This window comes from Sorex fumeus, unplaced genomic scaffold, assembly GCF_029834395.1.
Source record: "Sorex fumeus unplaced genomic scaffold, SorFum_2.1 ptg000039l, whole genome shotgun sequence".
Taxonomy (NCBI): domain Eukaryota; kingdom Metazoa; phylum Chordata; class Mammalia; order Eulipotyphla; family Soricidae; genus Sorex; species Sorex fumeus.
Genome location: NW_026606096.1, coordinates 24,966,952 through 25,039,040, shown reverse-complemented (window position 1 = coordinate 25,039,040; position 72,089 = coordinate 24,966,952). Strand labels below are relative to the sequence as shown.

Sequence of the window (72,089 nt, the reverse complement as noted above, 5' to 3'; positions counted from 1 at the left end):
GTTCTGTGCCTAATTCCAATGTGAAATATTCCCCCACATCATCAAACAATATTTTGGACATCAGTAGGATGTACTACAATTCCACTCAATTTTGACATGTCTACCTGAAGATAACTGGATCCCAGAGGGTGAAGTTTCAATCTCTTGACATTACCCCACCATTGAAGTATTTGAGACTATAGATGCAATCGGGCTGGAGCGATAGCACAGCGGTAGGGCGTTCGCCTTACACGCGGCCAACATGGCTGACCCGAGTTCGATTCCTCCGCCCCTCTCGGAGAGCCCGGCAAGCTACCGAGAGTATTCGATATGCCAGACACAGTAACAACAAAGTCTCCAATGGAGACGTTACTGGGCCCGCTCGAGCAAATCGACGATCAACGGGAGGGCCTTTACCTTTACCTTAGATGCAATAGAAAAAGAAAATAGAATCCGCTGCACAAGGTAAAACTTTGGCAAGTAGATCAGATGTTTACTCACCATGGTTAGAGAGAAGATACGCATCTCATTCTAATGGAACGAAGAAACAAAGAATAGATGGGGACAAAATGCTACCAGAGGTGGTGGAGTTGATAAATGAAGTTTATGGAAGTTCTCGTCTGTTTCCCTTTATAATTTGTGTTTTATGGAGTTTTTTTTTTTAAAAAATCCATGGAACTTTAAGATATGCCTTATGAGAAGGGAGAGGAAAATACTTCCTCTCATCTATAATGGAAATTGTACAGCACTATGAGGGTATGTCCCTGTCCCTCCCCAAGATAATAAAATACTTAGTTTTAATGACACATCTGTGACTTTTCTTTTCCAGATTATAATGAAATTGTCAGGCAATTTAAGTATTATTTTCCAAGATTTTAATTTATTATCCTCACTCTATTTGCACTTTCATTTTATACTCCATGCAGCAGTGAAACAAAATGAGGACCGTCTGACTTTATTTGTATAATGAAGCAATCAGCAATCAGATTTTAACCTATCAATACTTAGCTTCGAGCACTGTATCGTTTTAACTATCCAGAAGAGTATGACTTTTGAATCTTTGTTAAGATAAAAATTGACATCTAATAATACAGAAATAGTGAAAACTAACATCAATTTACAAACTATACACTATTAAATTTTTATATTCATTACAACATTCAATTTTCCTAGTAATTAAATTAAGCAGTACTGTAATAGCAATGATTTACATGAGGGAACTGAGGCTTTTAAAGGTTTAATAACTTTAATAAGAGTTAACATCTCTTAATTTCAGAGCTACTAAATGGAATGTAGACATATTGATTACCCTGTAGAGCCACAACGGTGCAAGAGGTACTAGCAGGAAAGATTCTCCATTTAAAACTGGGAAATTCTGTGCTCCCTTCGGCAGCACATGTACTAAAATTGGAACGATACAGAGAAGATTTGCATGGCCCCTGCGCAAGGATGACACGCAGATTCGTGAAGCGTTCCATATTTTTAAAACATCAAGTCTCGTTTCTGCGGTTGGCAGCACAGGCGAGAATGACGTGCAGGGGAAGGGGCTGTTCTGGTCACGATGGATGTCGCTGGTTGGCTTGATGGGTCTCTGGCTGCATGCAGGAACACAGTGTGGGTACTTCATTAGCACGAGGCTTCCTTACTAACACTTTACTAGAATGATTGGATAATTGTCTTAGAAGCTTATACTTTGTAACTGGGTTGCTTTATCTCACTTTCACTTGAACATTACAGGGAATGAAGTATTTGAATTGGAACTATGCCAATAATCTTTTTGTCTTTTAAGAAATTTTCATTGCCAAGAAAGGCTGGATTAAATTTTTTCCTTCCAAAAAAAAAATACAAAACTGGGAAATTCTAAGAAGGTTCCCTGTGGTGATGGCACTGTTAGATTGTGGAAGTGTGTGTATGTGTGTGTGTGTGTGTGTGAATGTGTGTGTAATATGAGTAAAGAGACAATCACAATCACAAATCATCCTGTTATTCGTCGATTGCCTCGAGCAGGCCCCAGTAACGTCTCCTTCATCCTAGCCCTGAGATTATATTCAAGGATCTTTAGGAGAATGAGACCCATCATTGTTACTGGTATTTTTTTTTCCTTCTTTTTTTTATTTTTATTAGTGAGACATCATGAGGTACAGTTGTAGGCTTACAAATTTTTGTGCTTGGGTTTCAATTATACAGTGATCAAATACCCATCCCTCCACCAGTGCCCGTTTCCCACCACCACGGATCCCAGTATCCCTCCCATCCCCGTTGCCCCCATCCTACCCTTCCTCTGTGGCAGGGCATTCCCTTTTGTTCTCTCTCTCTTTTTTTTTTCCCTTTATTGTATTTTATTTTTTTTTAAAGTTGTAGATTTACAATTTTTTGTGCTTTGGTTTCAATTATACAATGATCAGATACCCATCCCTCCACCAGTGCCCATTTTCCACCACCATGGATAATATCCCTCCCACCCCCATCCCCCCATCCCCCCTGTCTCTGTGGCAGGGCAATCCCCTGTGTTCTCTCTCTCCTTTTGGGTGTTGTGGTCTGCAAAAGAGGCATTGAGTGGCAAACATGTTCAGTCCATAGTCTACTTTCGACATGCATCTCCCCTCCTGGGAGGATCCTCCAAACATCCTTTATTTGGTGCTCCCTTCTCTATCTGAACTGCCCTTTCCTCTAGGATACCCGGCTGGCCTCTAAGTTATGGAGTAATCCTCCTGGTGCTGATCTCAGCTATTCTTGGGTATTAATCTCTTACTTTGTTACTTTATATCCCCCAGATGAATGCAATCTTTCTATGTCTATCCCTCTCTTTCTGACTCATTTCGCTTAGCATGATACTTTCCATATTGTACCACTTGTATGTAAAGTTCATGACTTCATCTTTTCTAAGAGCTACATAGTACTCCATTGTGTAGATGTACCAAAGTTTCTTTAACCAGTCATCTGTTCTTGGGCACTCAGGTTTCTTCCAGTTTCTGGCTATTGTAAAGAGTGCTGCAATGAACAAACATGTACAGATGTCACTTCGACTATACATTTTTGCCTCTCTGGGATATATTCCCAGGAGTGGTATTGCTGGGTCAAATGGGAGCTCAATTTCTAATTTTTTGAGAATCGTCCATACTGTTTTCCAGAAGGGCTGAACCAGTGGACATTCCCACCAACAGTGAAAGAGTGTCCCTTTCTCGCCACATCCACGCCAGCATCGGTTGCTTTTGTTCTTTTGAATGTGGGCTAGTCTCTGAGGTGTGAGATGGTATCTCATTGTGGTTTTGATCTGCATCTCCCTGATGATTAATGATGTAGAGCATTTTCTCATGTGCTTTTTTGCCATTCGGATTTCTTCTTTGAGAAAGTTTCTGTTCATTTCATTGCCCCATTTTTGGATGGGGTTGGATGTTTTCTTCTTGTGGAGTTTAACCAGTATTTTGTATATCCTGGATATCAACCCCTTATCAGATGTGTATTCGGCGAATATCCTTTCCCATTCTGTAGACTGTCTTTGTATTTTGGTCACTGTTTCTTTGGAGGTGCAGATTCAATGCAATCCCTATAAGGATACCCATGACATTCTTCAAAGAAATGGAGCAAACACTCCTGAAATTTATATGGAACAATAAGCCCCCACGAATAGCTAAAGCAATTCTTGGGAAAAAGAAAATGGGAGGAATCAACCTCCCGAACTTCAAACTGTACTACAAAGCAGTAATAATTAAAACAGCATGGTACTGGAACAAAGGCAGAACTGCAGACCAATGGAACAGGGTTGAATACACTGACATCTCTCCTCAATCATATGCTCATCTAATCTTTGATAAAGGTGCAAGTAATGTGAAGTGGAGTAAGGAAAGCCTCTTTAATAAATTGTGTTGGCATCACTGGACGGCTACATGCAAAAAAATAGGCTCAGAACTCTGCCTAACACCATGTACAAAAGTAAGATCAAAATGGATTAAAGACCTCAACATCAGACCAGAAACCATAAGGTACATTGAAGATAAAGTTGGCAAAACCCTCCATGACATTGAAGCTAATGGTATCTTCAAAGATGCCACGCCACTGGCCGAGCAAGTGAAAACAGAGATAGATAAATGGGACTATCTTAAACTAAGAAGCTTCTGTTACTGGTATTTGGCATATTGGGTACACCACGGGGAGTTTGCCAGACTCTGCCGTGTGGACAGGCTACATTCGGTAGCCTGCCAGTTTGTCCAAAGTAGGAATGAGATAATAAGATGTCATAATAAGATGTCGCGCGGCCGTGAATGCGATCACGCGGTTCCGGGAGCTGGTTTTTATAGTCTCTGAGTCTTGGCCGTTGATGGGATTACACGGCGCCAAGGGGCCAGTTGGTGGGTGTGACCCCCGCCTACTGGAATTTGGAGGATCTGGGTGGAGGATGCTCGGTCCAAATCCAAGTAGGCTTGGAGATCTCGGCCCCAGAACCCGCGGGTTGAGTTTTCCTCCCTGCCCCGACCAGGGTTCCGGCAGCCAAAGACCTCCAGGACCAGCCAACACCATGCTGAGACCACTCTATGCACACATGAAGGTACTGGCAGAGGGACAAAGTCAGGAGTAAAGATATGTTGTTAATAATTTGTAAACATGTATTAGATGACTTGGCTAAGCATCTTCTTTTGCTGTACAGTTCTTGCTTATTTTGTAAAACTTGCTTAAGTACCCATGAGTTCTCAAAACATTGAAGGAACTATTTGTGGAAGAATTTCTACCCACCTATTGTAGTATTTAATTTTATCTGAAACTCTAAGAAATCATTTTCATAGGTGTATCAGATGGTATTGTCCAAACTAAAATAACTAAGCGCAGAAGTGAATGATGATGATGATGATGGATAGAGATGGTAGATTTTACTCTGAAGTTCTCAGCCAAGTCAAATGCAAACCACACTATCAAGGGCATTCCTCATTACTTCCCATTCACTGATTATTCATTTTATTTTATTTTATTTTATTTTTTATTAGTGAAACACCACAAGGTACAATTATAGACTTACAAATTTTTGTGCTTGGGTTTCAGTTGATTATTCATTTTGCTCACATAAATGTTATTAGTAAATTAAGGTGTGTACCTAAATGAATGTGTTTGATGATAAAAGTGTGATTTTATTAATTCTCACATTTTTTTCTTTTATGCTAACCTGTCTTTCTTTTAGGGCTGGAGCGATAGCACAGCGGTAGGGCGTTTGCCTTGCACGCAGCCAACATGGCTGACCCGATTTCGATTCCTCCGCCCCTCTCAGAGAGCCCGGCAAACTACCGAGAGTATCTCGCCCGCACAGCAGAGCCTGGCAAGCAACCTGTGATGTATTCGATATGCCAAACACAGTAACAACCAAGTCTCCAATGGAGACGTTTCTGGGCCCGCTCGAGCAAATCGATGAACAACGGGAGGACAGTGACAGTGACAGTGATGCTAACCTGTCATTTTTATGATGCTACCTATTTTATTTTAGTTTAGTTTTTAATGGTGCTACTTATTTTGGTATTATCAAAGCCTGGCAAGCTACCCATGACATATTCAATATGTCAAACACAATAACAACAAGTCTCACGATGGAGACATTACTGGGCCCGCTCGAGCAAATCGATGAACAGCGGGAAGACAGTGCTACAGTGCTACCCTAATGGATTTCTGACTGGTCCAGAAATCTAAATTCCTTCCCCAGGCTCCATTTTTGTTCTAGTTAGAGTTTGTGCTTGGTATTAATATTCCCATTGCCAGAGTCTATGTGTAAACTATTACTCAAGCTACTAGATATAAACTTATTTTCCAAGTCTTTCTTGTCTTTCGATCCTGTTCTGGAATGTACACATACTCTGGATGAAGTATTCTTCTATGGCAGGGAGTGGATGGGCCACACATGGTGGTACTTAGGGTTTACTCCTGGCTGAGGTCAGGGACAGTATATGGGGTGCTAGTATTAAAGCTGTATCTGCTGTGTGCAAATAATCATAGGGCATCGGCATGGGACAGGAAAGGAATCGCTGGCCCAGCATGAAGTCCCAGAGAATAATGTACTGAGTGAAATGGAAGTTATAACAATAGGGAACAAGTACAATTCCATTACTTGCTTTCACCTCTCTAAAATGGGTTATAAAATATCTCAAATTTTAGGCTGGGGAGAAGTGTTGTAAATTTTCGGGTAAGGAAAACTGTCACAGGAAAATATCTGCAAAAGGTAATTCTCTAACATCGTCATCACCTTAGTTAAAAACAGGCTCTGATTTTTAATAGGCCTACACATCCATATTTATAAAAATAAGAAGGATTTCATTGACTCGAAAATGGAAATAATGCAAATTGAGTGAACTATGCACAACAACGGAAGCCACATGTAATTTGTTGTAAACTTAAAGGAAATAATGCAAGCTGCTGCTATCTGGGTAGAACTGAAAGACATCACACCGAGTTAAGTCAGTCCAGAGGAGAGGGTTGCTGATCCAGAATGATCTCTCTTCTGTGGAACATAAAGAAGCAAAGTAAGGAAATAATAAATGGCTTAAAGCAATAGAATCTGTGAACCAGTCAATAGATCTGAGCTTACCATAGCGGAAGATGTTCGAGAGCAACTGAGAGGGGGGCCCTAGGGACAATGGGGGAGGGAAGTAATGGGGACTCTGATGGAGGGTGTGGTGTGGTAAAGCTGTATGTACGAAGCCCTATTATTGGCAGTACTGTAACACATGTAAAAGTAAGTAAGTAAAGGCCCTTCCATTGATCATCGATTTGCTCGAGCGGGCCCAGTAACGTCTCCATTGGAGACTTTGTTGTTACTGTGTCTGGCATATCGAATACGTCAGGGGGCTCTTGCCAGGCCCTGCCGTGCGGGCGAGATACTCTCGGTAGCTTGCCGGGCTCTCCGAGAGGGGCGGAGGAATCGAACTTGGGTCGGCCATGTTGGCTGCGTGCAAGGCAAACGCCCTACCGCTGTGCTATCGCTCCAGCCCAACACATGACAACTAAAGTAAATTTGAATGCAAATAAATGTGCTCAAAATCTTAATTACTATACGTTGTATTTCTGTGATTAGTGCTCAAGACTTTATTTTTCCTTTCGACCCCTTTTATCCTCAAGTGCCACATCCAAAGAATGACTAGAAACTGGTATAGCTCCTTCAGCAATTCTGGCTACAGGGCATCTGATCAGGCTTGCATCTTCTTACCTGTTGTTATGCTGTACCACCTAGTCCGCCAATCCTGCCTCACTGCGTCTCAGGATAGATTTTAGACCTAGCATAGCACAGCAACTGAGTGTCTCAGTATTCCTATTTGCACTTCATGTTTTAGGAAGACCTCATTAGATCCTTTTAGTAACCTTTTCACTGCTAACCCTAATCACAGCCACAGTCTAACTTGTTCTTTTGAGAGTTTTCCTCTTCACTTTCAGTTGCCTGTCCTCTTTCTTTTTAATTATTTCTTTGTTTATTGTTTTTCTATTTATTTGGGGCACTATAATTTACAGTACCACTAATGATAGGGTTTTGAGCAAGCAATATTCCCACACCTCGCCCTCCTCCAGCCTGTCCTCTTCCTCCAAAGTAATTCAGTTGTTCCCATAGTCCTTTCTAAGCTAAATCCTGTGATTAGCACTCCAAGCTCTCTGCTCAGCCTTCAAAGTGGAAAGAGAATATTTCAACCTTCTCCTTTTGCTAGGGAAAGACTTCCACACCGATAATGCTATAGATAGTGCCATCAAATCACTCAGAAGCCAACACAAAAGACTTTATCTTGCTGGATATGTTGCCCAAACCTGCAATATGAAAAACTAACAATTGCAAATGGTAGCTGTTAGGAGTGAGTGTCCTAGACCACATAGGGTGGCTGACACAAGGCTGTGACCTCTCTACAGAGCAGGACATATGTGCCTTCTTTCCTGCTGGATCTAGTTCAAAGAAGACGTTTCTGAGTTTTACAAGTAGCAAGAGGTTGGGAGATTTATGTCTCAGAGGGGAAAAGAAAGAACTTTTAGTGGTTATTTTTTCCATGTACAAGATTTAAGAAAAGAGAGATCATAAGGCAATGTTAAGAGGAATTCCACCTAAAAGTCAGCCAAGATGAGAGAAACATTCAGGCCACCTTGGTCAAGAGACAGGCAAAACTATATAGCAAGTGTGATTCCAAACAGAATAAAGCTTCAGGATGGTATCACTTGACAGGATTTATATGACTCTTTCCAGTTCCTATCTGGAAGAATGTCTTAATTCCCTCATTTCAGACTTGATAGAAGAGAGAATTGGAGTTAGGAGAAAACAGTTCCTCACTGCAGAAAAATGACAACTCTCTGGTGTTTACTGGAAAACTTGTTGCCAGTTTGGGCCTTCTGGATTTAAGTCTTGATTTATAGCATTTCCAATTATTACTTCTAATAGTTGTGACTAATTTCAGGGATGCATTTTGTATCATTAATAGACTATCTTTTCCCTCTCCAACTCTATAGAGTCTCTAATCCAAATACTTGATAATAAACATCTCTTGCATGAGGTGACTATTCTCCCATTCTCTGAGGAAAAACATTCCAGAGTTTCATTAACTTTGTCCCCACTTCTTCCAAATCAGCATATTTGTCCATGTTACTGGGAAGTCACTTCAACAGCTTGGAAATGATTTCTCCCCTTGGGCAATCAAGGAGAACTTTCTTTAGCCCTTTCATTAGCTTTGGCAAGAAAAACAAATATGGAAAATCTGTTTTCTCCAGTATGAAAACTTTTGTTCCTTTTGCCAAACACAGTAACAACAAAGTCTCCAATGGAGACGTTACTGGGCCCGCTTGAGCAAATCGATGAACAACAGGAGGACAGTGACAGTGACAGTGACCATCTATATAATTTTATGTCTTCATAAAACTGTTTTTAAGCTTCTACATTTTATAGATAAGAAGACAGAAAGAGATTCTTGAGCCACTTAAGTATTCAGCAAGAGATCTGGGGTTCAAACTGAGGCTTTTATGATTCTGAGACCAGTGCTCTTTGCAAATGTTTGTTTTTATTGTATGGTGCCACTAAGTAACTCTCATTCCTGGGGAGTAGGAAAGTAAATCTAAATTCTCTGGCTTTTAGTTTTTCATAGGGAATAAAAATGATATCAGCATGGAACATCAAAGCAATATTATTTTCAGCTAATGTCGAGTTTTTCAAGTGGTCCTATGATAGTCATAGCATTTTCTACCCAAATATTTTTTTCAGCAAAGAACATTAGATCATTAGGTAAAAAACTAAGTGGTATCGATTATTCATTTTTATCTCACCATTAAGAGGAACTGTTTCATTAGCTTCTTATTTCCCTTTGTGATTTTATAAGCTTAGCCTGTTTCATTTTCTTTGAAGATAAGAATGTTTCAGAAAACAGTATCAGAGAGCAAGTTCTAATCGACTTATAGAATTTAAACTATTTTACTTTGGTGGTTTGCTTAAGATGGCTTTTGGTTAAACATTTAGGACTTAAAATGTAGACAGGAATTTTCTTTCTAGACCATTTGTTACACACTTGGTCATTCTTCTTTTTCATATAACATACCATGAAGCTACTTCTAATTCTTTATTTTAGGAATAATCGTTAATGTATCCCTTTGAAAATCTGAGAAAATCTGAGTCATGCCTCCTGGAATTTCGGTCTTACACATTCTCCAACTAGAATCTATACTGAATATTTCAGACAATGCAGGTGCCTCTTCTGGAGAGTGGCAAAGAGTGGTGCTCGAAAGATGAAAGTGAAAATAAATGTATGGCATAGGTACACCCAAGGGACCCTCATGGAGATGGCGCTTTGATGGCTGTTTTTCTTGGTCCTGCTGTTGCCATGAGTCTACTATAGTGATGACCCTCCTCTTTGCTAGGAAATCATTCCTGTTTAGATGAGAAGAGATCTAAGAGTACTCTGATAATCTGATTGTTAGATTGCAATTGAATCCTCCATTGTAGTACAGATTCTGGGAAATCTGTGAAACTCCCTCACTCAAGAGACACTTAGCAATACTTATCAGAGCTAGATATTTGAAAGGATAACCACTGAGAAGTAGGAACATGTAATCTCACTGGGAGAAGAGATCATAAGAAACTATAACGTGTAATTATTGCCAGGCTTCAAATTTACTTAAAAATCATCCTGGGATGGTTGTTAGGCATCCAGGACTCTGAGTCATATCCCAGTAATAATAAGTATCTCTGAGGGGTTCCAGAATCTGCTTGCTTAACTGACTTCCTAAGAGGCATTTCTTAACTGAAATGTAATAAGGATTCTACAAAGGCTAAATGATGCCACATGCCTCTGAAACCATGATGTGAAAATGGCAAATAATTCCTCCTTGATGGTTTTCATCATACTCTTCTGGACAAAATCCTAGCCAGTTTTACTGATTAAAAACATATTCTGGGGATTGAAGAGATTATACAGCTAGTAGGGTAGTTGCCTTGTATGCACCCAAATCGGGTTCGGTTCCCAGAACCCCTGAGCATTGGCAGAAGAGATTGCTCAGTGCAAAACCCGGGATTAACCCCTGAGAAAACCAAATCATACCAAACCCTAAAATTTATTCTACTTTCTCCTAAATAGCTTGATTACAACCTGATTTGATTTTGCCTTTGGAAATCATTCTGTGGCTGGGTCACGGGAAAGAGACAAAATATCAAGAGACTGGGGTTATTCTAGAGGATAGGCTATGGTGAAAATTACCTCCAGCCCTCCAGCCCTGTTGAGGCAGTTATCAATACCCCTGAGGTAATTGCTTCTGGATTCATTATCTGATTGCCTCTCCCAGTTCTTGACAGAGTGCTTCTGTAAAGTGAAAAATAAAAAGTTTCTTTTGTGATTCCAGAACAAATAAAATATATTTTTTAAAGGATGACTGTCCATCCCTCAACTCCTGAGTAAACGATTTCTTAATGTTTCTGTTCTTGCATCCAAGATTGAAGTAATGGGCGCCATACAATATATAGAACTTGAAAGAGATCACTCCATTCACATACGCTACTTCTTGGGGGCATTCAATGTTCAAGGTGTTTTGAAACTCTCATTTTTGGATATCTTGCAGATTGTTGTTCTATATAATGTACTAATAATAATGCATCAATTTATAGTATTTGGTGTAGCGTTACCTATAATGCAAGCAAGCTTGTGTCTAATGAAGGTTATTTGATTGGCTTTTCTGGTCTGAATACCCAGAAAGTTGGGTTCAAGTGTAAGATGAAGGATTAGAAGTCTAGTTCTAGTCAAAGGGCAGAGGGTACATGCAATTAGAGTTTTGATATGCTTATAGTTACAGGGGAAATCCAAAGTTCTGATTAGAGTGCTATTGGACTAAAATCCTTAGCCAGATTTAAGAAAACTAAGAAGTCTTTCCTCTGTCTGATCAAAGCTTGGTTCCTATTAACAAATACTTCACAGTCTGCATTTCATCTGTTAGAGTTCCGGACAACTCAGTATGTAGTACTAAAGCCAGGGTTGTAGTAAAATGTATGCTTGATCGTAAGTTCATGTTTAACAAATAGTCATAATTTAACCATTTTAGTTCTGTATTCAACAGATATGTACTGAATTGAGCACTATTCTGGAAAAAAAAAGAAAAAGAAAAACAGACAATAAGGAGAAAAAGAGAGTTGCATGACCTGAGCTTACAGTCTAAAATACTAAATACTAAAAAGATAACAATACATTGGAGGTGTGATATTTCAGGATGAAATAGGAGTAAGGAGATATGCAGTTAAGTAATATTATCAGGGAAAGCTTCTATGAGGTATTAACCTCAAAGTGAATTCATACAGGATGAGTGAGAATTATGTGGGTAAAAAAACTTTCCTCTTAGTTTTGTTTTTTTTTTCTGCATCTCCGAGTATCTGTTGAAAATTTTGATAAAAATCTGATAAAAATGTCTTTTAAAATTCCTTATTTTTACCTCAGAAACTTTTATGTAGGATAATACTGTTTTGTCCTTCCTGCATAGCCTCAGGTAGTTTAGGTATGTTGGGTTGCTCCCAACACAGTGCTCCCATTTCTCTGTGTTTATTTGTAACTTCTTTCTTTGTGCTCTGTTGACTTGTAAATATTGTTTTTCTCTTCTCCCTATGTCCTTTGCATAGTTTATCCAGAGCAATGTCCTATTTGTATAGACACAAGAAGACAGTATATGCTCTGCTTTTGTTATGCGACTCTCAGTGATATTTTCCTCCTGGGCATCTGTTCTCTCCCCTAAGCCTCAGCTGCCCTTTCTTCTTAAAGCCCCCAAAATCAGGTTCCCCCACAAGGGACTGGATGGAACCCGGGCAAGCAGTAAGCTATGTGCTACCCTGGCATCGAGATTGGCCTGGCCAAAATGCCGTAATGCTTAACTATAAGTTAAGAGATTGGTCATGGACAAATGCTGTCATGATTCAAAAAGTAATAATTAGTTTTGGACCCTGCTAGGGTTAGGAATGGTTAATCTGGCCTGAGCACTGTAGCCTAAGTCTGTGGCAAGATGTTCCCAGGAGAGCTGCCCTACAAGCCTCAGTGTTATCTCTTACTGTGTCCATAGAAAACTAATTAGCATTGAGATGTTGATAGAGTTATTGGACTGAGGAAAGGAGAAAAACACCTTAGGAGGTATTTTGCCCTTGGGCAGTCAGGAAGGGCTTTGGAATACCCTGGCTGCCCTTGGATTTTATACACTTTTATATTCTTTTTCTTGAACTCCTAAAAGTTCCACTATAATGTCTTAATGTGGGTCCTTTGCGTTTAAATACACAGGTGCCTTGTTTCATTGACTTACAAATTTAGTTTCTATTCTAGGTTTGGGAAGTTTTTCATTGTCATTTATTTGAGTAAGCTGTCTGTTCCCTATCTCTCTTTTCTTCTTTTGAGAGGACTGGTTGTGTGTGTGTATGTATGTGCATGTGTATGTGTGCATGTTGTCTTTACTTATACGGCTGAATTGTTCTCATAGTTTCATCAATTATTTTCACCTTATTTTTCTTTCTTTCAGCTGAAATTATACATTCATTATCTTTGAGGTCACTAATTTGTTTCTCCATTTGGTTTAGCCTATTTGTAGCTTTCTCTAGCACTCATGGATCTGATTTATAGAGTTCTAGACATTCTGAATATGCTTTTTTATTTAAAGCTTCAATTTCTACCTCCTGTTCATTGATTTTTCGGAGTTTAATCATTTGTTTTTCTGAAGATAATTTGTTTTTTTCTTTTTTGTTAGCTTTTCTGAATATTCTGGCATTACTTTGACCTCTTTTCCTGAATTTTCTTTTACTCATTTGAGGTTTTGTTTTCTTTTTGGGTCACACCCAGCGACGCTCCTGGGTTACTTTTGGCTTTGCACTCAGGAATCACTCCTGGCAGTGCTCAGGTGACCATATGGGATGCTGGGAATCAGCCCGGGTCAGCCACGTGCAAGGCAAATGCCCTACCCGCTGTGCTGTTACTCTAGCCCCTCATTTGTGTATTTTTACTATAGAAATTTTGAATTTTATATCTGATAGGGATATAATTTTCTTTATCTTTAAGGCTGGATTCTGGGGAATTGTTCTTTCCTTACGATTTTATATTGTCATGAGGGCTTAGGTTGTTCTGCTGCTTTTTTTCCTTCCCATTTTGTCACTTTAAATTTTCCAGTTGTTGGCTTACTCTTCTCATCTTTCTTCTGCCCGGAACACACACTTCTCTCTAATTTCCTTCACATTTTTCTAAGTAAGTTTCAATTAAAAACTTTCTTGCTTCACCACAAAAATAAAAATTAAAAAAAATTTTTTTAGTTGTTGCTTTAAAAAGTGTTCTGTATTAGTGATTTAGTGGAATTTCTTTTACTTTTTCAGCAACTGACCTTGTGTTTTATTTTTCATTTTTAGCTTTTGCAGCTTCTGTATATACTAATTACCATCACTGGAGTGGGGAAGGGTTGTGGAAGTGTCCAGCCACGCTGAGAAAATTTATTAAAAAGATCAGGTATGAAGTAAACTAAAATTAAGGCAATGCCCTAATTTTAATCTATGTAATCCTCATGGATTACACTTAAACAAAATATCCAAAGTTAACAGTTTGCAACATACTTTAAAATAAAGATATCTTTATCTACTGTTTAACAATCTTCATCTAATGATTCTGAACATTATTACAGTTTTTTAAAGACCATAGCTAGTTGAAAGATAAGTAATTAGAGGGACATTTAAGAGGGAGTATGTGATATACAGATTTTATTAGTAACATCAGTATATCTTTCAAGTCTGACACCAGAAGAGAAATAATTGTTCATATAATAAAGTTTCAGAATAGTTAAAAGCACAATATGTTACCATGATAAAGAAAGATTCCTATTTCCTACTTGTTAACTGTTTTCTTGGGCAAGTTGTTAAATTTAATGGGTATCTCCATCAGTTAAATATGGATTCTGATACTGCCTGTTTGATAAAATGTTTAAAAGCATTAAAGTCAAAATGCACGCAAACATTTAGCATAGTACTTAGAATAAACTGCCCAGAGAAGCTAAAATAACTAAAATATGTGCATATTGTGTATAGATAAATATGTATACAATTATGTATAAAACACATACACAATATTAAAAAATAATTACACATATTTGGCATGACAAATTTGACAAATATACATCAAAACTTGGCTGATTCCTTATGAGAGAGACTGGCTAGGTGTGTGACAGCAGCTGTTACCATGACAATCTCTGATTTACAGAATGAATTAAGAAATCTAACTTGACTTTAGGTTCCATAAAGGCTACACAGAAAACCAGAAAAATTCAAGAGGGAATTTTATTTTCCTTAAATGCCAACAGTTAACAAAGCTTATCATATGTCTGAATAAAACAATATATTGTCACATATTTATATCTGTTTCCATGGGAAGCACACTTGAGTCCTGAAAACATAACTGGTTTCAAGTGCCTAGTTCTTGCTTGACTACAAGGAGAAAGAAAAGCATATATGTGTACTGACACTTTCAAAATAATGGTAAAAAACAGAGAAACGAAAACTTTTCTAGTTTAAACCCCCCAAGACTCATGTCCCATTTTATTTGATCACATATTTTACACTTCAGTTTAATGTATTTTAATTTTTAGTCATCTAACAATCACCTTGTTTAGCTTGAATGAATAATGCCAATGAAGAATACATTAGTTTCATCTTTGATTTATCTTACCAGGAATTTCTAATTAAGCAACTCTCCCACATGACTCATAAATAAAATATATACTTTTCTCCTAGTAAAAAACATCTGGAAGTCACTTTTATATATTGTAATTATGACAGATTTCATTTGCTGTCATGATTCATGGATAATAATTATCATTTATTTGAAGGTTAACATTTTCTTTTTCTGATGTGGGGGTAGTTTAGATTGAGATATTCCAGAACTAAAGAAAATTTTTGTTGTACTCTGTATGAATCCATGGTACTTATAAATTCTATTTTTTTTGTATTTTCTTCAATAGCAAAATAATTATGTGGATATATTTAATATATTTTCTGTGGTGAAGTGCAAATATAATTGCATATTATTTCCAAAGAGATAATTGTTACCTAGAAAACATTATCAAAAACCTTGCATTTTTAAATGTATTTAAAAACATTAATTGTTGCCAATTTCTATAGCTGATTAGTATAATATATAGTTTTTAGAGCAAGGGTATAAATGTGTAACATTAACTGGAAAAGAAACTACACAGGCATCAAATGATTCTGTTGTTGGTAATTATGTTGGCAGTGTTTAAGCCTTACTTCTGGCTCTATGTTTAAGGATCACTTCTTGTGGTGCTTCGGGTACCATATATGACATTGGAGCTCAAACCACAGTTGGATAGATGATAAGTACATATTTTATCTGCTATACTATGTGTCTTTCCCCATTTTGTTTGTTTGGCAGTTGTGATGCTCAAGGTTTACTCCTGGCTCTACACTCAGGAATTATTCCTGGCAGTGCTCGCGGATCCACATGGGATGCCAGGAATCAAACTTGGGTTGGCTGTGTGCAAGGCAAGCACCCTCCCCACTATACTATTGCTTTGGATGAGGCACCCATTTCTTTTAAACTTAAACTTATTTATTTATTTTTGGCTTAGTGTCCATACCTGGGGGTGCTCAGGGATTGCTCCTGGTTCTGTGCTCAGGGGATACTTGAGCTCTGCTATGCCATGCTGGGATCCTAACAGGGTGGGCCAAGAGCAAGAAAAGTGCCTAGACCCCTGTACTATCTCTCTGGTCCTCATTAATTTTTTAATTAATTTTTTTTATTCCTCTCCCCTTCCTTTTGCTGTTGCTTCAATGGCCAGAGACTTCCCCATTTTTTTTTAGGGGAAAGGATGAATGCAGTCCCTCAGTACCACAAATTATTTACGACAATTTTTTTAAAAAAATTATCATATTTAACTTTTTTGAAGTGTAGGTAACATGTTTTAACTTTCATGGTTTTGGAGTACAAAATTATTATACCTTCATCACCACTAAAGTACCCAAGACCTTCTAAGACTGTTTTTATGTCACTTTGAGTCTGACTCTTCTTCTCCTTCACCTATCCCTCCCTCCTGCCACAGTCTGGCCCACTCCTCACATTTGTAATCACACTGTTCTCACCCAAAATTGTCTATTTCCATTTGTTTCTCTGTATGATAGGTGAGTGTGATCATATATTAATTTTACTCCCTCTGATTTATTTCACTTGACAAGAGACACTTGAATTTGATCCAAGTTGTAGCAAATGTCAAGATTTTATATATTTCAGCTACATAGTATTCCACTAAATATATTTACATTATATATAAAATAAATTTCATATTCAATCGGCGGTTTTGCCTAACCGATGTTGCTGTTGTCCCAAAATTCCAAACGGGATCAGACCACCGTCTTCTTCGTGCAAAATTCTACCTCACAGAACGAGGAGAAAAGAATACAAGGTTTAAGAAGAAGACTCCCAGAACAACCACCAACTGGGAACTCTTTGGCTCTGTTGCAGCAACATGGGAAGATGCCGTCATTGACAACATTGATGAGGAATACGATCGAATGATTCAGCACCTCCATGATTGTGCAAGGAATGCCAAGAGAGAGATAACCACAAAAAACCGTCTTTCTTCGAACACTCTTGAACTTATTCGCCAACGTGGCGTGGCACGTGCCTCAGGCAACCACAAGCAAACGTCCGAACTGGCAAAACAGTGCAGAAAAGCCATCAAGGATGACCTCAAAAACAGGAGAGCAGCAGTACTGGTAGATGCAGCAGAAGCTGGGAAAAACATTCGTAATGCCCGCCTGTCCTTCACCAACTACAAAACCAAGATGACTGCCCTCCGACATCATGATGGATCTATCACATCTTCCAGAAGGGCAATGGAGAAGATTATTCATGACTTCTACTCAGATCTCTTTAATAGCCACATCCACTTGCCCACATACCACATACCACATGATGGATATGTCGTTCCCAATGTTCTCCCTTCCGAAATCCAACATGCCATCTCGTCGGTAAAGAAACAAAAAGCACCTGGCCCAGACAAGATCAGACCTGAACACCTGAAGAACTTACCATCAGTACTCATCAATACATTAGCTCGACTCTTCACACGCTACCTGTCTGAATGCAAGGTTCCATCCCAATGGAAAACCAGCAAGACTGTACTACTATACAAGAAAGGAGACATCCACGACATTGGCAACTATCGCCCAATCTGCCTATTGTCTGTCATCTACAAACTATTCACTCGAGTCATCCTGAATAGGATTAGCAGAACACTAGATGAAGGACAACCATGTGAACAAGCTGGATTCCGAAAAGGATTCAGTACCATTGACCATATCCACACAATAACCAAGCTCATTGAGGTATCTCGGGAGTTCAAGATGCCGTTCTGTCTAACGTTCATTGATTTAAAGAAGGCCTTTGATTCTGTTGAGACGGAAGCGGTCATGGAAGCCCTAGCCAATCAGGGCGTACAAACTCAATACATCAGGATCCTTCGTGAGCTCTATTGCGGATTCACTACCAAGATCTCACCATTCTACAAAGAAGTAATCATCCATATCAAGAGAGGGGTTCGGCAGGGTGATACCATTTCACCAAAACTCTTCAGTGCCACCCTCGAGAACATCATGCGACGACTAGAATGGGAAAACATGGGAGTGAAGATAGATGGTCGGCAACTACACCACCTCCGCTTTGCTGATGACATCGTTCTAATAACACCAAACATCAGCCAAGCGGCACAAATGCTTGCGGACTTTGACCGTGAGTGTGGAAAGGTCGGACTACAGCTGAATCTTACGAAGACAATGTTTATGAGAAACAGCCTTGTTCCTGACGCTCCATTCGCTCTCAACGGAACCACCATCTCCGAATGCAACAGTTATATATACTTAGGTCGAGAAATCAACATGATGAATGACCTGGCACCTGAGTTACGCAGGAGGAAGAGAGCGGCTTGGAATGCCTTCAAGAGCATTGAAGAAATAACTAAAAGGACAAAGAACCTCCAGCTACGAGCACATCTCTTTGATTCCACTATTCTTCCTGCATTAACATATGCCTCAGAGACCTGGACCCTACGAAAACAGGATGAGAACACTATTCGGGTCTCTCAAAGAGGAATCGAAAGAACTATGCTTGGAATATCACGATTCACTCAAATGAGAGATAGAATCCGGAGTTCTGATCTTCGTCAACGCTCAAGAATCAGGGACGCTGTCTCATTTGCCAAGACATCAAAAATCAGATGGGCTGGACATGTAATGAGGTTTACAGACAACCGCTGGACTAGAGCCATTACTGATTGGATTCCACGAGACATCAAAAGATCACGTGGACGCCCACCTATAAGATGGTCAGACTTCTTCGTCAAGACCCTAAATGATCGGTTTGAGGCTCTACATGTTCCTAAAACGAACAGATACCATTGGGCTACGCTAGCACGCAACCGGGATGAATGGAGACGTTACTGGCACCCGCTCGAATAAATCGATGAATAACGGGGATTAAGTGATTAAGTGATTAAGTGATAAAATAAATATACACATACACACACTATATATATATATATATATATATATATATATCACTTGACATCCCATTACTCATCGATTTGCTCTAGCAGACAACAGTAATGACTCTATTCGTCCCTGTCACGTGCTAGTGTAGCCCAATGGCGTCTGCTCGTTCTAGGAACACAAAGAGCCTCAAACCCATCGTTCAAGGTCTTGACAAAGAAGTCTGACCATCTCGTAGGTGGGCGGCCACGCAATCTTTTGACGTCTCGTGGAATCTAGTAGGTAATGGCTCCAGTCCAGCGGTCATCTACAAATCGCATTACATGTCCAGCCCATCTGATTTTCGATGCCTCGGCAAACGAGACAGTGTCCCTGATTCTTGACTGTCGACATAGGTTGGAACTCTGGATCCTTTCTCTCATTTGAGTGAAGTATTGTGATACTCCAAGTATAGCTTTTTCAATTCCTCTTTGGGAGACCTGAATAGCGTTCTCATCCTGTTTTCATAGGGCCCAGGTCTCTGAGGCATATGTTAATGCAGGAAGAACAGTGGAATCGAAGAGATGTGCCCAGAGCTGGAGGTTCTTCATCCTCTTACCTATTTCTTCGACGCTTTTGAAGGAGTTCCAAGCTGCTCTCTTCCTCCTGTACAACTCAGGTGTCAGGTGATTAGTCCTGTTGACTTCTCGACCGAGGTACACATAACTGTTATATTCTGAGACGTTCGTTCTATTGAGAGGAAACGGAACGTCAGGAATGAGACTGTTTCTCATATACATTATCTTTGTGAGATTCAGCTATAGTCTTAACTTTCCACACTCACAGTCAAAGTTGGTCAGCATTTGTGCTGATTGGCTAATGTTGGGTGTTATTAGAACGATAACTGGTCTCATTCACCTGACCCTGAAGGCTTCACCGACATGGCAGCACTGAGAAGGATGAGAAAGGAGAGGCCGAAAAAATCTCAAGGCCGAACTAGGCTGCCACAAGGAAGGAAGACAAAAATGATCGTCTGTACTTTCAATGCACGTACGCTAGCATCAGATACATCCATCGAGGACCTGATGCTACAAGCGCGAATGATCAAGTACGACATCATTGGTCTGACCGAGACAAGAAGGCACGAATCTCACCATGCCGTTTTCGACACTGGAGAAGAATTGTTCCTCGGAACATGCGATAAAAGAGGTGTTGGAGGCGTCGGTGTCCTTGTCAACACAAACTTGGCCAAGAGCATTGATTCGTTCTAATGCCTAACAACCCGAATCGGACGTTTACATTTGAATAGATGTGGCTCACTGCCTGCAGTTTCTATATTCGTTGTCTACGCACCAACATCTCATAATGATGAAAGAGAAATTGAGAAGTTCTACATGGAGCTGGAGAAGTTCTATAAAGAAGACCACACCTTCTACAAGATCATCGTGGGTGATTTTAATGCCAAGGTAGGACCGAGAAGATCAGCTGAAGAACTTCACATCGGGACCCATGGCCTAGAATGGAAGGAACAGGGTGAGAGACTGTCTGAGTTCATCATGTCGACCAAGACCATCCATGGTAACTCACAGTTCCAGAAGGCAGAATCTAAACATTGGACGTGGGAGTCTCCCAGTGGACGAATCCACAACAAAATAGACCACATCATATTTAATCGACGGTTTTGCCTGACCGATGTCGCTGTTGTCCCAAAATTTCGAACGGGATCGGACCACCGTCTCCTTCGTGCAAAATTCTACTTCACAGAGCGGGGAGAAAGGGCTGCAAAGTTCAAAAAGAGAACTCCCAGAATGACCACCAACTGGGAACTCTTTGGCACTATTGCGGCAACATGGGAAGATGCCATTGTTGACAACATTGACGAGGAATACGATCGACTGGTTCAGCACCTCCATGAATGTGCGAGGAACGCCAAGAGAGAGATAGGCACAAAAAAACGCCCGTCTTCGAAAATTCTTGAGCTAATTCGCCAGCGTGGTTTGGCACATGCCTCAGCCAACCGCAAGCTAATGTCCGAGCTAGCAAAGCAGTGCAGAGATGCGATCAAGGAAGACCTCAAAGAGAGAAGAGCAGAAGTACTGGTAGATGCGGCAGAAGCCAGGAAAAGTATTCGTTACGCCCGTCTGTCCTTCGCCAACTACAAGACCAAGATGACTGCCCTCCGACATCCTTATGGATCCATCACATCCTCCAGAATGGCAATGGGGAAGATTATCCATGACTTCTACTCAAATCTCTTCGATAGCCATGTCCACTTGCCGGCATACCAAATTCCACAGGATGGATATGTCGTTCCCAATGTTCTCCCTTCCGAAATCTGACACGCCATTTCGTTGGTAAAGAAACAAACAGCACCCGGCCCAGACAAGGTCAGACCTGAACATCTGAAGAACCTGCCCTCAGTACTCATCAATACACTGGCTCGGCTCTTCACTCGCTACCTGTCTGAATGCAAGGTTCCGTCCCAGTGGAAAACCAGCAGGACCGTACTACTGTTCAAGAAGGGAGACATCCATGACATTGGCAACTATCGCCCGATCTGCCTATTGTCTGTCATCTACAAGTTGTCCACTCGAGTCATCCTAAATAGGATTGGCAGAACACTAGATGAAGGACAACCATACGAGCAAGCCGGGTTCCGCAAAGGATTCAGCACCATCGACCATATCCACACGATAACCAAACTCATTGAGGTTTCTCGGGAGTTCAAGATGCCGCTCTGTTTAACGTTCATTGATTTAAAGAAGGCCTTTGATTCTGTTGAGACGGAAGAAGTCATTGAAGCCCTAGCTAATCAGGGCATTCAAGCACAGTACATCAAGATCCTCTGTGAGCTGTATTGCGGATTCACTACCAGGATCTCACCATTCTACAAAGAAGTGATCGTTGATGTCAAGAGAGGGGTTCGGCAGGGTGATACCATTTCACCAAAACTCTTCAGTGCCACCCTCGAGAACATCATGAGACGACTGGAATGGGAAGGAATGGGAGTGAAGATAGATGGTCGGCAATTACACCACCTCCGCTTTGCTGACGACATTGTTTTAATAACACCAAACATCAGCCAAGCGGCACAAATGCTGGCCCACTTTGACCGTGAGTGTGGAAAGGTAGGACTACAGCTGAATCTTACGAAGACAATGTTTATGAGAAACAGCCTCTTTCCTGATGCCCCATTCGCTCTCAACGGAACGACCAACTCCGAATGCAATAGCTATGTGTACCTAGGTCGAGAAGTCAACATGACAAATGACCTGGCACCCGAGCTGCGCAGGAGGAAGAGAGAGGCTTGGAATGCCTTCAAGAACGTCGAAGAAATAGCTAAGAGGACGAAGAACCTCCGGCTCTGGGCACATCTCTTTGATTCCACTGTTCTTCCTGCATTAACATATGCCTCAGAGACCTGGGCCCTACGCAAACAGGATGAGAACGCTATTCAGGTCTCCCAAAGAAGAATAGAAAGAGTTATGCTTGGAATATCACGTTTCACTCAAATGAGAGAAAAAATCCGGAGTTCCGACATCCGTCGACGATCAAGAATCAGGGACGCTGTCTCATTTGCCAAGGTGTCAAAAGTCAGATGGGCTGGTCACGTAATGAGGTTTAAAGACAACCGCTGGACTAGAGCTGTTACTGACTGGATTCCATGGGATGTCAAAAGACTGCGTGGCGGCCCACCTACCAGATGGTCAGACTTCTTCATCAAGATCATGAACGATCGGTTTGAGGCTCTTCATGTTCCCAGAGCGAACAGATGCCATTGGGCTACACTAGCACGCAACAGGGACAAATGGAGACGTTACTGGCACCCGCTCGAGCAAATCGACGACTAATGGGAAGTTAAGTGATTAAGTGATTAGAACGATGTTGTCAGCTAAGCAGAAGTGACCATCTATCTTCAGTCCCATTCCTTCCCATTCCAGTCATCACATGATGTTCTTGAAGGTGGCACTGACGAGCTTCAGTGAAATGCTATCACCCTGCCGAACCCCTCTCTTGACACGAATTATCACTTCCTTGTATAATGGTGAGATCCTGGTAGTGACTCCATAATATAGCTCATGGAAGATCCTGTTGTATTGAGTTTGAATGCCTTGTTTGGCTAGGCCTTCAATGATCACTTCCGTCTCAACAGAATGAAAGGCCTTCTTTAAATCAATGAACATTAGAGAGAGCAGCCTCTTGAACTCCCAAGAAACCTAAATGAGCTCAGTTACCATGTGGATATTATCGATCATGCTAAATCCTTTTCGGAACCTGGCTTGCTCACGTGGCTGTCCTTTATCTAGTGTTCTGCCAATCCTATTCAGGGTGACTTGAGTGAACAGCTTGTATATGAGAGACAACAGGCAGATTGTGCAATAGTTGCCAATGTCGTAGATGTCTCTCTTCGTGTACAGTAGTATAGTCCTGATGGTTTTCCATTTGGACAGAAACTTGCATTCAGATAGGTAGTATGTGAAGAGCCGAGCCAGTTTATTGATGAGTACTGACAGCAGGTTCTTCAGGTGTTTGGGTCTGACCTTGTCTGGGCTGGGTGCTATTTTCTTCTTTACTGACGAAATGGCATGTCAGGTTTAGGAAGGGAGAATGTTGGAAACAACACATTCATCCTGTGGAGTTTGGTATGTGGGCAGGTGGACGTCACTATTGAAGTGATCTGAGTAGAAGTCATGGATAATCTCCATTGCCGTTCTGGAAGATGTGATAGATCCATCAGGACATAGGAGGGTAGTCATCTTGGTCTTGTAGTTGGCGAAGAACAGGCGGGCGCTGCGAATGCTTTTTCCACTTCTGCCGCATCTGCCAGCACTGCTGCTCTTCTCTTTTTGAGGTCTTCCTTTATTGCTTCTCTGCACTGCTTTGTGAGCTCTGATGTTTGCTTGTGGTTGCCTAAGGCTTGTGCCAAGCCACATTGGTGAATGAGCTCAAGAATATTTGAAGACAGGTGTCTTTTGGTGGCTATCTCTCTCTCGGCATTCCTCGCACAATCATGGAGGTGCTGAACCAATTGATTGTATTCCTCATCAATGTTGTCAACGACAGCATTCCTATATTGCCGCAATAGTGCCAAAGAGCTCCCAGTTGGTGGTTGTTCTGGGAGTTCCTTCTTAAACTTTGCAGTCCTTTATCCCTGTTCCATGAAGTAGAATTTTGCATGAAGGAGATGGTGGTCCGATCCCGTTCGAAATTTTGGGACAACAGTGACATTGGTCAGGCAAAACCGTCGATTGAATATGATGTGGTCGATTTCGTTGTGGAACCGTCCACCGGGAGATCCCCATTTCCAACGTTTAGATTCAATCTTCTGGAACTGTAAGTTGCCATGGATGGTCTTGGTCGACATGATGAACTCAGTCTCTCACCCTGTTCATTCCATTCTAGGCCATTGGTCCCGATATGGAGTTCTTTGACTGATTTTCTCGGTCACATCTTGGCATTAAAATCACTAACAATGATCTTGTAGAAGGTGTGGTCTTCTTCTTTTTCATTTGTCATATTTTATTTTTTTTTCATAATTTTATTTATTTATTTTCTTCTTATGTTTATTTATTGAATCACTGTGGGGAAAGTTACTAAGCTTTCAGGTTTAAGTCTCAGTCATACAATGATCAAACACTTCTCCCTTCACCAGTACTCATTTTCAGCACCAAGAACCCCAATATGCCCCCTCCCACACATTTCAATGCCTGTGAGGCAGATGATTTCCACTTAACTCTTCTCTACATTGATTACATTTATTGTTTTGACAAAAGATGCACCATTATTGTTTAGAATTTTCCCCCCAACAATCAGAATTGCTGAAAAGGAATTGTGAAATACTTTGTTTTCTATAGCTGGTTATGAAAATCATATAATCTTATGTGGCCGCAATAGCAGCTTTGTGATTTTGGATTTCTGCAAAGAGCCAGATAATTAAGAGATTGGTTTCTGTGTGTCTGGTGTTATGGCTGTACCGGAGAGCCGCTCATGGGGGTCAACTTGTGACCTCAGTAGAGCGTGAAGGATGAGCCAGTACCGCCCCTCTTCCCATGAAACTGCGGTTGCCCCATCACTGCTGGCTCATACCTGGCTTTCCAATAGGCTCTGAGGCAGTGGCCACCTTGTATGCAGTCCAGATAAATTTCTGCCAAAAGACACTGGGTTCTGAGATTTGTTTCTGAGTCTCTGGGATCATGGCTGTTAATTAGCTTGATCAGGAGCCAGAGAGGCCATTTGTAGGCAGCAACTCAGGGTCTCGCTGGGATGGGGAGGAAAGGGCCTGTTCCACCCCCATCCCGTGAGGCCCCACGTGTATTGTCACTGCAGGCCCAAACCTGACTGTCCAGTGTCCTGTGGAGGAAGGTGATCAATGGGCCACCAAAGGGAACAGACCAAGGCACGAAACCTATTCCCACCTGGAGTGGCCCAGCACCAGTAACCTACTGCAGGAACAGGATGCATTTATGCCAGAAGCCTTTGGGTTCCGAGATTCGTTTCTGAGTCTCTGGGATCATGGCTGTTAAGCAGTTCGATCAGGAACCAGAGAGGCCATGCCTCCAATTACATAGCTGGGTCAGAGGTGGTTTGTGAGTGTGTCTCCCACATATCTAACTTTTGGCCATTTACTTTCTTGGTAAACTTTGCCCAAGTTTTTGGGGTCTGGCCAAAGGCACAGCAGCAATTTTGGGGTATCTGAAAGTCTGATGGTACCATCAGGCTGCTGATGCATTCACCTCACAGGTACAGATTGACCTGCTGGCGGCACCATACCCCCAGGTATGGTCTTCTTTATAGAACTTCTACAGCTCTATTTAGAACTTCTCCTCCATTTCTCCTTCATCATAATTGGATATTGGTGTGTAGACAATGAAGATAGAAACTGCTGGCAGTGAGCCACATCTATTCAAGTGTAATCATCCAATTCGGGTTGTTAGGCAGTCGAATGAATTAATGCTCATGTTCAAGTTCTTGTTGACAAGGACACCAACACCATCGATGCCTCTTTTGTCAAATGTTCCAAGGAACAGTTCTTCTCTGGTGTTGAAAACAGCATGATTGCCTTCTTGTCTCAGTCAGACCAATGATGTCGTACTTGATCTTTCACACTTGTACCATCAGGTTCTCAATGGATGCATCTGATGCCAGCATGCGTGCATTGAAAGCACAGACAGTCATTTTTATCCTTCTTCGTTTTGGCAGCCTAGTTCGGCCTTGAGATTTTATCAGCCTCTCTTCCTTATCCTTCTTAAAGCTGCCGCATTGGTGGCTATTTCAGGGTCAGGGTAATGAGACCCATTGTATTTACTCTACTACCTCCATTACCCAGCAGCCGCCATGTTCCATGATGCTTTTTGGTCCGTGCGGACACTTCGTACTCATCTTACAAGATTACCACACCATATTTTTTAGGGTTCAAATATGGTTTGAACCATGGAAACAACTGAAGGGCAATTAGAGGCATCCCTAAACTCCTCTTTCCCTCTTGGAGAGCCTGTCAAGCTACTGAGAATATCCCGCCCACACAGCAGAGCCTGGCAAGCTATCTGTGGTGTATTCAATATCCAAAACCAGTAAATTATATATATATGTATATGTACATATATATACACACACACATATATAAGTTCTTAATACATCTGCAATATGGAGCAATAGCACAGCGGGTAGGGCATTTGCCTTGCATGCAGACAACATGGCGGACCTGAGTTTGATTCCTCTGCTCCTCTCTGAGAGCCCGGCAAGCTACCGAGAGTATCTTGCCTGCATGGCAAAGCCTGGCAAGCTACCTGTGTCATAAGCAAAGCCTGCCAAACTACTTGTGTCAGATTCGATATGCCAAACACAGTAACAATTGTCATAATGGAGGCGTTTCTGGGCCCACTTGAAAAAATCGATGAACAACTGGAGGACAGTGACAAGGACAGTGACAATGACATCTGAAATCTGGCATTTGGCTTGTTTTTATCTTAGCTTTTGCATTTAGTTCTACAATGCACACAGCTGTGCATACATTATTTTTAAACTAAGGATTTGGTGGCCTATGCTAAGAAATGGATTGTTGGGTCATAATAGAAGTTCTATTCTTAAGTTTTTAAGTTTCTACACTGTTTCCTGCAGAGGCTGAACCAGAAAACATTCCCACTAATAGTGAAATACAATTACTTTTTTACCACATTCTACCAATACTGGTTGCTGCTTCTTTTTGATACACACCATTTCCATGATAGTGAGATAACACCTCAATGTTGTTTTGATTTGCATTTCCTTATAAACAGATGATTCACATTTTTGTATGTCTTATTAAAGTGTTTATTAAGGGACTAGATACTAATTTTACTTTCAGAATGGCATGGGAAATTTTTATTGGAATTAATCTTTGCAATGCTAAAAATGTATATGCTGCCTGTAAAAACATGAGAGGTACACTCTGGGAGATTGCTCAGTGGTCAGTGAGGCATGCCTTGCATGTAGGAACCCAAACTCTACACAACCTAGAGCAGTGTTCTTATACCCTTCTACACTTGTAGATGGGCATGAAACTGGACCGGCAGCTGAAGATTACTGATCTGGAGCTCACCTGACACTCTCTGGTCTCATTTCCTTTTCCTCTGGACCTGCGCACACAGCCATACTGGCCTTTCCCCTCCTCAGTCTTTGTGTGCCTTGTGCGTTCTGTTTGGACTGCTTTCCCAGGAAGTTGTTCCAGGTTTGCTTTAGATTATTTCTAGGCTCAACTCAAGTGCTCTCTCCATAGAGGCCTCCTCTAATCTTAAAACTAAACAGCAGTCTTCTACATCAAAGGTTTTCTCAATTTCCCACCATCTTCCTCCCTCGGGAGCTCTATTCTTTCTTTCTTTATTGGCTAGTTAACATTATTACAGAAGGACATGAAAAAGGGAGAGCTGAGTAGGGGTTACTCACTTAATTGTCAACTTTAGAATACATGCAAAAGCTTTTCCAACTTAAAGTAACCACCTACATGCACACCATTTTTCATTAAAAAACTTTTTTTTGGCTTTTGTTTGAAATTGAATAAAGCGATGTCATATTTAAAATAAAAATGTTAAACATTTTCCAAGTTTTAAGGGCATTTTTATACAAACTTGTTTATATAGTGTCAATATATTTTGTTCATATACAAATATATACCTATTTTAAACATGTTTGCGCCATTTTATATTTGTGGGGGGGCAGGGGAGGGTTAGGGCACACATCCAGTGGCGCTTAAGGGGCATTCCTGGCAGTGCTCAGGGGACCATATGTGATACTGGGAATCAAACTAGGGCCAGTAGTGTAAAAAGCATGTGCCGTAACATTTGAACTAGCTCTCTAGCCTCTATATTGTATTTAAAATTTGACCCTTAATTAAGAGTCCATTGAAATAGTCGAAATATGAAAGTTGTAAAAAATAATTCCTATTCTCAGAAAGGCTTTACTTAGTTTGGGAATAGATACTACACCTACATAGGTCTGGCTTTTAATTAGTCCTTTAGGGTTGGGCATTTAGAAATGAGCAATTAAAGTTATGCCTGTGAGTAGGATGGACCGGCATCAGAGTACTTTGGATAAAGTGAACACACGAATTCACAAATTATTTGCCTATACAAACAAAATAAGAGATTAAGCTCTATCTCTAGAAATGTAGAATCTACTGTATTTATTTCAGACCATTTTTAAGTTACAAATGGCAACTGCACTTTCACCAAGAAGTATAACTGCTTTAAAAGCTTCAAAAGAATTGCAACATTTATCTTAAATGTTAAGTGGGCAAGTATAGCCAAGGGAAAAAAATCTGAAAAGAAGTTATTAGGAAGTTTAGTTGAATTGTTGCTTTCTTATTCAGATTTCAAACTAGATTAAAGCCCATCAGCAGATGACATTCTCTTAGCAACTGTAATTGAATCAATGATGAGTCATCAGGGATGAGCAATTTGGTTCAATCAGATCAAAAGAAAGGACATATCCTACAATCAGGGGAATGTTTTCTTTATATTTCTTCTATAGGTGATTGTGAGCATTTTTAACTCTTTATGGTTTTAATGTGTAAAATAATTTTAAAACTTATAGTAAAATGTTCAAAAATAAAAAAATGTACCATTAAAATTATTTTAAGCGTTAAATATTTCAGTTTGTAGTCTTCAGAACTCGCTGCCTTGCAAAACTGAAGAACTACACCTATCAAACAACTTCTATTCAAACTCTGTAGTTAAGACATATGAATAGGCTTTTATTTCTCTTATTACCTGGATCAGACAACTAGTACAGCGGCTAAAGCATGGGCTTTGCATGTGGATGAACCTGGTTTGATCTCTGGCACCACATATGGTACCGAGTCCTGCCAGGACTGGTCTCTGTCAGGCTCAGTAAGGAAAAAATCCTGAGTACAGCCAGGTGTAGTTCAAAAACCTAAAAAATAAAATGAAATGTTTCTCTCCAGCATTGACATGACCTTGCAAAACGATGTAGGAACTGCAGAGAGAAGGATAATTCTGAAAGTGAAAACTCAGTGACTATCTCAGAAATTATATTCCACAAGCTCCAGGGTTTTTCTGACATTTTAATACTAAAGGCAAGGCATTTAACTAGTTCCTTAAATCATATAAATCCTCGGGGGGGGGGGGGGGGGGGTATGGTGCCGCCTGCAGGTCAATCTGTACCAGTGAAGTGAGTGCATCAGCAGCCTGATGGCGCCTTCAGACTTCCAGATACCCCCAAATTGCTTCTGTGCCTTTGGCCAGACCCCAAAAACTTGGGGCAAAGTTTACCAAGAAAGTAAATGCCAAAAGTTAGGTATGTGGGAAATACACCCACAAACCACCTTCGGCTCAGCTATATAATCGGAGGCATGGCCTCTCTGGTTCCTGATTGAACTGCTTAATGGCCATGATCCCAGAGACTCAGAAACAAATCTCGAAACCCAGCGGCTTTTGCAGAAATGCGTCCGGTCCCTGCAGTAGGTTACCGGTGCCGGGCCAACCAAGGTGGGAATAGGTTTCGTGCCTTGGCCTGTTCCCCCTGGCGGCCCGGTGGCCACCATCCTCCAGAGGCCCTGGACAGTCAGGTTTGGGTCCACAGTGACGAGACACACGGGGCCTCACAGGATGGGGGTGGAGCCGATCCTGTCCTCCCCACCCCAACGAGACCCCAAGTCATCACCCACAAAGGGCCTCTCTGGCTCCTGATCAAGCTGCTTAACGGCCATGATCCAGAGACTCTGAAACAAATCTCAGAACCCAGTGGCTTTTGGCAGAAATGTGTCTGGATCCCACAGTAGGTTACTGTCGCCGGGCCACCCCAGGGGGGAAAGGGTGCTGTACCTCCGCCTGCTCCCTCTTGGTGGCTCAGTGGCCGCCATCCTCCAGAGGCCCTGGACAGTCAGGTTTGGGCCCGCAGTGATGAGACATTTTGGGCCTCACGGGATGGGGGTAGAGCTGGTCCTGTCCTCCCCACCCCAACAAGCCCCCAAGTCATTGTCCACGAACAGCCTTTCTGGCTCCTGATCAAGCTGCTTAATGGCCATGATCCCAGAAACTCAGGAGCAAACCTTGGAACCCAGCAGGTTTTGGCATAAATCCCTCCTAATTAAGTGTTAAACTTTCAGAATTTCAAAATCGCGCGGCCACTACTGCAGCCACACGGCATCATGTTATTCATAACCAGCAATAGAAAACAAATTGTCTACTGTTGCCTTTTCAGCAGATATGAGTGTTGGGGTTAAATCTCAAATAATAATGGTGGGTCTGGTGTCAAAATGGTGAATGTGATCAAAGTAGAGAGAGAGTAATGTGGAAATCATCTGCCCCACAGGTAGGGGGAGGGTTTGGGATGGAGGTATATAACTTCTGTGTTATCGCTCCAGCCCCTAGTTTTAATTTTTTTGATGATCTGAAAATTAAATAGCTGTATTTTTTGTGATTTATGTAGTTTTATGAAGTAGAAAGTAAATTTTTTATTTAAACTGTGTTCATTCCAATAAGATAGATCAGCATAGCAAGATTATCCAGCCATACCCCACTTAAAAACCACAAACCACATTTCCTAACATTAATAATGACACTCTGACAGTCAATAATAACATCACTCAACAGATCTTGAATGGTTCACTTTAATTAAACATTACATTAAAATTGTTACTAAAATGCACTTATTAAACATATCTCTGTAAATCACTCTTAAAACAACCTCCTAAATCAGTATCAAGCATTTCCTCTATCCAGGTCAACATTAAATGATTGCACATCACATATGTATTTTGAAACAGTATAATCACAAGACATTATAAAGAAAAGGAATTCCAGTATTCTCCAGTTATACACCTGTAATTATTATTCTATCAACTAATGCACCTGGGAAGCAGCAAATCTGTTATTTTTCTGTAGAATGTGAGCATAAGGGTTTAAATATTTGACCACTGAATAATAGCCAAAATTAAATTAGGGAAAATTGTTTCTTAGGAACTGTAATATGCAACTTATTTTTCATGAAATTTCTTTTCTCTGTGGTCTCTTGGACAACAGCCCCTGATTCAGGATGAAGAAAAGTCAGTATTTCTCTACACTGTAACTCATAGTGTAGCTGCTCAAACAGCTTTATCTACTAGAGAGTTATGAAAGTCAGAGGAACAGTAAGGGGGTTTAGGAGAAAGAAAACCAACAAAGTTAATGAGCCTGATTACATAAGTCAATGTGACAGCTTTATCAAAATAGGAAAATTATGTCCTGGTGAGCAACTGCAAAACCTGACTCCTTTGTTCTAAGTGAATTTCCTGGGAATGACTAGATTTCCTAGTCATTTTCTGAACTTGGGAAAGCCGAAGATAGGGGAGAGTAGCTTCTTCTACGTAAAAATAACGATTTGGACCAGGCTGTTAAATTATTAAGCTCCCTTCCATATTTCATATGCCACTCAGGGATACATGCAATTGTGGACACTACTACTACCAAAGACTGCTTGGCAAAAGTGAAAAATGTTTTAATACAATTTAAAACGAGAAAATGATATAAATAGAATGTGGTACGACATAAAGCACTAGAATATTGTTCTCTTATCACTGGTTCCTATTTTTTTATTAAGAGAACTTATCATTTTTCTGTTCTAAAATACAATGTTTTAAGTTATGCAATAATATTTTCTTGGTTTTTATGAAACTTAAATTTTTGGTTTTCTTAAATCTATATTGTGAATATTTAAATTTACAGATAAATTATTCCATTGTTTTAAAATAATCATAAAATCCCCTCTTTTTCATATTGAAGTGCAAACATTCTTTAGGTGGTACATACAACTTATAAAGTTTAAGTTTTAATGTTAATTTTTAAAGTTTATTTTAATTTTCTTTTTGGTTTTCGGGCCATATCTCACAGTACTCAGCGATTATTTCTGGCTGTGCTCATGGATCAATCCTGGTGGAGCTTGGGGGATCATATGTGGAACAAGAGATCAAACCAGAGTTGACTGCATGAAAAGCAAGCGCTTTATCTGCTGTGCTACCTTTCTGGCCCTTTAACGCCTATTTTAAAAATTTACTTCTCTGGGGGGTTATGAACAATACCAGGATTGAACCAGAACCTAAGATATGCAAGGCGGAAATTACCACTGAGACACATCCCCAGTTCCAAAGTCAAAAGTTTAACATGAATATATATATATATATATAAAATTATGTGTGTATACAACACACATAGTTTTATTCATATATATTCAATAAGCAAATAGCTATATGATACTTTAAATTTTCTAAGGAAATATTGAAATGTCATACCCCATAGATAAATATATATTTATGAGATTATGAGTATTGGTTCTCCATTTTGGATTTCAGAAAGTAAACATTATTTTAACTTCAGCCAGCTCCAAAACTCAACATTATTTCTATTATAGAAGAAAATAATAGAAATATATGAAACAGAGATCGAAACAGAAATCTTACTACTAGATACTCTCAGCACAGCTTGTTCTAAACAGAAATAATACATTATTTCTTCTACCAAGACAAAGATCCCCATTTAAGGGATGGATAGAACTTGTTGTGTCTTATAAACATTGCAGTTTGCCTTCTCATCCTACTTTACAAGCAACTTTATATATTAAGAAATTAATATTTTATTTTCTCTTTTTCTTACCATAAAACATCTCTGTATTCTTGTTTAAGCGGTAGAGTCTGAACTCGCTAAACAGCATACTTCTCCTTGAGTTAAATAAATAAATAATGTAGACTACATGGTAATAAGTGATAGCAACATACATTTATTGAGTTCTTATGTCCCTTATGCTTTTCATTAATTAACTTACTCAATTCTCATGAGGTAATGATGACAAATCACTAAATTTTGTAAAACATAAAAGTGAGCAAAAATTTATGAATTTTAGTTTGAAATTAATGACACATTCATGATTTATGAACCCTGAAAAGTGCTTCACGTTTTTCTATGGATTCATTTTACTTTTCTAAAGTTGATACCTGTTTTAGTTCATAAACACTACTTCTATACAATAAAGACTTTATAATATAATATACTCTGATGGGTATCATGATTGGTATTATGGGGGATACACAGGTAAAGAAGAATTTATGCTTTAATACATATTGCTGGCAATCATTTCCATTTCATTAAATGTTCTCCTAATTCTGGCAGTATAAAAAATGTCCAGTTTTACTTATGATATATTTTTTTGTATATAGCATTAATGTGATCTTACAAAGTGACCCATAGTCACCTTTCTTATTTTCACAACGTCTGCAGTAAAGTAAATCGTCAGAGTACAAGGTTTACTGATTGTCTCCAAGTCTAGGTTGTATAACCCTTCAGTAATCTGGGTTACTGATACTATATACCAGGCATTCAACTAACCCCTTTACAACTCTGATTCCTAATAGACTTAGTAGGCCAACTATCTCTACTAAGAAAGTTATCTCTTAAAGGGAAGATATTCTCTGAATAGTAATACATGGTTTTAGGCTCTAAGAGGTAAAATGTGTTTATAAGATTGATATAATACAGAGATCATGAAAGAATTTACAATTCTCTGAAGCCACAGGAGAGCATGAAACATGTGAGCTGTAGAAAGAGAAAGACAGTTGAAATCAGTTCTAAAACCAACTCATGTGTGGCAAGTTACTTGATTTCTGAGCCTCAGCATTAATTTTTCTGTAAAATGAAGTAACTAACATCCATCAGGAACAGTTTTCTAAAGACGGGAAATAACAAACTGCAAGGATTCAGCAGAATGGACTGGCACTAAATAAATAACAATGATGTTCTCATCCATTATCTGTATGGCATCAAGGGCAGGAGTAGCATCTAAACTCTTAAGAGCATACATTGGCTCTGTAGTAAAAAAGCTGGTCAGTTGTAGTGTGAGTATAAAATATACTTACAGAGATAAAATAAGGGGTTCTTTGGACAATCTATTTTGGTTTGAATTAAAATAAAAGTGGTGTTTGGGGGTTGCTTCTGGTGTGGCTCAGTGGACAATGGGGTGCTAGGAATTGAACCTAAACCTTTTGCATGGAAAGCAGCGGTTCCAGTTCTTTGAATCATTTCCCCAACCCAAGCCATTATTTATATATATATGTATATATATATATACACACATACATATAAATACATACATATACATATATATATGTTTCCTTTCCATTCAGCTGTCTTCTGCATATAAGCTAGAAAACGTTGAATATGTAAAAACCACAACTGCCTTAACCTCTGATTGTAACTTTAATCTGAATCGTGAGTTTGGATTCATGTGGAATTGACATAACTAATGCATGAGAATATCACTAACAGGAAATGACTATCTTTTTGCTATCACCAAAGTAATTAAGTCAGATAAAATCTAGAAAAACAAATTTCAGAGGTCAATTCATTATAATGCCTATGATGGTCACATAAGCCTGAACAGAGAATGTTAAGTATTCAAATGTAAATCGGTACCTAAGCACAAGACCAGGAGGAGCCCTGGGCACTGCAGGCATGGTCTGCAAACCAAAGCAATAAAAAAGGAAGCCAAATCCTTAAACAAAATGTCGATTATTAGAGATATTTTCATGATTACTACTGAAGCAACTGACCAAATTTCTAATGTGAACTATGTAAAAGCAACTGACCAAATTTCTAATGTGAACTATGTAAAAGCAACAGTTTTGAGCTAAAGAGCAGTTTTACAATAAATAATTTAAGCATAGACCCCAGGACCCCCATAATCTAGACTGACAAAGCATTCAGAAATTCAGTTATTTTTATGATTATGATAGATACAAGGCTTTGATTTTTCATTGCTGGGAATAAGCATATTTAAATAGCCTGTACAGCTTGATGAAAGTGAGCACGGATCAAATCCCCTAAACTGTACAGGACACACATCTTATGTATTTTAATGCTAAAAGCGATTTGATATGATTGTCAGGTTTCCATTTGAGGCAGTTTTTCTGTGTTTAAAAAGTGCTCTCAGGGGTCAGAGAGATAAATCAATGGGCTGGAACATGTATTTGAATGCAGAAGGCCTGGGCTTAACCCCTGATACTACACGGTTCCCCAAGCACTGCCAGGAATGACTCCTGAGCACTGAGACAGGAATAGTCCCTGAGCATCACCAGTTGTGGCCCCCAAATAAAAAAAACATACATTCACAGGGCTGGGGATGTGGTGCAACAGGAGAGCACATGCTTCATGTGTGAGGCCCTAAAGATTCCTTGCACAATAATAATAGTAATAATAATAATAATGATGATGATGATGATGATAATGTTTTCAGTGATTAAATTTAAAAGTATTTTTCATTTTTGTCATCACTATTAGCACTAGCACTTCATTAAAATACTCCTCTAACCATAAATAACAAGCAGTTTAAAAACCCATGGCTTCAACTGGTGAGTTGTTAAATAACTAAGTAGCACTGTAATTACGAATGATCAGAATACTCTGGAGAACACAGTTCTGTTTGGAGGGCTCCATGGAGGGTGTGCCCCGTTCTCAATAAAGGGATGGCGTTTCTTCTGTCTTCGTTCAATTCTTTCCTGCCTTTCTTTCTTCTCCTAAAAACAGAAGATTTTTAAACAACATGTATTTACACTTAACGTGCATATATTTTGAAGTGAGGGCCATACCTGGCAGTACTCGGGGACACTCGGTGCTCCAGAGACCACAGGGTCTGAATCTGGAACGTGGCTCAGTCTGTTGAACAGTTCCCCATCCCATACACCTCTTTTCTAAATGAGACTGCTGCTTAAGAGCAAAAAATAACTGGGTCAGAGAGTATGCTGAAAAGGTGTTTGCCTTCCACTGGCTCACCAGGTGCAGTTCCCTGACCCCCATCCAGTCACCGAGCCCCGCCAGGAGTGATTCTTAAGTACAGACAGGATCAGGAGTAAGACCTGAGCACCACTGGGTATGACCCCGAAACCAAAACCAAACCAAACAAAAAAAGAAGAAAATAACTACTATAAGAGTTATATGACATTTCCTCATTTAATTGGTTATAAAGAAAGAGTAAGGAATATTGCTAATTTATAAGTATACTACTAATAGGCATTAACATACCCCATCATTTCTTTCTCTTTAATTTCGTAAATACTAAAAATGTTGTAAAACCTATGTGAAATGGCAAAATAGGCCGAACCCCTATAACTCAAAGAGAATAATTATTGGAAGCTAGCACTGAGTTCTGAGCAGATTGTCAGAATTTACTTTTACTTCTGTGACACCTTTTGCCTGAATTTTCATTTTCTTCCCCAGGCATATAGGTGTACATAATCAAACACACACACACACACCTATGCACAAACACACACACATAATATATACAATATTTACCATAAGCCAAAAATTATTTTTAAAAAAATTCTGAAATTAACGTGACGACAGTAAAAGTTAAGCATGGGATGCTTCAAATTTTTCAAATCCAATTAAAATTTGACTTCAGATTTCTAATCCCTTATTATTTGAGGGCATTTTCATTTGTTTAACCTTTCTCTGAATTTTCTGCTTATCTTGTGCATCTAACTTCTGTTTCAGTAATGGTTCTTTCAATTTTTATCAATTTGAAAATTTTCCTATGTTCAGCATTTTCTCTATCTTTTGTAGTGCTTAAGTTTTTACTAACAAAAGACAGGCATTTTTTTCTAGCCACAGAAAGTTATTCAAAGAATGTAATCAAAACCCACCTGTCTGGGGCTGGAGTGATAGCACAGCGGGTAGGGCGTTTGCCTTGCACGCAGCTAACATGCCTGACCCAGGTTTGATTCCCAGCATCCCATATGGTCCCCCGAGCACCGCCAGGAGTAATTCCTGAGTGCATGAGCCAGGAGTAACTCCTGAGCATAGCCGGTGTGACCCAAAAAGCAAAAAAAAAAAAAAAAAACCTGTCTGTTAACCGCTTTGTGAAATGAGAGAACCCGTACTTCTGACCTATGTCCATTCTCTCACTGCACCTTCCTCTCACCTGCTGACAGCCAGTCTCCTGGTGCTTACAGCAGTGCATCTCTGGATGCTAACACAGGCTGTATGTCCCCAGTCAACAGTAAAGTTTGGCATATATTTAGAATTGATGCAATAAATATATCATTAAACTTAACTCTACGCTGTACCTGTACAAAGCTTTAACTTTAGTCATTAAAGTATGTAACTTCAATATATCACTTTTTACTTTTAAGACCTGATGTGCTATGCTGGGGGAAAAGGCAGCTCAGATAGAGAAGGGAGCACCAAGTAAAGGGTGTTGGGAGGATCCTCCCAGGATGGGAGATGCATGCTGAAAGCAGACTATAGACCAAACATGATTGCCACTCAATACCTCTCTTGCAAACCACAACATCCAAAAGGAGAGAGAGAACAAAAGGGAATGCCCTGCCACAGAGGTGGGGCGGGATGGGGGTGTTGGAGGGGTGGTGGGAGGGATACCTGGATCATTGGTAGTGGAGAATGGGCACTAGTGGAAGGATGGTACTTAATCATTGTATAACTGAAACCCAAGCACAGAATATTATAAGTCTACAACTGTACCTCATGGTGTTTCACTAATAAAAATTTAAAAAATTTAAAAAACAAAAACAAATGACCTGATGTGCTCCGGGTTGGAGCAACAGTACAGTGGGTAGAGCCTGGCATGCAGCTGAATGGGTTCAATCCCCAGCACCTCAGCTGGTCCCCTGATACCAGCATTTCCTGGATCTTACTACTTTTGTCTTCTATATTTTCGTTACATGTGAGGTCTTTCCTGTCTATGTTAAAATCATGAAGTTGATCAAGTCCGGGGTCAAGTGGGTGAGGCACTTGCCTTGCATACAGCAGCTGATCTGGACTCAATCCCAGCCATCCCCCATGGTTCCCTGAACCTGCCCCAAGTAATACAAGTGCCGGACCAAGAGTAAGCTCTCAACACCAACAGGTGTGCAACCCCCAAAAAACAAAAACAAAAACCCAAACCAAACCAAAAAAACGACCTGATATTCTCACTTTTTCCCCATTCAAAGACAAGTGTTTCAGATATCCCAAAGGGGTAGAGTGACCGTACAGAGGGTAGGGTACTGCCATGCACACAACTGACCTGGGTTCCATCCCTGATAGCCTACTGGGTTCCTTGAGCCTGCCAGGGGGGATTCCTGAAGGCAGAGCAAACCCTGAGCAACACCAGGCCTGGAGACCCCTCAAAAACCAAACAAACCAAAAAAACCCACCAAACAAAAAACAGTCAAGGTTTATGTTCATGAATAGTCCAAGCAGTAAAATTTCTGGTTTGTAGGACATCTGGACATCCAACTTTTCAGGACAGTGAGATTTTGTTCCTTAACTGAACTGAGCATATAGCAAGTGCCTTTCCTGACCTTTTAAAGAACTTTTATAACTTTAAATTTGCTATCTGTTCATCGTTGCCTTTGCCATTTCTTATAGCACTTTGGGTTTTAGAAGAGCATCTCATCCTTAGGAGAAATATTCAATACTAAGTTTTACTGTATTTTGGTTCTTCTATTGGCAGGTATTATACAGTTAGTGCTTTTAATTCCTACTGCTGTGCTTCTTGAAATGACTTTAAATCCAAATGTTGCACACAGAGTAATTATTTCATTCCACCCATTCTCTTTACTGTTACACCTCATTCTTACAGGTGGCAGTTCTCAGGCGTCCTATGAGTCTACTTTTCTGACATCATATAGCTTTGATTTGTGCTTTGTTCACTTGTCAAGGACTCAGAGCCAACTCTGAGTCTAGTGGCATATGGGGAACCACAAACAAACAACCGTAAAATCCATATCACAGCTCTGTCCCGCAGGAAATGTCCAAAGTGAATAAATAATAGACAGCAGGTAAATTCCACATTTGTGAATTTCTACAAAACACATACATGGGAGCAGCTGATAAAGAATAAAAGGTAGCACCAATTTTTCTGCAAGGAAGTGGAGGAATCACCACTTTACTTCCAGGGAAGTGGAGCCCAGGAAAATCACCTTCGAGGGAGACATGCCGGAGAGAAGCCCCCGGGAAAGGAATTTCAAGCAGGGAGAGAAGTGTGTGGTGTGAGGTTTCTGACAATAGGGAGAAACTGGGATGTGGGAGGAAACTGATGCACCCAGGACTAAAACTTGGTGGGAGGTGAGGAAAAGCTCCCAGAAGAAAATAAACTATCAGTGGAATAAGAGTAGATGGGTCGGGCACGCCAGTGGAGGATTCAAAATGCAAGTGAGACAGCATCGAGTGACTCCTAGGAATGGAGAGATGCATGCCAATGGGAGACAAAGAAGAGAAATCGAGGCAGAACACTGCAGGGTCCAGGAAATGGGCAAAAAAAAACCCCCATTCTAATGGTGAGACAGCCAAGCCAATTGCTAAGAGTTGTAGTATCCTGATAGAGAAAGATGGGAGGATATAAGGATGTAATCAAGATCTTCAAGAAATCTAGTTATAAAGAACAGCAAAATGTGGAGCCATCGCTGGAGGGAAATGAAGCATGGCGAGTTTATTTAAGATTCTATTATCTGAAATATGATGGGGTTAACATAGGAGGAAAGCCCCCCAAGGAGTGGCAGGGTGATTTTATTTTCTATTGCCGGACAGGAGGAATAGACCTCTTTCACGTTATTTGGAAAACACTATCCTGTGTATTCTCACGTTCATTATGCCGGGTAAGTTCTGGAATCATTTTGTTTCCCTGAGTATATTCTCTTCAAAGCCACGACTCTCAGATATAGGAAACCGCAATTGAATTCTAGAAAGTTGTGATAGGGTAACAGCATTTGGCCTCTCCATCTGAAAACTTTGACTGACCTTCCACTTCTTTCTGTGTCTGCTGCCACTAGCGGGTCTGGGGTCTCCTCCCCGGTAAATTCTTCTAATAGCAGAGGTCTCTGGGATCCCCCGGACAACCTCGCCTCTGCAGGGTGAATAGCACGGGAAGGGGAGTGTTCTGGTTCAGGACGGCAGAGCAATGCCTCTTTAGTCAGTACATGTAAGGGACTCAAGAGAGGTCACAAGGAAAATATGAAGTGTAAGGTTTCATCATTTCATAATTATCCCCATACAATAGCACTGCACTGTAGCACTGTCCTTCTGTCGTTCATGGATTTGTTTGAGTGGGCACCAGTAGTAACATCTCCATTGTGAGACTTCTTGGTACTGTGTTTGGCATATCGAATACACCTTGGGGAGCTTGCCAGGCTCCGCCCATACAATAGAGGTGAAAAATCTATACTTTTCTTTTTGCCTTTTAACACCTTGCTCCATGTCATGAGAATGTTTGCATGCTTGCTGTTCCTATTGAAAGAGGAGCCTTTCAGAATCCAAGTCAAGAAAAAGAGTTGCTATTACATTATGGCGGTCAGCAGTCCATCCAGCAAGGCTGTAGGCATGGAGGGAGGGGGGAGAGCAATGGTAAGCCTGTGTCCACAGAAAAGGAGCAAATAAACTCCTTTTGTCCGTTTCATTTAACATGGGTGAGCGAAGAGAAAAACTTAAAGAAAGTTTGATCTTAACAGAAGAGTGCTAAAAAATCTAGGAAAGGAAACAAGGCAATTAATTATCACCCTGAATAGCAATTAACACCAATCAAGGTTGTCTGGAGCAGTAACTCCAAGTCCCTCTACCTGTGTCAGTCAAAGAGGAATCTTTCGCTCATTTTATTATTAAATGTAACTATAATTTGATCTGTGAACAAGCATGAAGAGTCTTACCAGCTCTGTGGCTACAATGTTCTCTTAAAATAATTACCCACCAAATCTCTACTACCCAGGCCATTATATCATAATTTTGAGATGTGACTTGCCATGGAAACTGAAGTCATCAGACTTTCAGACGGAATATTTTCCCACTGTGTCTGCAGATAGATAGGGATATTTATAGCATATTGTATATGGGAACTTTTAAAGATAATACTTTATTTACTTATTTAGAATTTGGGGCCATACCTGGAGGTGCTCAGGGTTTACTGCAGGGGATTGAACCTGAGTCCACCGTACAAGGCAAGTGCCACACCCCTTACTATCTCTCCAGCCTGGTAGTACTATATTTAAAGAGATCGTACTACATAGCAGAATAAATTACTTTGGCTTAGATATTTGCTAAATGAATTTTTGTTTTCCAGAAGACTGGCTGGATTGAGAAAGTGACTAAATGACATAATAAAACAAATTGAATCTATGGCTTCATCATCATTCAGGAAATTCTATGCCATTTAAAAGACCATGTGAAATAAAACTAAAATATTTACAGTGAGTTGCTTTAAGTGATACTAGCAGGTCATATTTGGGATGATCATAGAAGATAGCATTATTTTAAGAATTTAATATTCAATAAGTTCCTCATTCCAACCACAGAACCAAGTTGATCACCTTATTTTGGCAGATAAGTAATAAACAACAATAAATTATGGTATTTTTATTATGATTGCATTTAACTTTTAAATAAAACCAGAGAGAGCTGACATTATAAGAGTGTTTCTACAGAAGAGCAGTTTTGTTCTATTTTCTTGAGTCTTCATTTGCATCCTTCAAGGGAAGTTTTAAAGTTTTCTTCATACTGGTCTTGTAAATTTCTTTATTTAGTTCAAGTGTTCTATCTTTTTAGTCTATCCTTAGCCTGCTTTGTGTAACACACACCTCCTTGGCTACATTTGGTGGTAAAGATTTTTAGTTATAAAGATTTAATAAAAAGATTTGGTTACAAAGATTGAAAAAAACAAACAAAACCATTAAGAATTATATAAGAGCTATGAAGAGTGATTAACCCAGAAGAGGAAGACACAAAGATACAATAAAGCCTGATGATGAAGCAGAAAGTCAAGAAATAAATCCAAGATAAGGAAACGTATCGCGTAAGGCACTACCACAAATCAGTGGGTAAAGATGAATAATTTTTATAAAAGATGCATCTGGAAAAATTGCACCATATAACAGGATAAATTACCTAGGAAGACCAAATGTTAAATTATTAAGTTATTAACAATATAAAGTTATTAGAAGCAAAATAAAAATAATCTTTTCATTTACATTGAAGAAGTAGAAGTCAAAAGAAAATTTCTGATAAATCTGATACCTGAAAATAAAATTCTATTTTTCAGAGGGCTGAAAAGATAGTACAGTAGATCGGGTGCTTGTCTTGCACATGGTCGACCTGGGTTTGATCCTTAAGCCCTATGAGGACTCATCCCGGAACACGGACCCAGGAATAAGCCTGAAGCACTGCTGGGTATGTCCCTCAAAACAAAAAAACAAAACAACAAGTATATTTTTCATTCCATACAACATGGCAAGCAAAGTTCAGAGACTGATGATACAGTGGGAAAAAAATACTCATTAAGTTATCAGAGATGACATGCTAATTCCAAAGTATATTTAAAAAGTTACAAATAAGTAAACAGATTAAGAGAAAAATATCTGGCGCTGAAAACAAAAAGATGCTCAAGCTCAACTGTAACCAGAGAAATGTAATCATAAAAATATCTTAGATGATATCTTCTAATATGGCAAACTGGCATGAATTCAAAAGTTTGATATAAAAAAACACTATGGAAGGGAGGGTAATAAAGGAGAGGAAAAAAAACCCTATTAGAAAAGAGGATCCTAAGACTTATGGATGAATTTTAAACTTTTTACCTGCTAAAATATGTAAATTTAACTGCTATAATGAACATCACCTATTCAGGTAAAATACAATCATATAGATGTGATGTTCAAAAATTAGTTAATAAAGACTCCATGTAAGCTAGAAAACAGTATTTCAATTAATATCACAAAATAGCCATAAACATGAGTACACTGCAACAAACAAACCAAAAAAAAACAAGTTCCACTGGATATATTTCTCCCGAAGTTTGTACTCACTTTCTTACATTAAACAAGACCAGCAATTGGAGATCATCAGAAAGATTAAAAAATGTAGAACTTTCTCATCAGTAAATTCAGTATTACTCTGTCTATGCTCCACATAAAATACTTTGTCATACCTTCAGTAGTATATTTTCTAGCTTTCTATTATTTTAGATATGAGAATTAGAGCAAAGGAAGAAAGGACATGATTGTTAAGCGACTCATTGTGGGAATTCAGGGAAGGAAGAACAAGGTAACTGAAGTTTCAGAAAATAGTACCATCATTAAGAGAAATGAGTAATTCAAAGAAAACTGTATCTGTCAAAGGATAAAGAATTCAACAAGGCAGTTTCTAGGTAGAAATGGTCCAGAGGGACAAATAAAACTAGAATGAGGGACAGGAAAATTCACCAAAGAAAACATTCAGACACTCAGTACTTAATTAACAAATAATACCTACCAGCCATTTTTCATATTGATCTATAGCTTGTTTATCTTTATCTTTTTTCTCAGCTTTTTTCAGTTCTTCCTTTTTTTTCTCATTTATTTTCTCTTTTTCTTTTTCCTTGAAAAAAGCTTCCTTTTTTTCATTCCTGTGTAGTGTAAAACACTGAAAAGTTAGAGGAGAATAAACAACAAAGGTTGCCTAATATGTCACAACAATAACATTGAGATGCGCTCTTAATAGATTTCAAGTAGATCAAAGTTGGGCAAACTTAGTATGACACCAATATCTTCAGCTTATTTCTGAGTTTGGATTACCATTTCTCAAAGGCAGTTAAGTTGTCTTTCCTTTTCTCCGCGACAGTCTCCTGCTCTTTCAGTTTCTTTGCTCTTTCGTATTCCTTCTCCTTTTTAGTCTTCTCTTTGAGATATTCCATCTTTTTCTCTTTCCATTTTTCAAAAGCCTGAAAAAGTCCAGAACTGTGGTTAGTGGGACTGTTATAAGCATCCTACAATGAAGCTAATCACGGTTGACCCCAAACACTGAAAAACAATGAAGACGTCTATTTGAAGCCTGTGAATAAATACCTGGAGAGCTTCTCCTTTCCTCGCTGCATTTTCTTCTTCAGTTTTCTTTTTGTTTTTCTCCTCAAGCCGTTTTTGGGCCGCTAGTTTCTTTGCTTCCTTTTCTTTCATGGCCTTCCAAGCTTCAAAGGATGCCAATGCTTCTTCTCGCTTTGCAGCTCTTTTCTATGTTGGAAAATAGCAGAGTTTAATTGTCTTTGAATAAATGAGCAGACACAGATTATTTGTATTTATCTTTAAGTCTATTGGTATTCATTACATAGATTTTAAATTTCAGTGCTGACATATTGACAAGAGTATAGACTGGAGGCTCTCAAATTTATTTCATCTGCTTCCCCTTTACAGAAAAAAAATGTTCTACTTAGCACACCCTGACCCTGTCCAATCGACCATAAAGCAGCCCCTGGCTGCACCCAGGGCTACTGCCCCCACTCCGGATTGTTCTAGCACTTCTCAGCTCTAGCTTAAGACAAATTTATTAAAATATCATATGAGTAGTTCATTCCATTTAAAAACATTTCTAACAGCATTTTGTAACAGGTACTGATTTACCATGATTCCTGGGAAGGAAGTCAACTTGGGGAGGCAGTTCACTAAACAAATATTACCACAACTGACTTCATAGGCTGAGTGGTTCTTTTAAAATGTTCATAATAAGAACTTCAGTCAAAGAAAAAAACAGGACCGCTGGTTGGCTTATAATGTCAGAATACGATAAATTCTCCAAAATCTCAGAGGGAGTTACAGATCTTTGCTTTTAAGCTGAGTTTTGAATGATTATCTGTCACTGTCACTGTCCTCCCATTGTTCATCGATTTGCTTGAGCAGGCCCAGTAACGTCTCCTTTTTGAGACTTGTTACTGTGTTTGGCAAATTGAATACGTCATGGGTAGCTTGCCAGGCTTTGCCATGCAAGTGAGATACTCTTGGTAGCTTGCCGGGCTCTCTGAGAGGGGCGGAGGAATCGAACCCGGCTTGGCTGGGCTGGCTGCATGCAAGGCAAACGCCCTACCGCTGTGCTATCGCAGCCGGCCCTTGAATGATACCAAAGTTCAGTATTATTACTGCATAAACTGCATCCCAAATACTCAAAATGTATGCTGGTCTGGAAAATATGTAAAGATACAGGAAGTAAGCGATTACTTATGGAGGCAACAGTTTAGATGGATGTATTATCTCCTCCCCACATGGAAAAAGCAACTGAGAAGGGGCCCAGCCTGCCCTTCCAATAACACCTCAGAGACGAGAGGGGAAGAGGGAATGGCATATTACACTGCATCCGGGAAGGGGGATTCTTTCTAAAGCTATCCATGTAGACGGTATTGTATAGAACAGTGAAGGCCCCTAACGCCCCTGACACCCCAGGTCTTTTGTTTTAGTTAAGGGAAAGAAATGAGCAGGGGTTAGAGAGATAGAGAGGGAGTGAAAGGAGAGCCCTACTGCAGCCAGTGAGGGGAGGATGAATGCCAGGAGCATGATGCTCTTAAGAGGCATAGAAAATTTGGAACAGACATTAGGTAAAGTCAAAGTTAACGGCTGATGATCCTTTATATTCATCTGTGGTTCACTGCCATAGTCCTTGGGGGTCAGAGTCTTAACCTGTTGACACCGTAGAGGAGGGTGGGGAGGGGTGGTGCTTGTGGTAGAGACTAAAACCAGGACTAATAAGCAATAGAAATTAACCATGCATCAGTAACAACAAAGTTATTCCATACATTAAAGAACAAATGGAGGAGTCTGTGTCCACATAAGAGTTCCATTTTTATGTTAAATTGAAAATGTACCAAGTACCAGAGAAAAAAAGACAACAAATCTTTCAATAACAAACTATTGTCATTTTGTCATTTAGGAAACAATATGGAAATGTTAAATATTCCAAGGTCTTTGACATAAAAATCTAGAACAGGAGATGGGTCAAAGGGCGAGAGCAAATGCTTTGCCTCCAGGAGTCTTAGATTCGATCCCTGGTACCAGCTGGTCTACAGAGCACTGCTGGGAGCAACCCAAGAGAGAGGTAACACCCCCGCTACATGAGATAAGCCCCAACCACCACCACCCCCAAACAGAAAAGAAAAAACAAGTGTAGAATACATTTCACTTTTTAGTTTCAGAGTACCTGCTCATTTTGAATCCTTAAGTTTTCACTTTCAATCCTTTTAATTCTGTGCATCTCATGTAAATACACATTTTTCTTTTCTAGCCACTCCTGTGAAAAGAAGATCCTATCATATTCAGAGTCTCCAAAATGAATTAGAATTCTTATCTATTTCTGAAATATTTTACGAAACTTAAAAAACCTACACATTTATAAATTTTATTAACAAGTATCATTTTTATTTTCCTGATACTATTCTACATACATATGAGCAAAATAAAACTGTTATTTAATATTATGACATCTTTCAAAAATTTGATATAGTAGCTATGCATATTATCATTTTTCCTTGAAATTCAAACATAATTTTTAACATGTAATTTTATGAAATATCTAATAATAAAGACCCCTATTGAAATTGTGAAAAATTATTGAACTATTTTTTCTCTTTAAGCCTAATTCAAATTACAATTTCTAAAAACCTGTTAGAAAAATACAAAAAATAGTAAATTAAAAAAAATTTGTTCATAACAATATTAAATTTTAGAAGAAAAGGTATAAAAGACAACATTTTTCTTTTACCACATATAACTTGTCATGACATATTTGTTAAAAAATACCTACAGTCAAGGAAAGCTTGGAAGCAAGTACTTCCAAAAAACAATTAGAGTTGCTTAAATAGTATGAAGGACAACCTCAAGAAATAAAAGGATTACATCATCATTTTTGAAAGAAATTCTACTCCTTGATAAAGAAATAACATGATGTATGTGCATAATTCTTCTAATTAAATATGTTCTTTTTTTACCTGATAAACAGCTGCCCTGATACTATCTGCTTTGTCGGGTTCTATGTTGTGTTTCTGTGACGGCTTCTGGTCCAAGACTTTCAGAGTTCCTAAGTAGTGAGAAGAGGAAGTTGCTGATGGACTTCTCCTTATTGCACCAGATTTCTTTGAAAACTCAGAGGTCATTAATCTGAAAAGATATAAACAATCCAAAATAAAATATTACAGGTGTACTTGGCAGAGGAAAGGGTCACCAACATCTGCAACTCTTTTATTTAAAAACTACATTAAACTTAATAAATTATAATTACTTTGGAAATGACCAACAGTCTTTTCTTAGTATTCAAATAACTGTCAATGTTACTATCATCCTGTTGTTCATATATTTGCTCAAGCGGGCACCAGTAACATCTCCATTGTGAGACTTGTTACTGTTTTTGGCATACCAAATATGCCACGGGGAACTTGCCAGGCTCTGCCATGCGGGTGGGATATTCTTGGTAGCTTGCCGGGCTCTACAAGAGAGATGGAGGAATCGAACCCGGGTTGGCTGCGTGCAGGGCAAACGCCCTACCCACTGTGCTATCGCTCCAGCCTTCAAATAACTATTCAACCTAATTTAAATTTTATTGCAATAAGCTGGAGTCATAGCACAGCGGGTAAGGAAGGGTGTTTGCCTTGCACAAGGCTGACCCGGGTTCAATTCCTTGAGAGCCCAGCAAGCTAGAGAGAGTATCCTGCTCACATGGCAGAGTCTGGCAAGCTCCCCGTGGTGTATTTGATATGCCAAAAACAGTAAGAAAAAGTCTCACAATGGAGACGTTACTGGTGCGCGCTCGAGCAAATCAATGAACAACAGGAGGACAGTGCTACAGTGCTAAGTTATTTACCTATAAAGCAACTGCTTTTTTTGTGACTGAAATATTTTAAAGAAACGTGAATGGCATTTCCAGTTCCACATAATAAATACATTCTCAATAAGTATATTTTAATATTTTCTTAGATCATTTATTACACAAACCGTTCTATGTGTAAGGTAGACAAGAATAATGTTCTTTGCACTGCCAATCAGCTACAGTGGGATACTGGTAACTATTACCTGGCCGTTGCACTGGATGCTCTATTATTAGTTGACTTTTTAGTCTTCATATTTCTATCTTCAATTTTTTTCTATTAAAATAGAAAAGAGTCAAAGATATTACTCTCTGCAACTTTCTCATTTAGTCTTAGCAGCTAAGCTGCCAGTCAAATCAATCTTTTTTCAAGGTAATTATATATAAGTAGTAATCACTGAGAACTAACAAATAAATAAAGTACCATCAAGAACATGAGTTCTACTTTTTTGTTATTACAACTATTTCTGTTTGGGGGACATACTGAGTTCAAGTATCACTCTTGGTGGTGCTTGGGGACCATCTGTGGTACTAGGGATTCATCCTGGGTTAGCTGCATACAAGGCAATCCCCTTACCCCTGTACAATCTCTTAGGCCCATAGAGAGAGAGGAATATGGAGGATGAGTACCAGCATATAGCCATAACAAATGTGACTCAGTAAGAACCACAGGAGACTGAGCAGCACTATGTCCGTGGTCCCTTGCTCTGAATCACTGGCCTGGTTGGCTAAGAATCACAGGGAGTAGCCTTCATTCCTCTGAGTATGGCCTCTGAGGCCATCCTCCCAAAAAACCAATTCAGAACACAGACTGAAAATTTAAATTCCATCATAAATTTTTATAGTATAGTAGTATTCTGCTGTGATAACAATTAGTCCTACATACCACAAATATGATTCTTAAGGTTGTAATGTCACTAATAACAATTTTGTCCATCCATTTAAACATGGAAATTCACAAATGTTTCTTAAAAGATTCTCATTACAATTTGAAATATTTAAAAAATCATACCCAAAGGGATAACTAATTCTTGTTATCCTCAAAAACTATTTAGGTAGCTACATTTTTACCACATGAAAATGTACAAAAATTTACACTTAGGAATAAGTACTTTATTACCTTCAAAGTATATAATGAACTTATACCTCAGATAACTTTAAAGAAACACTGGGTTTTACAACATTCACTGAAAACCTTCCCTGGGGCTAAACTTCTGTTAAGAAAAAAAATTTGCCACTGTTAAAAGTTTTCCAGTACATTCAGAAGTACATACCATAGAAAATCAAATACTTAAAAGTTCTACACAGACTAATGATGTAGAATAATTTATATAATTACTTTTGCAGATTCTGTTGCATTGGTAGACAGTGATGTACTCTGTGATTTGGACAGTGTTGTATCCACTGTTAAGTCTTCAGCAGTTGTAATCAATTCAGTTTTCTCCTTTTCTTCTTCAAGGTCATCAGATGTCACTTGACTTCCATTAGATTTCTCAAGTGCTACAGTATCATCTTCTACCAAAAATGAATTCTCCTCATTTTCACTTGATTTCACGGAATGATTTTCAGTGTATTCTTCGTGTTGGTCTACTTTGAAACAAAGTGACAGTACTAAAACTCCATTCTGAGTTAAGAAGGTGGATAACAGACTCATTTGGTATTTACTAAACAATGACTACCTATAATCCCTTTTTTTGTGCAAAATCAATATGAAGAAAACAATCAAATTCAACTTCAATGAGCTTACTGCCTAAGCCTCCGACAGTACAGTGGGCAAGATGCCTTCCTTTAATGTAGTTGACCTGGGTTCAACCCCAGGCATCTCATATGTTTCCTTGAGCCGCACCAGACCAATTGACCTCTGTGTTCAGAGCCATGAGTAAGCCTTAAGTACCACAGAGTGTGGCCCCAAAACCAAAAACTGAAACAAAATGAAAAAAATTTACTACCACAGTGATATATCAAAGAAAATACAGCAATAGGTCTATTAAAGCATTTGACAAAAACTAATATTTACATTTCAAAAAAATCCCAGCATATTAGCAAAATAGACTGGAATAACTACCTAAAGCCAGTAGCATACCAACAAAATAGGCTAGGTGAGAGGATAATGTTGATTCTATTTTAAAACTAATGTTTATTAAGTGGAACAGGCTGTGGAAACAAGAAGCAAACATCTCTATGTCACTATAGTTACAACGTGTATTATAAGATAGTATGGATCAGGGAGACCAAGAACCCAGGCAATTTTGGAAGTGTTTACTGCACAGAGAATAAAGTCAGCCTCCGGTCAATCTATGTCTACTCAGATCAGCGTTGCCTCCCATGGCAAAAGCGTACTATAGGCACGTCTATTACTCGTCCCATGATGCCAAGGGACAAGTCAAGCTCTAGGTAGACTTCACAGAATTTGATTTCACAGAATTTCTTTTATTCTTTTTCTAGGACACTTCAGAGTTCCAAAGACAATGATATCAGTACTTTATGTGTTTTTCACCAACCTATTAGGATCCACTTCCTGGCCAATCTGTAATTTCATTGCTTGATTTTTATTCTGCTACTTAAATTAAAGCCATTGGAGGTAGGGGAAGTAAATTTTGAGGAAAACTAGATTGAAAATTACTTTATAATTAAGGTTGACATTCATAATTAGAGTACTCATGATTCAAAGCACCAGTCTGAATTCTTCAGAATATCTAATCAATGTATTAAAAGTACATGGATTTGGAAGCCAAAGGTTCAAATGATGAACCCATAGGTGACCATGGTTCTTTAATATTAAAAAAAATAGTTTTTTTTCTCATCTGTGAAATTACACTACATAGTAAGTGTTAAATTCAAGTTATACATCCTATTCTTAAACATCTACATCTATCAACTCCTATTAAGTTACATGTTTGCACTATGGAAACATTGCTAAAACTCAAACCTTACGTTTACTATGTCATACACTATGCTGTTACTCTAAGTATATGACCTCTATTAACTCACTGAAATCTCACAATTGACCTACAAGAAAGGTTAACTCTTCTAATTCACAAATTTTAGAGATCATTTATAATGGTCTATCATAATGATTCAATAAAAAAGTTAAATAAAAAATGGGGCCGGAGCGATAGCACAGTGAGTAGGGCATTTGCCTTATATGCGGCAAACCCGAGTTTGAATCCCAGCATCCCATATGGTTCCTCGAGCACGGCCAGGGGAAATTCCTGAGTGCAGAGCCAGGAGTAACCCCTATGCAATGCCGGGTGTGACCCAAAAAGAAAAAAAGAAGTTAAAAAAAACTTTTTAGAGATCATTCTGTAGGATCTGATGCGGTAGTTACCTTGCTCATAAAATTGTACCTGGATTCAAATCCAGGTTAACTTCACACTAACAAACCATGTACCCGTTGTGCTACACAATGCTGGACTAACACACACACACCCCCCCACACACTTACATACACACTCACATACACACTCACACACACACACCTCAATAAGGGGCAGTCAGTGACACATATTAACATGGGCCAGGGAATGGGCAAATGTCTAGATGCATAGTATGACTACATTTTCACAACAGCCCAGTTGAGTGAGGGCTTGCCAAAAATTGGGAAAACTGACGTGCTGAGAGATTAAGTTCAGCATCTAAACTGACAGGCCTACTAGCAAACTGCATAGATGGAATTTAAAAAAAGCAAATATAAATATCATCCTTGTATCTATGCAAAATGATATTTCTCTCACTAACAGTATTCTAAGCTACAGAGTTTATAAGTAAAATAAGAAAACAGTAAAGAGATATAACTACCTTTTATGGATACTTTTTCTTCAGATCCTGGTACAAAAGAATCTTCAAGAATTTCTTTAAGAGATGATGATGATGGACTTGTTAACCATGAATCCTGTTTTGAAAGAGATGCACCTGTCATGTAAGTCTAGTTCTCCAGATTTATAAGGGCTTAAAAGCATCATTAAGACTTAATTTGTCCCTCTGAAATTTGTACTGCTCCTGAGATAACAAAAGCATTCATCTAGGAGAGGCTAAGCCTTTTTTTTCAAGCCTGGATATTTCGATCACAGAAGGCCCACTGAAAAGCAATCCTCCTCCTTAATTGTCATCTCTCTACTTGGGACTGATCCTCAGAACTCCCTAAAAATGAAATTACATAAAAGTTTACGGCAAAGATTTGGTTTCCCTTCTAAGAAATATAAAGACAGCGAGTAAAAATCTTTTGTTTAAAACCAGTATTAGAAGCTGGGCAAATGAATGCAATTTTTAAAGCCAAGTAAACAACTATCTGTGTTCACTTTAGATAGGAATGTATGGATTCAATTCCCTTGAGCTTCCCCCAAAATCCTGAAAATTACCTCTGACAAAAAATATTTCTGTCTAAACTAAATATCTCTTTATAGAAAATACGCTAGCCTAAAAATGATGATATAATATAAAAAGTTAATTTTTAAAAACAATACATTTTACTTTTTTTAACCAATAATTTATAGGTACAAATAAAAGTATATTGTCAAAAGAAGTAAACAGATTCAGATTCAATCCCTGGCTTCCCATACAGTTCCCCAAATAACACCAATAATAATTCCTGAGTTAAGATCCGGGTGCAACCAACCCCTAAACATTGCAGGGTGTGGCCCCCAAACCAAACTCTTCCCTCAACCCATCTTGGAAAGTGACAGGGGGTAGAACACTGGAGTTCCTGTGAAAGTAGGCAACACTTTTCAATTTTCAAGTGAGCAGTATTTGCCTGCGAACATTCCTTCCAGAGAATTCAGAGGGAGTGGAAATAAAATGTAGGATCAAAGATCAGTAGATTGGGGGAGGAGCCACAGAGGGCATGAACCCCAGATCTGTGTAGGAAAATTCAATCCAAACACTTGCTCATGGATGCGTGGTATGGAGAAAAGCCAGAGATCCTGTGGGAGTCACAGCTGCTAGAAATGGAAAACACTAGGCAGAGATTTCAACAGATATGCATGGCATGGGAGACAGCACTAGAAATGCAATTTCAGTATAATTTCAGTATGTTAAAACACATGTTCAGAGGAACAAAACAGAATCAGAAGTCCCCAGAAACAGAAAGGGTGAAGAAACAGAAGTGGTACCCTCCTCTTAAAAGCAAAATGAAAGCAATCATAGCAACCTACCTAGAGATCAGCTAGATGCGGCGATGAGCAAAGACTCGACTGACACAAATGTCTATGTTAAATGTGATGACAGTATCAATTTTAAGGAGATGGTGATGACTTACAGATGCATCTTGTAATTCACAAATCACAAAGAATATAGTGCAAATAGTAGGTACAGCTGAAAAGGCAGCAGAGGAATCACAATGACAAACTAAAGTGTGATAAACTTAAAAAATGGGCGGGGGAGGGGCAGAAAAGGAATTTGAGAGATAAACAATCTATTTTTTCTTTTTTGAAGTTTCAGGGATCCGATCTGGGGCCCCACACATGCAAGGCAAGTACTCCACTGCTGTGCCACACCGCAGTCCTAATACCAATATTTTAAAAGAGAAAAAATTAAGCAAATGGCAACAAATTGGGCCTAAATGTGCTTATATTAAAATATGGATCAAACACTTGTGAATGGGATAACAACTACTCATAAGTGGACAATTAATTAATCAGAAAATTGTCAGATGAGAATTGACAGCCAACTGTAATTACTCAAAAAGAAAAATAATTTGAGAGGAAAATGATAAGAAAAAATAAAAGAAATTAAAGTGAAAATAAAAGGCATCAAAAAGTGGAGGCTGTATGGGGGAAATTTATAATTTAAAAAATTTTATTAGGAATGTAAAAAATTAATATAATGGTACACTTTCTAACAAAAAAAAAGAAAATTAAACCAATATAAATTAAAAGAATGAAATCAGTTAAATAAAAATGATGAAAAATTAACCAAGTTAAGTGTTAGTTCTCTGAAAAGTTTAATAAAGAGAGCATGCCTCATTACTAGATTTCATAAGACAGATGTTAAATCTTATTTTAGAAATAAAAATTGACAGTCCTTCTGTCACTGAAAGGGTAAGGAAATATTTATGGTTATAAATTCAACATCTAAACTGAAACTGACACATTTTGCAACAGATATAAATTATCAATATGTAAAATAACAAATCTGAATACAAAAAATCTATCAAAAAATCAAATATAATGTGAAAAGCCTTCTCGACAAAGAAAATTTCAGTTCCAAAGAAATACCACAGGTAGATTCTATTATGAAAAAAAAAAAGATGTCAAACTTTTGTTTTCATATCAAATACACTTTTAGAAAATGAAGGAAGACAACCCCCAATTCATATAATTCCCAAGGTTAATAACGCACTATGGCAAAAAATTACAGATAGTTTTTATAAGCATAGATGTAGAAGTCAAACACAGTAAAAACAAAGTCTCACAATGGAGACGTTACTGGGCCCACTCGAGAAGTCAACAAAATAAAACAAATCCTACAATATTATATACCAAAATTATCAGGCAGATTTTATACCAGGTATACTATATTAGTTTAACATATGATTATTTGTGTGTATGAGATGTGCGCATTCGTGTGTACACGTTTGTGTGCATCTCAATGTCGTGACATACAGGAAAGTCAGGCAATACAGGAACAGGTACAATATTAGTAAGTGTATACAATGATAAGAAATTTGAACATATTTGAATGAGGGAAGAAACAGATTTTTCAAAAGGTTGAGATACAGGGCTGGAGAGATAATGTAGTGGGCAGGGCACTTGCCTTACACGTGGCTGACCTGGGTTTGTCCCTGACACCCCATATTGTCCTCACAGCGCACTAGGCATGATCCCTGAGTGCCAGGCAGGAGAAACCCCTGTGCACACCAAAGAACTCAAAGTAAAGGTCAAGAGAGACAGATAAAATAAGAAAAGGGGCTGAACAAAAGAGATGGGTAAATCCAGAGCTTAAAGAACATTCAAAACACAGTCAACGATCTTAGTAAGAAGAATATGGAAATTTTATGTTATTAAAAATAGAACTATCTGATATACCCAATAACCAGACACTAGCTGCACATTTATGACTGTATTACATGAAAGTGGTCTCAAGTTTATCCCATCAATATGACAATGCTATGAGATAAAAGAAAATCCACCAGACCAAATGTTATGCACTGTCACTGTCACTGTCACCGTCCTGTCACTGTTCTCCCATTGTTTATCGATTTGCTCAAGCGGGCCCAGTAACATTGGGAGACTTGTTACTGTGTCTGGAATATCAAATATGTCACGGGTAGCTTGCCAGGCTTTGCCAGGCGGGCGAGATACTCATGGTAGCTTGCCAGGCTCTCCAAGAAGGGAGGAGGAATTGAACCCAGGTCAGTCGGGTTGTCTGCACACAAGGCAAATGCCCTACCACTGTGCTATCGCTTCAGCCCCTGTTACTATATAACAAATACGATAAAACAGAACAGATAAGTGGGTCAAAGAGACTAAAGTGATGAAACATAGTTTGTCTACTAAGTAGCAGGATTGCAGGTAGATAGTACTTTTGCTGAATCTTTGTCTTAAGACGATGCAACTTTCTAAACCTTAGGGATAGTGTTTTGGTTTTTGTTTTTAAATCAAAGTGCATATAAATGGTGGCAAAGAGGACTGAAACTTAGGAATCTGTACCAAACAGGTGTTATGAAGAGTGTCTCCTAAAATTCATGCCACCCAGATGCTCAGAGAGAGCCCGACTTGAAAGTGGCACTCAGCAGCCGGAAGGGCTGAGACCAGCCCAGCTGGGTCTAGGGCGGCGCCAAGATCCTAAGGTGCAGTTATCAATTTAAGGAAAGACAAACACAGAGGCACAGGGATGGAGGCCACCGGAAGGTGGAAACGTGAATGGGACGGGGATGCTGGAGCCAGTGGAGATAGGCAGAGGCCGGGACTGTGCAAGCTCCTCCCTAGAGCCGTACGGGGAGCCCGGGGGACCCCACACCTTGACCTCGACTTCTGGCCTCCAGAATGAAGAAATACGTTCAGTCATTTTAAGTCCTCTAGTTTGGGGCAACCTATTCTAGAAACGATAGCAAGCGAATACAATAGCTTTATAAAATAGAAAATCACTGAATTTTACAAATCCTCGTTTCTGTTCAATTTCAGTACCAACTGGAAAATACCACCATGAAACCAGGCAGAAATATATAATGGTCTGCTTCACTGGTAAAGCTTAAAGACAGAAGCTGTGAATCTGTGCTCTAGTGTGCTGAGACATCTGCTCTAGATCAATCTTGGAGGGATTCAGGCCCTAAATAATCCAAAGACACTCCACCCAGAAGCTCTACCCAGCCCTCTGATGTCTGGGAACCAAAGCCCAACAGGGCCTTGCTGCAGGCAAGGAATAGGCAAAGGAAGAGTTTAGCCAGGTACTAGTTAGTTCCTTTCCCCCTCTGCTCAAAGCCCTTTCTGTAGAAGGGATATTTTCCCCACCCTTTTCTCTTCCTAAACATGAGAAGGAAGTTGACTGATCACTGTGAAACATAAAGAGGAGGGGAGAGCTACTCGCCCCCAATAAAAGTACACAGTAAACTCCCTTGCCATTTGGTTTATACTAAAGAATATAAAACAGGGTCAAGAATATTTAATGTATATTCGCTAAGTGAAGTAAAACTAAATTAAGAAAATTATAGCAACTACATTGTCTAAAGGTGCAAATTATGTAATTTAAACACCCACAAAATTATAAAATCCTACAGTTAAAAGATACACAGTATTGTAGAAATTCAAAAGGGACACTATTTTTGCACATCTTTCTCTAAAACAGATGCATTTTATAATTACCAGGGTGCTATGCTTAACTGGCAGTTTTCTTCTTGGCAGGAGATGAAGAAAAGGTGCCCTGCCTTACAACCAACCGATAGTACATTAGATTCAATGCTATGCAGAGTATTAAGAAAAAAAAACCTTGAAGTTTTATGAATGGTCGAAGAAATCATAAACGTGACAGCCAAGCACACACACACACTGAGACAAGTGGCTGAGCAGTGCTGACCTCAGTGTCCAGGTTTTCAGAGCAGGAGGTCCTCTCCGCCTCTGGAAGCCTGCCACCGAGCCTCGGGAGGGGCAACGGTGCAGGGGACTCCGACTCCTCTCCGAGGGCAGCTTCTCCGTCTTCTCCGAGTCCATCTTTCTCATCTCTGGGGCCAGGCTTCTTCAACATGCTCCTGGGCCGAGGGCATGGCTTAAAGTGGTTATTGGCTTCGAGACCACCATTGTTTTCTGCTGAAAAAGAAAATATTTTGTAGTATATGCAAAAGGAAATAACCTTGGGTGCACCTACACCCCAGGGTGCTACCGCAAATTCAGTCTAGTGCACCATCCCCTGGGCTCTTTGTCCTGGAGAGTCCAGAGACACTCACAAGCTCCAGGGTACACCGGCGATGGTCCAGAGGAACACCAGGGACGGTCCAGAGGAACCCCAGTAATGGTCCAGGGGAACACCAGGGACAGTTCAGGGGAACCCCAGTAAAGGTCCAATGGAATACCAGCAATGGTCCGCAATCCAAAGTTCTGAGCAAAGCTACCAGCCAGGAACTGACCAGTGAACTGGGTTTTTTGAAAGGTAAATTTTTCTAGTCAACAACAACAAAAAGCTTGTCTGTTTATACTTCTGAAAAATAAGTGGTCTCACCCATGAAATCTTTACTTCCTGCTCCTATTACAGGACCTCAACCCAACCAAGAAAGTGACCATATCCTTGACCATGGATTCTTAAGTAACAAAGATAAAAAAATAATAAACAAATAAAATCATGAGGTAAGGGGAAATACTATGACGAGTTTGGTGTCTGAGGGATGGAGTACTATGTCTCTCCTGAAGGAAAAAAGGAAAACTCAATGACCTAGAAGTTACGGTTGTTCAAGTTCATAAAACTGCTCTGGCAGCTGTTAAAATTTCTTAGTTATCACTAAGAAATTACTATTTCCAAGTTTATTTATTATTATATGTTTCTATTATTTTGGTTTTGGGTTCATACCCAGTGATACTCAGGGCTTGCCCCTGCTCTGTATGCAGGAATTACTGCTAGCAGTGCCTGGGGTACCGGATGGGATGCTGGGGATGGAGTCAGGGATTAATCGAACCGAGGTTGGCAGTGCGCAAAGCAGCCGCCCTACCTGCTCTACGATTAACTCCAGCCCCTACTTCCAAGTTTACAAGACTCTAATGCTAGTTATTCTTCCATCACTCAGAATATGCTACAATGGTTTTTCACAGCATTTCTACCCATTGTACCTATTATACATATTTAAAGTTTCAAAAGTACATCAGATTAAAAACTTTGCTTTACCTATAAATGCCACTAGACTACTCCATTACTTTAACAAATTGGTACAACTATGAAGGTGTCAGTGCCAGTTTTACTTTATTCAAAATTCTGGCCAAATGCTCAATTCCAAATCCCAGGGGTTTCTTAGATTGAAACCTCTGTATCCAAAACTCACATTCACCACACCCTGCCGAATATACCTGCTAACTTTCTCATTCATCACTTTCTGTATCCCGTTTTTCAGTTTCTCTACTGCTCTTTCCTACATATTGTCTCAGGGATATTTTATATTTATGTAGATCAGATCATGCTGTGCTTTGCACAAAATTCTTCAATGGCTCTGCATGACAGAATAAAGCTTAATTGCCTTTGAGGCAGCTAAAAGCTTTCGCTGGTTTGTTCTGGCTTCCTGAGCTGCCCTCTCTGCTGGCATTAGTCCCCGGCATTAATCTGTGTTCCTGAAATGCTGGGCTAATGGCTGTTGGGCTCTTATGCCACAACCCCTACTGCTGCTATACATTTACCCAAGCTGATCCCTTTGCCTAGAATGTCGGCTTCCTGCTTCTCCTCTCATGAATGCTTGCATGTCTTTTGGTCTCAGTTTAGGCAGAATATTGTATAATGTCTGAAAGAAGGGATCAAGTCAAAAAAATAAGTTTTCCACAAGAACACTTAGTAAGAGACCTTATTAAAATACCAAGTTCACATAGTACGATTAATATAGACACTACATTCTGCGTCATCCTGATATCTTTTAGGTGACTGTTTTAGGCAACTCATATCGAATATTGGTTATTTATTCACACTTCTATACGGCTGGAGCGATAGCACAGCGGGTAGGGCGTTCGCCTTACAAGCGGCCAACATGGCCGACCCGAGTTCGATTCCTCCGCCCCTCTCGGAGAGCCCGGCAAGCTACCGAGAGTATTCGATATGCCAGACACAGTAACAACAAAGTCTCCAATGGAGACGTTACTGGGCCCGCTCGAGCAAATCAACGATCAACGGGAGGGCCTTTACCTTTTACCTTTACCTCTATACGTCTTGTGTAAATCACTTAATGCCCACCTATTGGTTAGTTGCTCATAATTATCTAAGTCTTATATAAATCACCTTATACAATCACTTAATGCCCACCTAACCTGGATTTTCCTTTGATAAGATTAGGGGGAAGTTCCTAAAGTGCCGCAAGGTTCCAAGAGTCTATGTGCAAAGTAAACGCTCCTGGCCTGCAGCAAAGTAATACTGATTGTGGAAACAATTTTCTTCCTTTTCTGGTGAGTTTCTCCTCAGCGCCACCCATGTGAGTTTGAATGGATTAATACATATCTCTTGCATTCTCCCTGAGAAGGGCGGGCCCATACAAACTCCCTGCAGGACTGCCCTGAGCAGAACAGGTGGTCAGGTCGTCAGAATTCTCCCATCTGAGCTGGAGAGATGGAAGCTAGCTGATGTGGTCTAGGAATTGCTCTCGGCCTCTGCCCTTGTGAAGCAAAGGGCTGCCTAACAGATACCAGAATGGGGTGAGCAGAGAGAAGAGGAGGGGAGAATGACCATGTCAGGGAACAGGGGAGGAAGAGAGAGAAAGAGAGAGAGAGAGAGAGAAAGAGAGAGAGAGAGAAGAGAGAGGAAGAAAGAGAGAATCCAGAGAATCCAGATAATCTACTCTATATGACTATGTCTCTAAATTTAACCCCACTAAAGCAAGCCTTGGGGGGGCCAGGGTGATTGTACAGCAGGTAAGGCACTTGATTTTCATGTGGTCAATCTGGGTTCGATTTCTGGTACCTCATATGCCCCCAATCCCCACACGAGTGACCCCTCAGTGTAGAGCCAGAGTAAGTAAGGCCTGACACTGCCAGGAGTGGTTGAAAACCCCAAATGCATAAATAAACAAATAAATTAAGCGAGAAAGGCCTTCTGAAAACCCCAAATACATAAATAATAGGTAAATAAATAAATAAAAGCAAGCAAGGCCTTCAGAGAAGGCTCAGCAGGAAAGCGAACTTCCCTTCCAACTGATCTTTGGAGCCCAGACATTTCAAATACTGTGTCCTGACTCCAATCACTACCATCTGTCAGAGGCTGCTATGACTGTCATCCCCACAGCCTTCCCCCAGGCCTTCACAGGAAACTCTCCTGTGATCTTACTGCGCCTTTTCCTCACTGCCGAGCAACTCTGTAATCTTAGCCCGGCTCAGAAATGTGTGTCCCTCCAAAATTCTTCCGTCGGAGTCCAAACACCAACGGTGATGGTACTGGGAGTGACCCAGAGGAGGATCCTACGTGACCACACTGGCATCCTGATCCATTTCCAGCTTCTAGAGCTGGAAGGCGCAGTTTTTATTGTGGATGAGCCATCTGGCATGTATTATTCCGTTAGCAGCTTTGAAATGACCACGACAGCGATACTGGGTCTGTCTGTTTAATGCCACCTTCTTTTCTCAGGAAGAGAAGGGGAAAGAGGTGGTCTCTCAAGCGGTTGAGCTCAGAGCCTGGGGGCTCTCCCAGCGATCGCTGGCCTTTGGCCTGCAGCCTGAAGATGCAGTGCTTCTCAGCGGACCATGTGGTGCCAGGGATGGTACAGACTCTGCAGCAGGCCATGTGTGCTATCTATCTCTCTAGCCCGTATCACATTCTTGTTTGGTTTTTCGGCAGAAGGGGTTAAAGGGCCATCCTTGGCAGTGCTCAGGGCTTAGTCCTGACTCAGGGATCACTCCTGGAAATGCTCAGGGGACCAAAGGTGATGCCAAGAATCAAAAAGGAGTCAGCCGCATTGAAGGTTAGCACCTTTGCCCCTGAACTAGCTCTCTGGCCTGGATTCTTACTTACCGCTGGAACATCTCAAAATATAATGTATCATAATAAAGATATTTACGAAGGGTAAATAAAATAATCTACTTATGGGTATTAATAAATGCCAATAATAAACACTAGTACAATAATTTATTCAATTAAAACTAAAAATAAGATGAATAAAAGCATATAGTGCTGAATTTATGCCGCTATTATTCTAAGACTGTAAAAATGAAAATCATTTAATTGCTTCCAAGTCTTGGTGTGGTTCAACTATTAACCCCGTTGTACAGATAAGTAAAAATGAGGAACAAAGAGTCCACAGTCAGAAAAACTAAGTTGCACTATTAAAGCAAAAGCATGACGGCTCTAAAGCTCATGATGTTAATGTTAAAAATAAAAACAATACATCCTGCAAAGATCACTTTCTATAATCAGTTATTATAGTTATTCCAGAAAAGTCAGAGTCTGGCTACCGAAGCTTTTACAAAACATAAGAAAATAAAGAAAATTTGGGATTTTAATATTTTTAATATTTTTATAAAACACTAACTGGTACTTAGAAATATATTGCCATATTAAAAATATGCTCCCAACTCTAAAAATAGCTCCATACTCAAAAAACTCCAAAACTTTAAAGCATACAAATATGTTCATTAACTGCAGTCCTTAATAACTAACCATTTACTATTTATATATTCAAATGTTAATGAATTCTATAGGCATAAAATAAATATTCCTGAATAAATGCCTTACTGTTCAATATTAAATACTTAGTAGTTCATATGTCACACACTCTCAATACTATTGGCCTCAGCTATTTTCAATTTAGAGAGGCAAGGAATAATGACTTTAATATACTTTATACAAAAATATTGTCAGAACTATTGGCAAATTCTCAGAAAGAAAAAATGCATATAAGTTTTCTAAATGCTCTGCTGCAAATTAATATAAGAAATTACCTACTGGGGTATTTTCATATTACACAAACTGAATTGCAGTTTGCCAATGAGTAAAACTAGTAAGAGTTTGTGTATTGAGCATTTAATCCTGGTGCCATCTTGTGGTTAAAGGACAGTATCTCAGAACAATCTCTCTTTTGTGGGATATAAAGCAGCATAGTAAGTAATGGCCCAAAAAAGAATCTAGGAACGGGTCTACAGAACTGAGCTTACCAAAGTGGTGAGATGGGGAGGGAGGGTAATGGGGGAGGGAGGGGCCTCAGTCAATGGTGGAAGAAAATGGACATTTGGGTGTGGGGGGTGGTGTTGAAATGTTATACACAAAAAATCCAATCACTGACAACAGTAATAGAAAGTTGTAAATCACGGTGACTAAATAAGATTATTAAACAAATATGGTATCTATTCATCTGGTCACAGATTTGCACAACTGTATTACATAGGAGGATGACTGATGACTACCATAAAGCTCTTATTATAAACTCTGTCACATCAATTTTTGGTTATCAAACTATATTTTCTTAATTAATCTAATAAAAAGCTTACAATTAATCTAATAAAAATCAGGAGTTAATAACTACAAATACAGGTTTCCAAGCTTAATGATGCCTATGTCTAGTCTCTCATTGAAAATTCATCTTGCATAATTCTTGTTTGTTTGGGAGCCACACCCAGCAGTGCTCAGAGCTTACTCCAGGCTCTGCACTCTGGGATCACTCCTTGTGGGGCTTTAGGGGTCAAGTGGGGTGCTGGGGAGCAAACCTGGATTGGATGCATGCAAGGTAATGCAAGGCAAACACCCTACCTCCCGTACTATCTCTCCTGCCCCACGTCCTTCTTTATTAATGGTTTCATAAAGCTCTCTCACAAAGAAATTGGTTTGACGTTCCCCAAACCCCGTGTAATGGCAAGGACTGACCTGTGGAAAGTACTTTGGGAAATGGTGAGGTACCAGATTATTCATCATTTTTAACTACGCTCCCTTCTCTCCACCTTTGATTCTATGCAGTACCCTGGGAAGGTACATCTCAGCGTGTTAATTATGCTTCATTATGCCTCTTGCTTACATTTTTGCAAAATTTTATAGTCCACAGAACACACTTCAAAGTATTCTCTTAACAATTCTGTAGGACAGGAAGAGCAGGTTTTAGACTCCTGCTGGAGGATAGTAAGCCTTATCCTATTTGCTGAGGTCACACACATAATTAATACACAGTGGTGTTTTTTTCTAGTTTTTCTGGCTCTGCCTATATCACCTCCCCTTCATTTTCGAGACAAGTGGATTGGGGGTTGGAGAGAGTGGTTCTCTAATACAGGTAAAGGTAAAGGTAAAGGTAAAGGCCCTCCCGTTGATCGTCGATTTGCTCGAGCGGGCCCAGTAACGTCTCCATTGGAGACTTTGCTGTTACTGTGTCTGGCATATCGAATACTCTCGGTAGCTTGCCGGGCTCTCCGAGAGGGGCGGAGGAATCGAACTCGGGTCGGCCATGTTGGCCGCTTGTAAGGCGAACGCCCTACCCGCTGTGCTATCGCTCCAGCTCTAATACAGGTGTGAAGTAAATAAAGGTTTACCGTATTCCTAGTGACACATAATATCCAAAGTTTGAAATATTTACCATTATTTACTAATAACATAAAGGACAGATATTTTTATGAAGATTAGCATCAATTAATATCTTTTTCCTATTTAACGGAAAAAGGAGGACTGGAAGAACTCAAACCTTTGACTTTCCAGGCCATCTGTCAGTGTAGTAGACCTGAAGATCTCAAAAGGACTGGGGCCCACTACACTTCATCTTTGTTGTGTCTGAAGCTCAGAAGGACCCGGTGCAAACTACTGTAACCCCAGATCACACCAAGACCATCCCATCAGAAAACTGAAGTTTGATGGATTTGCTTAGGGAATAGATACAAAATTAAAACTGCCCTTAAAAAAGGGGTTTGCCTAAAGGAGAGAGAGAACACAAGGGATTGCCCTGCCACAGAGGCAGGGTGGGATGGGAGGGATGGGGGTGGGAGGGATACTATCCATGGTGGTGGAAAATGGGCACTGGTGGAGGGATGGGTACCTGATCATTGTATAATCGAAACCCAAGGACAAAAAATTGTAAATCTACAACTGTACCTCATGGTGTTTCACTAATAAAAAAAAAAACTGGACGGCAACATGCAAAAAAATTGGCTCAGATCTCTGCCTAACAGCACATACAAAAGTAAGATCCCTTAATTATTAAGTATGTTTTGGAAATACATGATGTGCTAGAGCTGCAATATTAAAGAAAACAACTGTTTACAAACAAAAAAAAAGGGGGTTTGGAGCAGTGGTTCTCAAAGACTCAGGTTCTCAAAGACGATGCTGGGCTTTTGTCTGTTCGTTCAAAAAATGATTTCCAGGGGTGCTCTGTGGTTTCTCTCCTGAAAGGAGGATGGCAGCCCCCAAAAGTCTGGGAATCTCAGTCGAAGAGATTGAATTAACAGCAACAACAGAACTCCCTCCTTTAAAACCTAAAAATGTCAAAAAGATGTCCTGGGGAATGAAGAGAGAGTACCGTGGGGGTGGGGAGGGGGCATTTGACTTGCACATGCCCAACCCAAGTTCAACACCCAGCACCCATCATGGTCCTTCAAACCCTGCCAGGAGCGATTCTTCAGTAGAGCTAGGAGTAAGTACGTACTAAGGACAGCCCCTTACTCACTCCCACACCCCCAAGAAGATTTTCTGATAAAATGGTGATAAGGAAATGTTTGTTTGAAGGACAAGTTCCAGTATTGCTGTGACTCTAATCTCTGAAGTATGAAATGAATTGGGAGGATTTATCAAAACTTTACACCTCAAAACAAAAATGCAAGTGGCTGTGCCTAGGCCAGGTGCTTCTGAAGTCACAGCTGTGGACAAAGAAAGATACTCTGGCTTCCTGAGGTAGCTGAGCACACCCCAGAAGGAACACACAACAGCCTATCAACTCTACAGGGTTTCTCTCTCTGTCTTGATCATTTTGATTAATGTCTATAAAACGGAAAAGTTCACTGTGTTTGTTTTTTCTTTAGTATCTACGAGTGATCAATTCAAGTTTTTCGAGGACTGATTATCTCAAAATAAGTTCTTAAGAAATGCAGTTGTGGGAACTTAACAAATTACCTGAGGGTGTGTTTTGGATGGAGAGAATTCTCGGCTTCGGCTTCATTTCAATTTTCTCCTGTTCAATGTCCTGTTCTTTGTTTTGCGACTCAGGTGAGGGAATTACAGCCCCATCTTCACAGCCACCGGGGGCTGTTTCCTCATCATTTTTGATGGGAAGTATTGGCTCATCTTTTATTATGTCACTAATTGATTTCTTGGTTTTCAAAAATGACAGTTTTGGAGAATTTCTCTCTTCATCTGATAGGTGGAAGTCATTATTTTTCTTTTTAGTTGAATTTTCATCAACTGAGGTGTCAGAAAAGTCACCTAAGGAAACTGAAAGATAGGAAAGAAAAATATTTTCTACAGAGTATTTTTTAATAGTGTATTTTTAAAGTTTCAAAGGTTTACATTAATCAAAAATTACCTTAAAGACTAGAAACAAAGATCTATTTTATAAACAGAAAACATGACTCCAGAAAAAAGTTAACTTCAGCAGTTTTTATTAAAACATAAATGATAAAAACGTCAATTTAATTTATGCAAAATATACTCATCCGGTATAACCAGTGTAATAAGTAATACTATTATTGACCGAGAGAAGTCACTCTAAGTCTTGAAAAATAATAATCAATCCTGGGATAGTTAAGTTAGATACTATGAAACTTTTATTTGCAATTTCATGGTATAAAATTAAAATATATGTACACAAAAGAACTTATTTTTATCTGATTGCCAATTATAATTTTCTCCATAAAAATATGAGCATTTATCTGTACAAAATACTAGAACTTAGGGAATAATAACACTTTTAACTATCCAGCAATGAAGTGACTATTGTTTTGATTATTTTCTTTCCTTTTTCTTTCTCCCCTTGGGGTCATACCTGGTGCTGAGGGACTAACCCTGGCAGTGCTTGGAGAATCCTATGTGGTGCCAGGGGTCAAACTTAGGTTATCTGCATGCAAGACAAGCACCCTACCTGCTATCTTATCTCTCTGGTCCAGTTGATTGTTTCCATGGAGAACTTATGGAATTTTTCATTGAGTATTAAGGTATAAAACATTATATTTTAAGCTTAGGATTCTGTATACTCTCTTCAAAAACCTACCATGCTAATATTTTCACATAAAGATAAGAAAAAAAATGAAATTATGCCAATATTGGTATCCAAGGTTTCTAATTAATTCATTCTAATTTGGAGAGGAGGCACAAAGTGGTGCTTGGGAAGTCCAGAACTGCAGTTCAGAGCCAGAAAATGCAGCACTGTTGTGGCCCAGCGTGCTAGAAGCTGCCTGGCTCACCCCTATGGTACCAGGGGCCTCCAGGTTCACACCTGCTATGCTCAGGGAACTCTATGTTGTAGGATCAAACTGGGATTTGCCCATGGAAGGCACTTTAACCCCTTTACTATCTATGTAGCCCCTCTCCTGGATGTCCTTTTTTTTTTTAGGTGAGGTGGGGTGGGGAGGGGGGATAGTTGGGGATACCCAGCTGTGCTGGGGGCTTATTCCTATCTCTGTGCTCAGGGTCACTGCTGACAGTGCTTGGGGGATCATATGTAGTGCCAGCAGTTGAAACCGGGTCAGTGGTTTGTAAGGTTACCCTACTTGCTTTACTATATCTCTGGCCCCATTACTGGAGTTTTGGATTGTTTATGTTTTGGGCCCACACCCAGCTGTGCTCAGGACTTAGACTTATTCTTGGCTTTGTGCTGAGTGGTCACTCATGATGGTGCTTGGGGTGGACCACATATGTGGACCATATATGTGATGCTGGGGATTGAACACAGGTTGGGTGCATGAATCTACCTCTGTACATTCTCTCCAGCCCCATTAAACAGACCTACTATTATAGTCATAAAATTTGATTTCTATAAGAATATAAAAATGAGTCTGACACACACCAAAATTTTGTTCTAAGGACTCAGTTATTATCTTGCTGTAATCAAATACTCATAGAGTTTGACCTTAAAAATGAACTTGAGGGGCTGGGGTGATAGTATAGCAAGAAAGGCACTTGCCTCACATATAGCTGGCCCAGGTCCAATCACCAGCATCCCTAATGGTCCCTCGAGTTCCACCAGGAGTGATCATTTGCACAGAGTCAACGGTAAGCCCTAAGCACCAATAAGTGACCCAAACCTCCCCACCTTAAAAAAATTAATAAAAATAGACTTGTCTCTTTGACTAAAATCTGCTTGATTTGTATTGATTTGTATTTTCTGCTTGATTTGTATTGATTTGTATTTTCAAGTATCCATTTAAAACAACCAAGGGCAATCATATAGCTTCTTAAAAACTAACAGTGGATTTTTATCCACAGAAAAACATCAGGAAACTTAAATGGTTCTATTGGAGGAATGGATGAAATGTAACTAAGGAATTTAAAAAAAAAAATGGAAAGAAAAGTGGTTTACTTGTCCACAGTCTCACATACCAATCTCATCACTGTCGAAATCATCCGAGTACTCAGAACTCCTCTGTCTGGCTGAACGAGCTGTAATTGCCTTTATTAGTTCATCCTAAAATAAGATAATGAAAATTATTTTCACCTAAACTGGGATGCCTCACGTTCAAAACTAATTTTTTTTTACAGAAGTAATAAGATCTTCTAAGCACAGAGGTTTCATTTAGCTAACAAAATTCCACTGAAAATCCATCTGCTATTATAAATTCAAGTTGAGTATCTATGTTGAGTATCACAGACAAGATTCAGTTTCTCTCTTCATGGGGCTTCCAGTTCAATTAGGGAGCCAAATAATAGTAAGGACATTTTTACACAGGGTTGCTGATAAACCAATATTCTGGAAGACACTTTCACTTTAAGATCTTTTAGCATATTAAGGAAACAGACATAATGTATATTTTGGGGCATACGCTTGGTTTTGCCAGAGGATCAATACAAGGACTGATATATCAAGAACTCAGTACATCTGGGCAATGCTTGCTACCCCACCTAGGGTTGCACCAAGTGATTTAAGGATCAGGAGGTACCAGGGATTGAACCAGGGTAGACCACATGCAAGACATGTGCTTTAACCCTTAAACTAGCTCTCTAGTCCCCAGATATAACCACTATTTACATTTGAGTTTAAAACAATAGTGACTACACAGAGAAAAATTAAATACCATAACGTTCCAACAAGAAAAAATGTACATGAAAACAGCAATTCAAGGTTGCTAATTTTAAAAAGCTGACTTAATGCTTATGGAAGTTAAGAACCTCCCTGAGGTTAGTTTGATAGTTTTAGGGCAATTACAGGAACAGTTAGTACACTTCACCACCATCATCTCATTAGGAATGAAGACTTACTTCACTTTATATAGAACTGATCCTAGGACCATCCCAATAGAGTTTACTTTGTACAATTGCTCAAAATAAATATGGTCTCACTTTACCTGAAAAGTAGTTCTTTTGGTGACTTTTGGACTCTTTGTATATGCCAGTGTTGTGCTAAAAACTTCATTGGACATAGTGTTTTTGTTATTTGTACTCTTGGTCAGGAAATGGTAGGTATAATGCAATTTCTGTCAGTGGCTGAAACACACAAAAAACCCGAGATATTTTGCATGCTTAAGTATTATTCTATGATCATATTTGGTATAAAATGGGAGGGAAAACCCGAGGAAACAAGAAAGAAAGCATCATATTTGAACTCTGAGCAACATCTTCACCTAATATGCAAACAGTCTGTTAAAAAAAAATCCCCATTATGTAGATTGAAAAAATGTAGATTGAAGTTATTCCAAACAGTTTTGCAAGCTGACAACTGGTTAATCCTCAAAACGCAAAACGAACGCTTATATTCATTTCCCTTCCACTGGGGGGACAGAAAAGGTACCACTGCCATTGCCTACAAATCCGTCATAAAGGCGACCACGAGGACTGTGAGGCAGGAGGGGAAGAAGGAGGGAGGAGAGAGAGAGAGTGAGAATGAGCGAGCATCACCCCACCGCCTCTCCGTGGTCCCCCCCACCCCACCCACCCAAGCCAAAATGCTTGAGCACAGCAACAGGGCAAGAAAAGAACATCATAACGCGACCCTCCAACGAGCCATACCCCCCCGCCAAGATTCGCTTTCCTCTCCTCTCTTTCACAAGAAATCAATCACGGCACTAGACAAAGCCGAGCCTCCCGCAATGGGCCGCACTCGAATCTCAGTCCAAACCCGCTTCTCCGCACCTCGGAACGTTTCTCGCGCCCGGAGCCGAGGCCGCAGCGCGCGCTCGGGGACCGCCCGGGCCCGGCCAGGTGCCGCCCGCGTTCCCGCAGGCCGTCTCCGCCCGGTCCCCGCGCCACCCCCACCCTCCACGTTCCCCACTCACCCCTGCCACTCCTGCGGGGGGCTGCCCGCGACACCCTGGACGTGGCGGCTGACCCGGGAAGGAGCCTCCGGGCGCCGATCGGTCGCCCGCAGCAGCACCCCGAGACCCAGCGGGGACGGGAGGCGGGGGCGGGGCTAAGGGCGGAGGGGGGAGGCGGTTGCTAGGAAACCGCGTCTCCAGGAGGAAGTGATTCCCGACCGCCGGGTCTCCCGGGTACCCAACACCGCCCTACGGCTCCCTGGTCGCCGGGGCAACGGCCCACAGGGAGGAAATGACGTCACCCTGCGGGTCCTAGGTGCAGGAGGATTCATCGGCTGCTGGCGCTTCTGCTGTTTCCTAGGAGACAGGACCCGCCCTTCTCCACCCGGACAGAGAAAGCCTCCCCGGGAATCAGGGTCTTTTCCCGCAGATTCTATGACTCAAAGCTTTGCCACAGTTAGAATATGAAGTTCTGTGTATCAGAATAGTGGAGTGACGTGGAAGTGGCCTGACAAATAAGACAAAGAGTGCTTTCAGTGACGTTTGCAGACTCAGGAGTCAAACTGACCTTTGAATCATCACATCCTTTCTCCCATGGCGAGATGCTATAAGCTGAAGTTTCAGTTTCTTCTTTTGGAAAAAGGGGGATAATGATAATGATGATGATTATAATTATAATGATGATGATAATAATAGCTAAATCTCATTTGCTTATGTTAGGGTTAAAATACATACTATTGCTGATGTGTCCCCCCTCTCCTTTCCCCAGATTCACACACACACAAAGGTCTTTAGTCTTTCTCAGTTAGCCAAGAAAGACTGCTGCTAAGTAGGTGCTTCAAGTACAGCCTGTCAGTTTATAATTTGATTTGTATTTGGCATTAAGTAAATTTTTGCACAGTCACTTCCATTCTAGGGAAACTGCACAAACAACTGCTTTTGTAATTAATGACTGTCTTCAAGGGTTGCTGTGAAGATTGAATGAACTACAAAGATGGAAAATTTGCAAGAGTGCCTGGAATTGCGTTCACTCAACATTACATGCATTCTCATATTGCATTTTCATATTGGAAAGGTGAAAGTCCATTCCAATTGCTGTTTTTATTGTCAAGTATACCCATGTATGTATATAGTGGGTAGTATAATTAAAGTGGAGAAATAGTCTCGTAGGGTGGAGAACCAAAAGCAGTTAAAGCAATCGAGACAAACATTTAGCATAGGTAATCCTTAAAAAAATAAACAAGGCAAAAAACCTTATTAAATAATAAAGTATCTTGGATAGCTACTATTTTTAACTTGAAATAAGATTCGCTGAAGTTTGATTAAATTCACTGACTATTAACTAAGCTTGTTCCCAGCATTTTGAAGTATCATAAAATTTATTTAACAGTTATTTATAAACAAATCACACAGATTTTATACATCATGTATTAGAAAATTAAATGTACTGACAGAATAATAAAATTCAGTTTTAAAAAAATCTACTATTTGTGTGTGTGTGTGTTGTTTCTAGTTTTGTTTACTTTGGGGTCACTCTCTGCAGTGCTAATGGTTTACTCCTGGTTATTCAGGGATCAACTCCTGGCAGGATTCAGGGACCAATATGACATGTTTAGCATCTAACCCTGGCTAGTCACAATACTCTTTCTCCAGTCTTGGAGTGCATGCTTTTAAACAATGCCTATGACACAGCTCTTAAAAAAATTGTGGTCTGTTTATGTTTTACTTGTTCTTGTTTGAAAAATTCCTATTGAGGAATATTTGCTTAATTTAGGAATATTTGCTTAATTTTGATTCTTTCAAGTTAAATTCAAATAAGTTGCATTTTCATAGTTATTGCTAACTTTCTAATTTATGTTTTTAATTAATATCTTTTGTTATAGAATCTGTTCCCACAAAAGAGGACAGCATCCATATTTCATAGATGTGTATAGCACTTATTTGCTTGTATTGAAATCTTTAAGTTAATTTAAAAAACTCATTTTTTTTACTCATTTGACTGGTATAGTTTTCATTAGAGATGACTTGGAAAAATAAAATTCACAAAGAAATCTTCAGAATGGCCTTTAGAAAAGTCTTCTATCTTTTCTACTGAATTCATTAGATTTCTATTTTTAGTATAATAAAAAATAATTGGTAAACAGAACCAGGCTTTCATTAACTTACAAAGACATCATAAAAATGTTCTGGTAAACTCATCCACAAGACTTGAAACAGCAAGTCCTCTTATTATAGTGGCAGAAAATTGTGTACTTCATTAATATTTTCAGGGTTGCTTCAGTATCTTATAACAACAACATCTGAATTGAGAGTTAATTTTATCCCCATGCATGCTTGTAATAAGTATATAATTGTTACTGAATCAACTTATATATCAATCAATAGCCTTTAGAGCCAAAAAATTAACTTTTGAAACATTCCAAAGGACTTTCAAGATAACTTCTTTAAAAAGAATAAAAATACATTAGCATATAATATGTCACTATTATATACATTTCTCTATATTAACACATAAATATTTCTCTGATATATGCCTGGATTAGAAGTATTTGCATATCAAAGTCTTTTTTTGTTTGGGCA

The 72,089-nt window shown here is 39.6% G+C and overlaps 1 protein-coding gene and 1 non-coding gene across 3 annotated transcripts; one reads left to right on the top strand and one right to left on the bottom strand.

The window, feature by feature from the left end:
• Positions 1-1,356: 1,356 nt before the first annotated feature.
• On the top strand, positions 1,357-1,463 carry LOC130028479 (U6 spliceosomal RNA). The gene has a single exon (XR_008793204.1). It is a non-coding gene; the product is annotated as a U6 spliceosomal RNA (small nuclear RNA).
• Positions 1,464-35,320: 33,857 nt separating this feature from the next.
• Positions 35,321-69,662, bottom strand: MAP9 (microtubule associated protein 9). 2 transcript variants are annotated; one of them, XM_056118949.1, is made up of 14 exons: positions 69,531-69,662; positions 68,604-68,742; positions 67,642-67,726; positions 65,221-65,538; positions 57,049-57,275; positions 51,838-51,931; positions 49,379-49,626; positions 48,246-48,316; positions 47,168-47,336; positions 46,381-46,470; positions 44,268-44,429; positions 43,998-44,143; positions 43,696-43,828; positions 35,321-35,975 (listed from the first exon to the last, which is right to left on the bottom strand). In XM_056118949.1, the coding sequence occupies exons 2-14, from the start codon at positions 68,676-68,678 to the stop codon at positions 35,853-35,855; spliced, it is 1,941 nt and encodes a 646-aa protein (XP_055974924.1). In that variant the 5' UTR covers positions 68,679-68,742; positions 69,531-69,662; the 3' UTR covers positions 35,321-35,852. The 2 variants fall into 2 exon arrangements, with proteins under 2 accessions (XP_055974924.1, XP_055974922.1); XM_056118947.1 differs by having other exon boundaries at positions 57,049-57,278; positions 69,531-69,660.
• Positions 69,663-72,089: the final 2,427 nt, after the last annotated feature.

Bases quoted from the DNA above. Each gene is read 5' to 3' on its own strand.
- MAP9 (XM_056118947.1), bottom strand. From the start codon at position 68,678: ATGTCCAATGAAGTTTTTAGCACAACACTGGCATATACAAAGAGTCCA. The intron at 44,430-46,380 runs GTACTCTGAAAC...TTTCCAACATAG, and splicing joins TAAGGATTCAAAATGAGCAG to AAAAGAGCTGCAAAGCGAGA. The intron at 44,144-44,267 runs GTATTTATTCAC...GGACTTTTTCAG, and splicing joins GGAAAGGAGAAGCTCTCCAG to GCTTTTGAAAAATGGAAAGA.